Raw genomic sequence first — 59,749 nt, 5'->3', positions numbered from 1 at the left:
ATCAAGTAATCAGTAAAGCTTTTTTCTCACTTAAGTTACTTTAGAAAGCAAGTAATCGGTAAAGTTTTTGTATTTTGTAAAGTTTTTTTTTACACTTTTGAAATCAAGTAATCAGTAAAGTCACTAAGTTACTTTTAAGCTCAAGTAATCAGTAAAGTAACTAAATTGCTTTTCAAGGTAACTATTACAACACTGGTGCAATTATGTTAACTTACATAATATACCTCAACATTTGGCCTCAAGTTTGTGCTAGACATTTTGGATGTTAACCGGAGGTTCTTTTTGGGGTTACACAGTAAACAACGGAATGTATAGATAAGTTTTCCATCACCTGAATGGTATTATTTTGCCATGTTGGAGGTTAGGCTTGAGATGGTTAAGATTAGGAGACCAACTTGTTTTCGGTGCATAACCCTAATCAGTTTACATTCATTGCCATTCACGGCTTTAGAAATTAATATCAGCGATGTTTTTACATTACAATCTTTTTACATTACAATCTCCTAAAATGGGCGAAGATTTTAAAACTTGACGCCGTGACAAAGACAAACACGAGGACAACTAAAATGGGCTCACAAAGTGCCTGTCAACATCTATAATCCCTACACAATTCCCTAACTATGGTGGGTTATCAGCTATCCCAGCTGTCTTCTGGCGAGAGGTGTGGTACACAGTGGACTGGTTGCCAGCCTATCAGTGTCTTCTGGCGAGAGGTGTGGTACACACAATGGACTGGTTGCCAGCCTATCAAGTGTCTTCTGGCGAGAGGTGTGGTACACAATGGACTGGTTGCCAGCCTATCAGTGCCCCCACACACACAAAAAAAAGCATTTGCCCTCATTCCCACCCAAGGACAAGTGAGCAGGGGTGGGGATTTGCTGCCCCCCCTTTTCTATGTGGTCTTCTTGCCGGCGGGCCGGGCCTGTGGAATTCTAGCCTGTAACACACACTGCACTTTTTTATTACATTGGGCATTCATCTCAGGGTCCCCCTGGGGGATTGGCACGAGGCACAAGGCGGCCGCTGGGCCGGTAATGGCACATCTGTGCTGGTCTCTGGTCTGGTTTCCCCACCTTTTCTGCCCTGCCAGTCCTCCAGGTTTAATGCATCATATACCCATCAGTGTGTGGGGGGGGGCAGTCACTTGACCAGGTGTTCCTGCGCTCCAGCCTGCTCTGACCCACCGTGCCTTTCCCAGGCCGATTTTTAATTTACCATACATTTTGGGAGCAGGTTGCTCTGAGTGGGGTTGATGGTTGCGGTTCATCATTACCCCGTGACCGCCTCGCCTCATCTCCACCAGTCTCCCCAATTTTAATGCACGACACCCCACCACACACGATCATGGTACAGGGATAATGATTGCCAGTCGGGGACCTGGTAACCACAGTAATAGGGTGAGTGGTGGGTATTCACGACCCCTTACCCCTTGGGTCGCTGTGTTCCTCCCCCCTCCTGGCACCCTCGCCCACCATCGCTCGCGACGGGCGCTTAACATGGGGTGGCTTTTTGCGGGCTGTGACCTTTCAGGAGGCAGTTGGCTCCTACAATGCTCTGGGGGTGGGGGTCTGTTACCAATGCCCCTTCCTTTGGGACTGGTTGGGGTGCTTTGGTTTGTCTAGGGGACCGCCTTGGGTCCTGAGTGGTGGCCCCCTTGCTGGATCCCCCACGGGATGGGCTCGCTGGCTTGGCTCTTTTCTGTCCGGCTGCATTTTCAATAATCAGAATAATTAACACATTCACTGCCATTGACGGCTTCAGAAGTAATATCCATGTTAACTGGGAAGGCTGGCAGTGAATGAGTTAAAAATAAGCAGGGGGAGTATTTCAAACTCCCCTGTTGCACAGCAAAACTGTTCCAGCACAAAAGGCATCCAGATCCACCATTTTGCATAACCATAAAGCTGAACAGGACAGGTTAAAAAGTTTTTTTTAATTAAAAAAAAGATTGCTCGTGGCTATGTGATCAATAAGCTGTTGTGCTACACTTAAGAATTTTCTAAATAAATGGGATATTTGACACCAACCTAAAATTACAAAGACTCTCAGGGTCGAGGATGGGTCTTTGAGTCGAGTATCTTTTGAGTTAAGTTTGTCACCTCAAGCTGACGCGCACATGGGTTCTGCAGCAGGACAATGATCCAAAACACTAAACCAACTCAACTTGTGGAGGACTTAAACAAAGCAAATTAATGTTTGGGAGTGGCCTAGTCAAAGTCCAGACTTGTATCCGATTGAAATGCAGTGGCGTGACCTCAAAAAGGCCGTTCATGCTCGAAAACCCTCATTTTTTTCTGCATTCAAATAATTCTGCAAGGAAGAGTGGGACAAAATATCTCCAGGGATGTGAAAGACTCATGGCCAGTTTTCGAAAACTGTTTCAGTTGTTGCTGCTGAGGATGGCCCAACAAGTTATTAGGTTTAGGGCCAATTACTTTTTCCACACAGGGCCAGGTAACTGAATAGTTTTTTTCCTTAATAAATTAAATCATTTAAAAACAGCATTTTAAATTCACTTGGGTTATATTTGTTTGAGTTTTACATTTGTTTGATGATCTTAAACATTAAAGTGAGGAAACCATGCAAAAATATAATTTGAGAAGGAGCCAATACTTTTTCACGGGTATGTACTGTATGTATGTAATTTAAAAAAAAAAATTTCCCTCCATTTCGCTTGTCCCATTAGCGGTCGTCCAGTGCATGATCCTTTTCCACAACTGCACTCATGTCTTCCCTCACTACATCAATGGAGTAAGCATATGTAATCATTTGATTTCAAAATTGCATTCTTGGTGCTTCGTAAAATATATTAAGTGTGTGTAAATTGGCTAAATGCAGTGGCGTGCATGACGACATGATGGGAAACATTGAATAAAACTAAATGGATGACCTTGTGGTGTGTGTATAAAAACCAATGACGTTCACTTTGAAGAGTAATAAGAAGGCGTAGCGGAGACAAAGCCTTTCTGGGCTGCTGCAAATTTAGAACTCGTCGTGTCGAGTGAGGGCTTTTCCAAACGCGGTGGCCTGGCTGCCCACAAACAGGTCGTACTTGTCCAGGATTTCAGCCTTGGTCAGGCGGCCATCCTAGAAAAAGCAGAGTTCACATAAAATGACTATGTAGAGAATACATTTTTTTTCTTTTTAAATGCATTTCTTAGCAGCTCCTGTAGTCCAAAGCTTGCACGACTTTCACTAATAAAATGGCTTCAAAGAGGGTGGGTTAGTAAGCCGAATTATGCCTGGTACACAAAAAGGGTTGTTTCTGTTCTGATTTTGCCCCTTCCGACCAAGGAGGTCATATACCAGACTATCTTGTTTTATAAGATTATCCTATAGGTGCATCCTGAGATGTGTTAAGAATGGATTTGTCCCTATTTTGGATGCGAAATGGGTCCGGATGAAAATCCTAAAAATTGAACGCCTTCAACAATGGCCAGAAATCTTCATGTTTGTGAGGAAAGCTGACATCTCCCTGAGACATGACGCTGTGAATTGTGCCGTGTAACAAAACGCAACCAGTCAAGAAGCAACCTGACTCAGGAACAAGGAAGCGACCTTAGTAAAAACATACGTCTTACCTGATATCTTTTTTTTTTTTTGTATATAAGTGGGTTCCCTACATGACAAGAAGTGCCGATATTTTTTATTTTTTAATGACATGGCCATTTTCTGGCCCCAGTGTAAACACTCAGGTAACATCGGCGCATACCTACAAATGTCTGCTTGTCTTCATTTTTGTGTGATCAAGCTAGATTTCTGCATCGGAGGACTTGTTTCCAGGACCAGTGGTGAAACAGAAAACCTGTGTGTGATGTTATTTGTTAAAATGATTGGAGCACACCACACACAATCTGACTACTGTTAAATGCCTGATTTTTTATCTGTGTGTGGCATCTGTCAGAGAAAAAATCTTTTGAAATATCCTTATGTGTGTACCGAGGTTTAGATACTTTTTCAAACCCTCTGGTGACGATGGTGCTTTTTTTTTTTTTTTTAGCTGGTACTGGTACTGCTATAAATGAAGGGGGGGATATCAGATTATATAAGATTTTGTGGAAAGAAATCAAGAGATTTTATTTTAAGGCCATATTGCCCACCCCTAGCTAGTAATATTGCTGGAGCAGAAGGGAGGTATGAGGCATGAGGGCTTACTTTGTTTGCATCAGCCTCGTTGACCAGGTGCTTGGCCTCGGTCATAGCGTGGTCATAGTCGCTGTGCGTGACCCAGGCTCGGGTCTCCTCCTTGTCCATCTTGCCGTCCTTGTTCTTGTCCCGGAGCGCGGTGAACTTCTCACTCTCAGTCTTCACCCACGAGGGCGCCGCCGTGCCCTCCTGGCTGTACGTGTCACCTGACAAGGTGAACAACAACATAATCCGGTTGTACTCGTGTTTCTCTGGACTGACTCTCGCACGTGCCCTTAACAAGCTAATGGATCATTCATGCCCTCACTATTATCAGATTTTGAAACATTTCAGCTTTTTACTATTACCTCGGCAAGGCCGAATTTAAGAGTTGGCCACCTTCAGTGTAGTAGTACATTGTGCTACATCATGACAGGCAACAAGCACTAAGGTCTACTAGAAGAGATGGAGTCATTGAATTGCGATAGTTGTCTACTTTTAAACAACTGATATTTGAACACAGTATACAGCAATACTCAGGGATTTATTCTTTTTGACTTGCGAAAAACTACAACCCCAATTCCAATGAAGTTGGGACGTTGTGTTAAACAAATAACAGAATACAATGATTTGCAAATCATGTTCAACCTATATTTTATTGAATACACTACAAACACAAGATATTTAATGTTCAAACTGATTAACTTTATTGTTTTTAGCAAATAACCATTAATCAGAATTTTATGGCTGCAATACGTGCCAAAAAAGCTGAGACAGGTGGTAAAAAGACTGAGAAAGTTGAGGAATGCTCATTAACTCATCCTGTTTGGAATATCCCACAGGTGGACAGGCTAATTGGGAACAGGTGGGTTACAATTACAATTACAATCTCCCAGGACCTGAAATGGGCGACCAACATCAACTCCGTCCTCAAAAAGGCCCAGCAGAGGATGTACTTCCTGCGGCTTCTGAGAAAGCACGGCCTGCCACCGGAGCTGCTGAGACAGTTCTACACAGCGGTCATCGAATCAGTCCTGTGTTCTTCCATCACAGTCTGGTTTGGTGCTGCTACAAAAAAGGACAAACTCCGACTGCAACGGACAATCAAAACTGCTGAAAGGACTGTCGGTACCCCCCTACCCACCCTTGAGGACTTGCACGCTGCCAGAACTAAGACAAGGGCGTGCAAAATCCTCTCCGACCCTCCCCACCCCGGTCACCAGCTCTTCCAGCTCCTTCCCTCAGGTAGGCGCTACCGATCAATGCAAACTAGAACTAGTAGACATTCCAACAGCTTCTTCCCTCTTGCAATCAACTTCTTAAACAGCTAACTTATAATTCCATTACAACAAGCTGGCAATTTTTTGACTTGAGTTCGTTGTCACATTTCTGTGGGGCCAATTATGTATTACTCGTGCACTCACTGTAGTTGTCTCGCCGTGCTGCACTATTTGCATATACTGGCCACTCATGCCAGAGTAGCATCTGCTCCATTTGCACACTGATTGAGGAGTATCTGTAACATTTGCACGACCATTGTCCCAGATTATCGCACTACTCATCACTTTAAACCGCATACACTCCTTGAAGTCTCAGTGCCCTTTATTGCGATTGCGATATTAGCCATTCGAACTGCTCTAAGTGCTAGAGGACTCTGCATCTTTTTGCACAATTGTTTTTTGTCAATGTCTTTATGTCTCCAAAGTGTTCTGTAAATTGACTGTCTGTTGTACTAGAGCGGCTCCAACTACCGGAGACAAATTCCTTGTGTGTTTTGGACATACTTGGCAAATAAAGATGATTCTGATTCTGATTCTGATGATTGGGTATAAAAGGAGCTTCCCTGAATTGCTCAGTCATTCACAATCAAAGATGGGGCGAGGTTCACCTCTTTGTGAACAAGTGTGTGAGAAAATAGTCGAACAGTGTAAGGACAATGTTCCTCAACGTACAATTGCAAGGAATTTAGGGATTTCAGTCGATAATATCAAAAGGTTCAGAGAATCTGGAGAAATCACTGCATGTCAGCGGCAAGGCCAAAAACCAACATTGAATGCCCGTGACATTTGATCCCTCTGGCGGCACTGCATCAAAAAGCAACATCAACGTGGATATCACCACATGGGCTCAGGAACACTTCAGAAAACCAATGGCGCTACATCCGCAAAGCAAAAACCATTTATCAACAACACCCAGAAACACCGCCGGCTTCTCTGGGCCCGAGCTCATCTAAGATGGACTGATGGAAAGTGGAAAAAGTGTTCTGTTGTCCGACGAGTCCACATTTCAAATTGTTTTTAGAAATTGTGGATGTCGTGTCCTCCGGGCCAAAGAGGAAAAGAACCATCCGGACTGTTATGGACGCAAAGTTCAAAAACCAGCATCTGTGATGGTATGGGGCTGTGTTAGTGCCAATGTTATGGGTAACTTACACATCTGTGAAGGCACCATTAATGCTGAAAGGAGCATACAGGTTTTGGTGAAACATATGCTGCCATCCAAGCAAAGTCTTTTTCATCGACGCCCCTGCTTATTTCAGCAAGACAATGCCAAACCACATTCTGGACGTGTTACAACAGCGTGGCTTTGTAGTAAAAGAGTGCAGGTACTAGACTGGCCTGCCTGCAGTCCAGACCTGTCTCCCATTGAAAATGTGTGGCACATTATGAAGCGTAAAATACGACAACGGAGATCCCGGACTGTTGAACAGCTGAAGCTGTACATCAAGCAAGAATGGAAAATAATTCCACCTACAAAGCTTCGACAATTAGTGTCCTCAGTTCCCAAACGTTTATTGAATGTTGTTAAAAGAAAAGGTGATGTAACACAGTGGTAAACATGACCCTGTCCCAGCTTTTCTGAAACATGTTGCAGCCATAAAATACTAAGTTAATGATTATTTGCTAAAAACAATAAAGTATATCAGTTTGAACATTAAATATCTTGTCTTTGTAGTGTGTTCAATTAAATATAGGTTTAACATGATTTGCTAATCATTGTTTGCTGTTTTTATTCATGTTTAGCACAATGTCCCAAGTCCATGTATTATTACAGCTTATTTGTGATGGTTTTATTCCTGTTTCATTATCAGATCTCTGATATGTATGTATGTGTGTGTGCAAAGATTTGTGGGGGTTTACTCAGATTTTTCATATGTAAAATACGTGCCTTGGCTCAGTCAAGATTGGAAAATATTGCATTACACCACGATGATGCCCCTTCCACTGTACTCAAACAAAGAAGCACCTCTCTGCTATTTTTATACTCTTACTGTTTTCAATGTTTACACAGAACAATTACCGTTTTCAGTGTTTACACATAACAATTTGTGTGTCCTCAATCTGTTTTCAGACCCCAAAATAACACATTTTATTAGATGAACTTACCAACGTACTCTTGCAGGTCGATTACACCATCTCCATTTATGTCCATGTCTTCCATTGTTTCCTACAAGGAAGAAAAGAGGGCAGGGCAATGTAAATTAACAGCGATTGTCACAGTGGTCTCATCTGTGTGGCGTTTATCACTCACAACCACCACAATATCATGCATGTGGTCAAAATTCTCGGGGTGAATGAATGCGGCCAACTCTTCTTTGTTAGCGTTCTGGTCCCCGTCCAAGTCGGCCAACTTGAACCTTCTCTTGTCGCGCAACATCATCTTTCTGTAGCTGAAACCATCATCATTGGAGTCTGGCTCATCTGCGGGCAAAGGCATGCGATTGAGCATGAGCGTCGGCTGTGGCATCAGGACGGACTTTTGAACTCCGGCGCAAGGCTCTTACCGACAAGGTCGCCGTACGACATGTTCTTGTACTCCTCCCACGACACCACGTCGTCGCCATTGAGGTCGTACGTCTTCCACTGGTGATCAATGTTCTCGTAGATCCACCTCTTCTGCATGTCTTTGATCCACTTCCTCATCTCTTCCGTGGTCACAAAGCCGTCTTTGTCTTCGTCGATGCGCTCCACCAGCATGCTGCCCGACAACACGAAAACAAATCGGGGAAGAGCAGATCTACGCTAAGGAGGAAATATTGGCATTCTTTTGGGGATTCCCGTTTAAAAATACTATTTAGGAGTTGTGCTTGAAATGTAGTAAACCCTTACAAATTCCTGACAAACGACGTTTCAAGGTTACTGACAGTAAGAATATGTGGTCACGCTGCAAAGTAGGCACTGTCGGAGGTGACAATTTTTATTTCGAGTGGAGACTTAAAAGCCGCTGCAGCAAAGTGGAGACTGTGGCGCTAAGGTGCATTTTTGAGTCATTTCTCTTCAATGTTACAATGTTGCCACGAGGAATCAAAACTCCCCAAATCTTACAGCAACTCACCCAAAAGGAATTTCCTTTCCTTATCTGAACCGAAAATGGTCCCAAATTTAGGAGAGCAACCTTACTTACCCAAGTCGCTCCTTGCTTTCCTCGGGAGTGAGCTGGTCGAAGGTCTTGGCCTCCTCCTGGCCCAGAAAGGCCTCGTGGTCGTAATCGAAGTTCTCACGGTCGTCGTGCTCCCGGTTGCTGAGGGGCTCATCAGGGTTGAAGCGGTCCTTTATGGGCTTGCTGATGGCGTACACCATGCAGAGGGCACAGTACATTACAAACAGCTGCAGCTCCATCCTGCCAATGTAGACATTTCTTGATGCAAAGGTCCAGAAGATCATAGTGAATTTATTGTGATACATTATATATTTAAGTAGCGTGGTGGTTGTAACTACATCTGCCTGTGCTCAATACACAACTGTGTAATGGTCTCTAATTTGTTAAATAAAAGTAGATCTGCATTTCAAAATAAGAGCAAATTAAAAAAAAAAAAAGTGTACACCTTCAAATACAATGCTTAACTTCAGGAAAAAAATAAAGGCAAATTTCGAGTTTACCCTTTTATGTTTAGCAACCCGACACAACAGTCTCATTTTGATTGAACAAATCTCAACAATTGAATCGTTTTAGAGGTTGATTTTCTTCCCCTCTTCAACGCCCCACTTTTCTTTACTCTGTAATAGAATTGAGCTTGGGCTGGTCCTGCCACGATCGTCTCGTCACCTTTTTTCAGATTTTGAGTTGCTACGATGTTCAAAACGTTTTGTTTCATAATGGCACAAAGTGCTCCCCGGAAATACGTATAAACAAAATGACTGGCTGTTCCACTTTCCACTCCAACTTTTCTCCCTTTCTCTGTCTTTTCTATTAGTTTCTCTTTTTAAATTGTTTTCCTTACTCTGTAATATGGATCCCACTGGGTCTGAGATAAATAAAGTAAAAGTTTAACTTAACTTACTTTCACGCTGTAGTCCTTTTCTCTCTCCCCAACTCTTGTCTCTCTTCGTGCTTCTCTGTATTGTCGACAGTTGATGATGGGGAGCCGGTGTTAATGCTAGTATAATCACTGAGATGCTCTGCCTGGGAGTCTAAATAAACGTGTGAGTCACAAAGGTTAAAGGTAAAAGTGTTTGTGCGTTTGTATTCAAACGTTAATTTAATGTCATAAAGGGTGAGAAGACATCAGAACATCAAGGACACTAAAAAAAAATACCCTTTACGCATATATTCTAGTTTTACTTTATAAATTTACTGTAGATACAGGTAATTAACAGACAGTTTTCACTTTCGGGATTAAATTCTAAATTACTTTTATTGCACTAACTTACAACAGACATTATCTCAGGGTACTTTACAGGTCTAGATTGAACCACGCGCCTCACACCTTCGGAGAACTGAAGCCTGCATGAGCAAGCATTCAGGAATTCAGATTTCGGTGTACGTTACAATGACATTGCTATATTATTCTCAAATTGCAAATGCACAAGAATGACACTAATAACTTCAAAAAAGGACAGGGTTGAGCCTATGTTTTTCTATTAAAGACAATTTTCTAAAGTAAGGGAAAATAAATCTGCACCTTTAGCTACCTCTGCAACAAAATATAATGTTTTTTTCTTTGTCCAGCCTCTACAAATTTTCATACAAATCACTGATGTATTTGATGGATCATTTTTGTGTAAGTAACCATAATCGAAACATCACAACACAAACACAACATTTTTAACAGGATCTTTACCAAAATGCAACACGTTCTTCTTTGATCTGGCCTTTCTACCTTTCTTGTAAAGCTTCTTTCAGACCACATTTTGCAATTTTATTCCGGAACTAACAGCATCCATCCATCCACTTTGCGTACCACTTTCCATCACTAGGGGAATCAAACCATAACTGCTCACTTTCCTGAGGTAAGAAACTAAAAGAAACACTTGTCTCCAATACAAACTGTAAAGTTGTTCATCAAAATACAGACATGACAAAATGGCAACAATGGTGCCATTTGAGTACTGCAGTGCCTACATTAATTACACGTCATAAAAACCAGTTTATTTCTGTACGTTCTTCTTATTATGTTTAATACAGTGCTGTTATTGCTTATTAAAAATGTAACAAAAAAATTGTTTTGGGGGCTGAAACAGCTTAATGGCATATCGAAGGGGAGAGTTTATTTGTTTGATATATGAGTAAATTGAGTTAGAAGCTAGGTCATAGAACAAATTCAACTCATAAGTCAACGTACCACTGTAAAACCACAGATGGAGGGATCCTACTTCCAGGATAATGAGGCTGCAATGGATGCAGAGTGAGTAACATTGATCACATAATATGGTACTGTACAATGATAGCTGAAAAAGCATGAAAGTCCATTTATAGAGATGAAGCACGGCAGGTAGATGCCTTCGTGAAAGTCGAGCCTCCTCAGGACCTGTGGAACATCATTGTCCAAAACGACTTTTTTTTTTTTTTCCAAGCATCCAAGGCTGATAAAATGGTACAAACTCGGCACCGTGATGGCAGGTGAGATGGCTGCTGTGCAGTATCCACAGGCTTCCCAGTCTTGTGATCAGTGAGCAGGCTACTGAGTGACCAAGCACATAAACATACATGCTACTGAGACTACTACTACTACTACTACTACTACTACATCGAGTGTTTTCCTCAAACCATGATGGTGGTGGGCCAGTCTTTTATGGTATTGGCTTGTATTTTTAAAGTCCCATCTTTTCATCAAATGCAAAAATATCACGTGCTAGCGCATGATGTGGTCTAATGTCCTTTCATTCAGTGGATCTGGTGTTGAGCTGCAATATCCTCTTCTTAATTATACATTTGTCACCACACAGGCAGAAGTACCAATTGGGGCCATATCTCTGGTGAATGATAATAATTACCATGCAAACATTGATATAATAATTACCATGCAAACATTGATATAATTAAGCTGAGCACACCGCTTATCCACACTATGGTGGCAGGCGTGCTGGAGACTATCCCAGCTGACTCATATGGTACAAAATAAAAACAGAACACCAAAAAGTCACTGACCTCTTTCATTTATTTTTCTTCACACAGACTATAGGACATGATAAGCTCATGTGACCATTTCAAAAATGTAAATAAACAGTAATCCCTTTGGAGTTGTGTGCTTTGTATAAAGTCCTTATTTACATTCATTAAATGCATATGGATAGAGTGTGCTGATTCAGCATGAAGTGATGTATTAAGACTTGACGTATCATATAATTAAAAATACATTGACTATTTAGGAGTTATTGAAACCTATATAATCAATTTATTGTGGATTAACACTCAGGACTGTCCGGATGCTGTGGAACAAAAAGACAAGATGAAAAACACACTTGATGTAGAGTCATTAATTACTGCATAATAATGATTTAATAATTAGAGTGTAATTATACCTTTTGCCCTGCCTCAACAGTTCGATGGCTTCATTGATATGGTCCAAAGGCATGTTGTGAGTAATGAACTCATCCAGTTTAACTTTCTTGTCCATGTAGGCTACAACCATTTCAGCCACGCCATCTTTACCCTTAAAGCCTGATTCAGAAATGACGAAAAATATTACAGAGAATAAGTGGATACATTGTATTGCATGAGCTGCCTTGAATGCTGAAGGTGTCTGTTCTTTTATGCCCTCATAATTGAATCAGTTAATCAAGTAAAACCAATTACACAAGATGCAAAAACGCATGAAACATGACCACAGAAAGCTACTTGGACACAGAGGTCGAGACCACAGTATTGTTCCCGTCTTTAGAGGGGTACGCAAACTGTTAGTTTGATCGAATTTGAGCATTTTTTCCCCCAAATTTCCAATCCACGTCACCAAAGGCACAATTGTGTGTAACCTGTCATGATCCTGTGTTCTATTGTTGATATTGTATATTTTTCTGCAGGGCCTGCTGACATTCAGTATTTTTCCATTCCCTGTCCATGGTGGATGGGCGGAGCCTCCGGTGCACACCTGCTTGGCAACATGATTAGTTAGGTTCTTCCATGTGAACAATAGCTCAATGTGCGGGGGTGCGTCGGCAACTCTTATTTTTATGCGATGGTTCGTTCCAATCGGGTTAAACCACGTTGTACAGTGTTTGACAGGCTTTAGGGTTAATGCCATTTTATATTACCGCCGCCACATTAATAAGTCACATACTTCTTCTACCATCCGGAAGCAGTAGAGTGTGTTCTACAGGGATACAGCAGCCAATCATAGTGCAGCGGTGCGTGTCCTGGAGCCAGTAATATTGGAGCAGGGCGTGTCCTTCCAGGAAAATGCGCTGGATTCCTAATAATGTAGGACGTTCCCTTTCCGGGTTGTCGCAATTGTAATTTGTTTCGTCTTTTATAAAAGTGTTTCTGCTTTTGTTAATGTGTTTTCCGAAATGAAAAAGTGTTTCGGTTTTTGTTAATATGTTTTCTGAAATGTAAAAGGGTTTCTGCTTTTGTTAATTTGTTTTCTGAAATGTAAAAGGGATTCACAATTTGTTATATGGTTTTGCACTTCCAGGCCATCGTATTAAAGGGTCGAAAAAGCAGCAATTACTCATTGTCAGTTTGTGGTGATGAGCGTTTGAGATGTAACTGACATTGTAACATTTACATGTTCTCCCTGTGCCTGCGTGGGTTTTCTCCAGGTACTCCGGTTTCCTCCCACATCCCAAAAACAAGAGTGCTAGGTTGATTGAAGACTATAAATTGCCCGTAGTTGTGAATGTGAGTGCAAATGGTTCTTTGTTTATATGTGCCCTGCGATTGGCTGGCGACCAGTTTGGGGTGTACCCCGCCTCTTGCCCAGAGTCAGCTGGGATAGGCGACAGCACACCCATGACCGTAGTGAGGACAAGCACTATGGTAGATGAATGGATTAATACATTTATAACTTTCATATATGCAATTCAATGCCAATATGTGATACTTTAGAGGGGCATAAGTATTTCATTTATCAACTGGAGGTCACCAGCCACACAGAAGCACATCCCTATTAAAGGCAGGTGTGTTCTGCTTGAATGAAGTGAACAACAGCTGATGTGGACGTGGTGTGAAAAGGTGATTTCCTGCCTTAAGCATTGGCACCATTCCCCACAGTGACGGTCCTGGTGATGTTGTCAGCGAAAAGCATTATCGGAAACCAGAATTCATTGCGGCAATGTTTTTAACTACAATACTGTAGTTGTAGAAATTCAAGCTAAATGTTGCTCTTTACTTGCATTTGTTCCTGTTGATATTGTTGTGAGTGTGTGCATTTGCTTTTCGTCAGGCTAAGGTTCTTATTTGTGAATTTATTTCATAAAATACTGACTATGGCTTGGTTTTAAGCAGTGGCTTTCTGATCTGGGATGTTCTTTGCATACTCAAGCAATTTGGTGACTGACCAAATGTATGAGTTGAGATTATTCAGTAAGGTATAGTTTTCTGCTAAGAATTGAGCTCAAATGACCTTATGTGAGTCATTGCTGCCATATTAAAATGATACAGCCAATAAAGTTAACTGTATCAGAGATATGCAGGTGAGCAACTGCACGATTTTGACATAAAAAAAAAAAAAAAAAAAGAAAATCTGCGATGCACTGAATCCGCAATAAGTGAACCATGCGAGAGATTTTTGGATAGGAAATGAACAAATAAAGATGGCGTCATCTTCTTCCCCAATGCAAATCCAACCGAATCCCTCAGCTCGTTTACCTCCAAATATGGAGCCCTTCCATGTGCGTCCACCTATGAGGTCAGCAGGACGAGCAGAGAATTCTTCCTTGTCGGTCCAGCCAACAATCACGCTCACTCCCCATCCTTGTATGCAGGACTCCAAGGCAGCACGCTCGACAGAAAAGGACAAACAGATTATTTTGCAAGACATTGAAGAAAGTCATTTGATCAAATTCTTGAATCAAATGTTCCTCACCATGAGTTTTACATTCCCCACACATTCCAGGGAGTAGTCAACTCCGCCATTAGTCATCTCAGATAGAACTTGGCTGATAGGTTTGTTGTGATCCTTTGGATTAACAAAGTCAGTGGCTCCGAACTCCTTGGCTTTGTCAAACTTGTCTACGTTGATATCCACGGCGATAATTCTCTTGGCGCCAGCATATTTGCAGCCCATGACTGCAGCCAAGCCCACAGCTCCCAAGCCAAACACAGCGCACGTGGAGTCCGGTTCCACCTGAAAGAAAGACAAGAATTACGAATCATTAGCGATGGCCCGTTGAGACAAATTTATGTAGAATATTACAAATATTAAGACAATTGGTGAGTTGTCTTTTAGATAGTATGAATATATATATACTCTAAATATGACAAACATTTTCCTTCCATATCTATATTAAAAAATTACCAAGTTTTTTGCAGAAGGTAGCTGGTAGTAGTTAGCACCTGCGTCTCACAGTTGAGAGGTTCTGGGTTGGGATCTCGGCATTGTCCCTGCTGTGTGTGGCCTGCATTTTATCTGCATTATATTGTGCATTCTCCCTGACGAGGGAGATGGTGAGCTACCCTTGATCTACTGAACCGGACCACCTCAGTATTCCAAGGTGCTGGATTTTCTTCAAGATTCCTACCTCTCCAATGTGGTAGGTTTTTGAACTGCAACTGTAGTGGACCTGACTGAACAAAAGTGCACTTTGACTAAAAAAACCTAACTTGACATTGACTTGAATATCCAAAACTGAGAATAATGGATTTTCCCATTTGACATAAAAATATTTTGGTTTATTATTTTGAACCCAAGTTAAGCGTGTTGTGCGCTCGGAAGTCGTTTTAGATAGGCAGGGATTAGAAGTACTTTTTTCAATTGTTTAAAATCTATTTTGCATTTAACACTTTTGTGGCTGTAGTTGCTTATTGTGTGTGTTATTGATTAGTGGGTCAATTTACAAATCTATTCCTCCTAGAGACGAACCTAAAGAACTAGCCTATACATCTAGTGTGTATTAAAAATAAATAAAGAGTGATACCACTTGTAGATAGCCAGAAAGGGTTACACTTACCTCACTAGCCTACATGCTAACTTGGCTAGGCTAGGTAAACTTATTGTGTTAACATTTCATTTGTGTGTAAGGTTGCAACCAACAGATGGGAGAATCTCTTTGTTTTGCATCTTCTCAACTTGTTTCTTGCTAGTGTTGGATTGAACAGATTAATTTAGCCCAAAGGAATTAAGCCACATTGACTGTGTGAATGACGCCTTATCTGACTTCATGTTGTTCCCCACAAATAAGTCGAAAATCCACAGCACTCTCCACTCTCATCCTGAAAGCGGGGACACTTCAGGGATGTGTCCTTAGTCCCCTCCTCCACTCCCTATTTATACATGACTGCTCTCCCATGCACCCCATCAACACCATTGTCAAATTAGCTGTCGACACCACCATTGTAGAACTGATCGGGGACAACGACGAGTCAGCCTAAGTCAGCCTACAGGGAGGAGGTCCAACATCTCAGCCATTGCATGAAATCAACAACCTGGACCTGAATACAGCTAAGACAAAGGAGAAGATCATGGACTTCAGGCAATCCAAGAACACTGAACACACCATTCTTTAAATTACTCCACCGATCCACTTATTTGAATAATTAAAGGTCGTAGCTATCGGCATAGTGTGAAAGTTAGAAGCAACTGCAAGCATTGCATTGAGTATCATCTGTGTTGTAGTCGCCCGTTATTGAGGTCTTCTGTTTATGTACTGTATTGATGTGTCGTGTAGTATATTTTGTAAATGGCTTGCAAGGGATAAGAGCGATGCAGTTTATTCCAACCACTTTTTTGCTCGCTCTTTTAGTTTCACATCTGTTCTTTCTTTCACAAATGTCAAATTATAAAATTAAAATATAAAGACAATCAGATATTGTATCTTTAATGACACAAACATGGATGAGATTGTATTGTACCTGAGCATTATTGACTGCTGCTCCAAATCCTGTGCAGATCCCACAGCCAAGGAGACAGACTTTATCCAAAGGGGCAGCAGGGTCGATCTTGGCCAGAGCAATCTGGTTAACCACACTGTACTGTGAGAACGTACTGATTCCCATAAACTGCAGCAACTTCTTTCCCTTGCAGTTTAACTTGGAGACAGGTGCTTTGCTCACATTGTGAGGAACAACATTCCTAGACAAAATAGAAGTGTTGGTGTAAATATTCAGGATTACAGATTGAAGGATTACCTTTGGTCATAGAGGGTTTATGGTTGAACCAACAAACAACGGTTCAAACTGGTCTATTTAAGTCAGCCTTGTGCCTATTTCAAGAAGTAGTATATATTTAAAGGACTTGTATTCATTTCAATAGTTGTTTCCGCAATATACAGTATTATATTTCACAAGGTGCCCTGCGATTGGTTGGCGACCGGTTCAAGGTGTACCCCGCCTCCCGCCCGAAGATGGCTGGTATAGGCTCCAGAAGCCCGCGACCCTAATGAGGAGGTAAAGAAAATGGATAGATGGAAGATAGAAAGGACCCCTCATTTCATCCCTGATTTGACCTTCATCTTTTGGCAACGAGCACTGTGCAATCACTTCACAAAACGAGTGGCACACTGCTAAATAGAGCATTTCCTCACCAATATCATTAATTGTCTTGTGCCCTGGTCGAGATGCTCGATTGAATGTTTGTTGCCAAATTAACACATTCTAAAATATATTACTTTCCGAGGTGCACACAACAATTTTGTGTGCACATCAAAGTACACGGTTCTCAAAGTAGCTTCTGAAGTTGTTGCTTGATGCAAATTTTTTTCATGACTCACCCACCTGATTGGATGAACTTAAAGACCCACAGCAGGGTACCGTACGATCAGCTAATTTGGTGCAGTTCTCTAGAGCAGTACTCGCTAACCTTCTTTGCACCACAAGTCGTTTGCGAAGGACAAAACACTAGTCCAGCCCCATCTAATTTCTAAATGGGTTTTAATTTAGCAAAGCTAAATTGAAAAAAAAAAAGGCTAAAAAATAAGATCAACAACAAATAACAAAGATATGATGTCATTTTAACAACATTCATAGTACAGATCTCAAAACTCAAAATTGTGTTTAATTTATGGTGGGGACACACAAAATTGATGATATTCTATATATTACTCTCCATCGATTTTCTCTACCGCTTATCCTCATTAGCTATCTTCGGGCAAGAGGCGGGGTACACCCTGAACTGGTTGCCAACCAATCTCGGGCACATATAAACAAACAACCATTCACACTCACATTCACACCTACAGGCAATTTAGAGTCCTCAATCAACCTAGCATGCATGTTTTTGGGATGTGGGAGGAAACCGGAGTACCCGGAGAAAACCCACGCAGGCACAGGGAGAACATGCAGAGTCCACACAGGCGGGGCCGGATTTGAACCCGGGTCCTCAGAACTGTGAGGCAGTCGTCCACCGTGCCGCCTCCTGGGTTTCAACTATTCAATACTAAAAAAGCTAAATGTTTCCACACATCATCCCATGCACGTGCTTGAATTGTCCACTGGTGTAGAAAATGATGGAAATGCAGTTTATTTAATTTTTTTCACCAGGAGAAAAAGGAAGGAAGAAGGAGTCGTCCACCGTGCCGCCGAAATATTATTATATCAATACCCATCCATCCATTTTCTGAGCTGCTTATCCTCACAAGGGTCGCGGGAGTGCTGGAACCTATCGCAGCTATCATCGGGCAGGAGGCGGGGTACACCCTGAACCGGTTGCCAGCCAATCGCAGGGCACACATAAACAAACAACCATACGCACTCACATTAACACCTACGGGCAATGTAGAGTCTTCAATTAACCTACCATGCATGTTTTTGGAATGTGGGAGGAAACCGGAGTGCCCGGAGAAAACCCAAGCAGGCATGGGGAGAACATGCAAACTGCACACAGGCGGGGCCAGGGATTGAAACTATATCAATACAATATATATATATATATATATATATAAAATTAAACTCATTGACTCCTGTATGACGTATGTGGTCATGTACATTTCACGATAGTTTAGTAGTTAGTATGGCTTCTCCATCTTCTCCTGTTAATTACCCCTTGTCCTCTACAGTGATAAAAATACTTATCAGACATGTTGCTTATTTGCTGCAATGGAGGCGAGGATTAGTAATTTAGAGAAGCAGCTCTGCTGCGATATCTATATGAATTGGTAATAGACTGTAATCTGATTTTCATCTCTGTAACAACAATCAACAAACACAGTGTTCTTAAACTACGTAATCTGAGAGGACTAATGCTTTGGAACTGGATGGGTTTGGTTTTAGCCCCACTGTGGATGTGGACAAAATGTAAAATGGGAACTTGTTGGAGAAATGGTAGTCTGCCTCCTGACTACTGTCGAGGTGTCCTTGAGCAAACCATCGACCCTCCTGCCAGCTCTTGAGGTGCATCACCGTTTGCACGCCCCTTTCACTCTGACATTATTCCTTGCATGCCTGCCTGTGTGTGATACGGTTCTCTGTGTGGTATGAAACACCAATATAGAGCAAAGTGGAATTGAATTTCCACATAAGAGATTAGAATGGGTGTGATACATTAATACATTAATTAAATTGGCTTCAGACCAATCAGTACCCTGTCTCTCTCCAAAAGTCAGCTGGGATAGGCCCAATCTTAACCACAACACTGATGGGGACAAGTGATATAGAAAATAGATGTATTGTTTTATGAATGGTATTATGATGCAACAAATGTGACATGCCATTTGGAAGCAATCAAATTAAATTGGTGAATACAATTAAATTGGAGTGTTCCATTCATTAACATGGGTTGAAAGCTGTGACATAAAGGACACTGCACAACCGGGGAGTTGTAATCTGTGGAGGTCATTAGCCAGAAATGGGCAGGGGGGGGGTGTTCTAAGATTGGAACTATTGTTGCATCGAGGGGAGTTATATTGTTACATGGTAAATATCACCAGTGATGTGATTAATATCCAGTTTTATAACGTGGCAGCATACTGTTGTTGCTTTCCCACACTCAGGGCCAGGCTAAATTAGCACCCCATACAGCCCATCCCAAGACATGCACAGGGATAAAATGAGTGATCCCTCCCTAACCCGCTTTCTTGTTAGGCTCTGGGACAATCAGCTAAACTCGTGGAGAGCAGTTTTGGCTAGCACACACTCCAAAACAGAGAGAATTAGGAAAATAAGAACGAAGACAAAGAAGAAGACGACAAGTTAAAATCAGGACAGCCTTATCAAGTAAGGATCATTAGAGAGTGGGACACCCCAAGGAAGTGTCATTAGCCCTACTTTGTTTATGATTAAATCCAAAATGTGTGTCCAAAACACACAAATTCCTTGTGTGTTTTGGACATACTTGGCAAATAAAGATGATTCTGATTCTGATTCTGATTCTGATTAATTATATTTCTGTAAAGGTTCCAGTTGAGATGAATGCGGAAGTTGGTTGCGCACAACCCCAATTTATGATACAGCTCTTGTGTTTGGCCAGTAATTGTATTTGGTCCCACGGTGGATGACGGTTAGAGCGTCTACCTCACAGCTCTGAGGTCTTGGGTTCAATCCCTGGCCCCGCCTGTGTGGAGTTTGCATGGTGCACATCCCAAAAACATGCATGGTAGGTTAATTGAAGACTTTAAATTGCCCGTAGGTGTGAATGTGAGTGCGGATGGTTGTTTGTTTGTATGTGCCCTGCAATTGGCTGGCAATCAGTTCACGGTGTACCCCGCCTCCTGCCCGAAGATAGCTAGGATAGGCTCCAGCACTCCCGCAACCCTTGTGAGGATAAGCGGCTCAGAAAATGGATGGATGGATGTATTTTGTCCAAAATCAGTATCCATCCATCCATTTTCTGAGCCTCTTCTCCTCACTAGGGTCGCGGGCAGGAGGCGGAGTACATCCTGAACTGGTTGCCAGCCAATCGCAGGGCACATAGAAACAAACAACCATTCGCACTCACAGTCATGCCTACGGGCAATTTAGAGTCTCCAATAAATGCATGTTTTTGGGATGTGGGAGGAAACCGGAGTGCCCGGAGAAAACCCACGGAGGCATGGGGAGAACATGTAAACTCCACACAGGCGGGGCCGGGGATTGAACCTGGGTCCTCAGAACTGTGAGGCTGACGCTCTAACCAGTTGTCTACCGTGCCGCTCCCAAAATCAGTAACTTCCTAAAATCTATTTAGAATTTGCATTTAGGATCTACTTTCAGGAGAAGAAGGTGGTTGGTTATGGAGCTCACCATGCGTTTTCACACTGGTTAGTCTTAGGACTCTTACAGAAGCGACACTCTCTACACTGGGAGATGATCAGGGGGATAACTTTGTCGCCTAAAATACAAAAACAAGGCTTAATTTAAGGAAACATATAAACTTAACTTTAGTGTCTAATTCCTTCATGTTTTGGAATAAATGTGAGGTCGGAGATCCTCAGAAACTGACCTGGCTGAAATTCCGTGACTCCAGGGCCAACGCTCTCCACAATGCCTGCTCCCTCATGGCCAAGAACCATTGGGAAGATGTCTTTTTTGTCAGTCTCATCCAGGTAGAAGAGATCAGTGCGACAGAGACCCGTTGCCACGATCTGCTCCAAAGAGAGTGACTTGTCAGTAAAAACACTCGCTTGAGCACTTGGTGGTATCGCATATTCATTTAATGTAGTCTATTACTTTTACTAAATAAACCGAGCGATAAAGCACATCACAGTGAAAAGTGGCTAGCACGTCTGCCTCACAGTCAGGTTTCGAATCTCTAGTTCAACATCTCTGTGTGAATTGGCTTCCCTTCATATTACAACAAGATGCCTGTTATAGTAATTCGTAAAATAAATACTTTAGTATCAATAAATAGTGCCTAAAATGCTTTTAACCTGGATCCAAAGTAGCATAACCACAGCTAAGCATGTATTGCATTAATATGAAACGTTATAAAAACATATTTCTCATTGTTCATGATTGTGTTTAGTTTAAAACAGTGCATTTATTTTGGTTGGGTGAAAGGTGGTGGCTTGTTCAGTTCTGTGATGGCTCTGACAAAAAAATCGCCACAACATGCACCAATGGTGAGGGATGCCATCAAGCTGAAGAAGGAGTCCTATTGGGCCTTTTTGGCTTGTGGGACTCCTGAGGCAGTTGATGGGTACCGGCTGGCCAAGCGGAATGCAGCTTTGGTGGTCGCTGAGGCAAAAACTTGGGTATGGGAGGAGTTCGGTGAGGAAAGACTTCCGGACGGCTTTGAGGAAATCTGGACCACCATCCGCCATCTTAGGAGGGGAAAGCAATGCACCATCAACACTGTGTATAGTGGAGATGGGGCACTGCTGACCTCGACTCGGGACGTTGTGAGTCGGTGGGGAGAATACTTCGAAGACCTCCCCAATTCCACCGACACACCTTCCCATGAGGAAGCAGAGTCTGGGTTCTCTGAGGCGGGCTCTCCTATCTCTGAGGTTGAGGTCACCGAGGTGGTTAAAAAGCTCCTCGGTGGCAAGGCCCCAGGGGTGGATGAGATTCGCCCAGAATTCCTAAAGGCTCTGGATGTTGTGGGGCTGTCCTGGTTGACACAACTCTGCAACATCGTGTGGACATCGGGGACAGTGCCTCTGGATTGGCAGACTGGGGTGGTGGTCCCCCTTTTTAAGAAGGAGGACCGGAGGGTGTGTTCCAACTACAGGGGGATGACACTCCTCAGCCTCCCTGGTAAGGTCTATTCAGGGGTGCTGGAGAGGAGGGTCCGTCGGGAAGTCGAATCTCATATCCAGGAGGAGCAGTGTGGTTTTCGTCCTGACCGTGGAACAGTCTACACACTCGGCAGGGTCCTCGAGGGTGCACGGGGGTTCCCCCAACCAGTCTACATGTGTTTTGTGGACTTGGAGAAGGCATTCGACCGTGTCCCTCGGGGAGTCCTGTGGGGCGTGCTTCGGGAGTGCGGGGTACCGAACTCCCTGATACGGGCTGTTCGGTCCCTGTACGACCGGAGTCAGAGTTGGGTCCGCATTTCCGGCAGTAAGTTCCCGGTGAGGGTTGGACTCCGCCAAGTCTGCCCTTTGTCACCGATTCTGTTCATAACTTTTATGGACAGAATTTCAAGGCGCACCCGAGGCATAAAGGGGTTCCGGTTTGGTGGCCTAAGTATTGCATTTCTGCTTTATGCAGATGATGTGGTTCTGTTGGCTTCATCAAGCCGTGATCTCACTGGAGCAGTTCGCAGCCAAGTGTGAAGCGGCTGGATGAGAATCAGTAACTCCAAATCTGAGACCATGATCCTCAGTCGGAAAAGGGTGGCGTGCCCTCTCTGGGTCGGGGATGAGATCCTGCCCCAAGTGGAGGAGTTCAAGTATCTTGGGGTCTTGGTCACGAGTGAGGAAAGAATGGAAGGAGAGAACGGCAGGCGGACTTTGTATCGGTTGCGTTGTGGTAAAGAAGGAGCTAAGCCGAAAGGCGAAGCTCTCAATTTACCGGTCGATCTATGTTCCTACACTCACCTATGGTCACGAGCTGTAGATTGTGACCGAAAGAACAAGATCCCGGATAGAAGCGGCCGAAATGAGTTTCCTCCGCAGGGTGTCTGGGCTCTCCCTTAGAGATAGGGTGAGAAGCTCGGTCATCCGGGAGGATTTCAGAGTAGAGCCGCTGCACCTCCACATCGAGAGGAGCCAGATGAGGTGGCTGGGGCATCTGATTCAGATGCGTCCCGGACGCCTCCCTGGCGAGGTGTTTAGCCTGGCCCTTCATGTTTTCTTTAAAGAATTGTACCCATCTTACAAATTCTGCCTGGGTAATCAAACATATGAGCAAAACTGTGAATTTTTTCATTTACTAAATAAAAGTAGGACTGTGAATTTCAAAATAAGAGGATGTAAATAAAAAGAATCACGTGTTCAAGTAAAGTGCTTAACTTCAGAATAATTATTTGAAAAAACTAACAAAATACAGATAGTACTTCATGTTTTCATTATATGGGTAGAAGCAAAATCATGCATTGTACATAGGTAGAAGGGTTTTCTAGAATTTTCAGGTCAACTTTGGGGGTGCCTATTATACATGGGTGCACATTATCCACGAGAAATTACGGTAATTATTCTTTCTCCAGTTCCTAGCACTCTTTTTTTTTTGTTATTCTCTGTGAAGCTGGCATACCTAATAGTGAATGTTGGAACATTCATTGACAAAAGACCTTTAGCACCTCACCAGGCAAGTTATGTTTTCGTTGGTGTATAAACTATACTGAAAGGTTAAGCCCCTAAATACATTTCTCATCTGCCCCAATGATATGAACCATTTATTTTGCAGCGCTTCCAGATCCTCTGGGACAGCTGTGCTTTCCGTAATGTGAGTTAGAACTGAACACGGGGAGGCAGCGTTCATTCGAGAACAAACTCCCCCAAAAACAGAATCTCTAATTCTAAATTCTCGTAAATAAGGCTGAAGACCTTTCTTTTTACTGATGCCTTATAGTAGACGAAATTTAAGATCACTGCATTGTAACTTTTATTTTTTAAATATGAATTGAATTTAACTTTCATCTTATCTCCTTCAATAACCTTTTGCTTTTTAAAAATAAATAGAATTTTGAAGCTTTGGATTTTTTGTATTTGCTTAAATTATCACATTTAGCATTCACATTTTGTCTTGAGGCATTTTATGCCTTGTGTAAAGTACCACACAAATATTGCACAAATGCCTTTCCTTGCCTTGCTTATTCCTATTTATGTCTTATATAACTGAGGCCAGGGTACAACCTGCCTTTCACTCAAAATCAGCTGCAAAAGGTTGCAGCTCACCTGTGAACCCGAACAGAATCAGCAGTAGAAAATTGATGGGATTTATTTCGTTCTGTTTGAGTCTCTGTAGCATTCCCCTAATCCCATAATTTCAAATTGTTGAGTCCTGTCTTTTTTACATTATTGTTTTACATTATCCTCCATGTACCGCACACTATGATTTGAGTAACTAAGCCGGGTTTGTTGTACATGTTGACTGGAACAGTCCCAGAAAGGCATAGAAGTGGACATCCTGGAAAATGTAGTGAAAACAGCTATTACTGAAACAGTGAACAGTTGGACAAGTGGTTAGAGAAGCTCAAAGTAGGTTATAGGTTATTAGCTTAGTTGGTAAAAGTGGATATTAGGTTCATCCTGAAATTTTACCTGAAACCCGAAAACCTGGAACTTTTTGTATGTAGTGTATGTTATGATTTGTTGTGCAATCGCCTTTTTCTCACCTTGACGCGGACTTCGTTGGCCTGCGGCGGCTCGACGTCAATCTCCTCAATTGTCAAAGGCTTGTTTGGTTCCCAGGCCACTGCTGCCTTACACCTGATCACCTTGAGAACAAATGAAAAAAAAAAAAAAAACGCACAACATTCTCAGGGATTTGGTAGGAAATATAATAATTGTGGTCTATAATTGGTCCTGCATTGACTTTACTGTGAAATGAAGCCAAAACGGCGGCATGGTAGCCGACTGGTGAGCACATCTGCCTCACAGTTCTGAGTTCACAGGCCTCGCCTGTGTGAAGTTTGCATGTTCTCCCCTTGCCTGCGTAGGTTTTCTCCGGGTACTCCTGTTTCCTCCAGCATCTCAAAAACCTGCATGGTAGGTTAATTGAAGACTCTAAATTGCCCGTAGGTGCGAATGTGAGTGCGAATGGTCGTTTGTTCGTATTTGCCCTGCAATTGGCTGGCGACCAGTTCAGAGTATCAACTGGGATAGTCTCCAGCACTCCCGCGACCTTTGTGAGGATAAACGGTATGGAATATGGATTAATGGATGAAGTCAAAACTGATACAAAGGTCAAGTAGGTAAACATTGACCCACACGAGGAACACAGTGTGGTTGCAACACTATGAGTGATCATAGGCAGTGTGTGTCCTGAACAACATAGAACCAGTTTAATTTTAGATTAATATGTATGTGATGGTGTTTAATCCAACCAGAATAAACGCCACATTACTCAGAGATACAAAAGGTTGGGTGCGAGTCATTTTTCCCTCCACTTCACTTATTTGAACATTTAAAAGAAAAACATTACCTTTGTAGTCGAGATTAAAATGAGGGTTCTTCAATATTGCATTACAAACACAGTATGAACTAATTTTAATGCCTCAAAGGTCGTAGGATTTAAAGCCCACCCATATTTATTTTTTTTAAATAATAGTTTCGAAGAAGTGTTGGGAATAAATAAATACATGTAACCAGATTACGTAATTTGATTACAAAATGTATCTAATTGTACTCCATTACATTACTGGTAGAAAATGTGAAATTAAATTACTGTTGCTTTTGGAAATTTCCTTGATTACAATTTTTGTTACATTTGAAAAATAGCATCAAAAACTTTTTTTTCCCCCTATCACTCCCTCCTTCTAAAACGGATGCTTGTGATTGGCTCTCTCTGCTCATGTGACATTCTGTGCAGTCTCAAACATGACATGGCCCGGCAGTCATGGACAGACTGTCCCAGTTCATGCGTGCCGTGGGGAGCCATTTGATGCTCTTTTGGACTATAATTCTTGGAGTAGTTAATAACCACAAAATCCTAAAACTAAAAATATAAACAAAGACAAAAGGAACAGAGTCAGGACTCCTTTCTACACACCAAGGAGAACTAAGTCATAAGGGGTGAGGACACACCTGAAATGCAGCACAACACCACAGTATATAAAGTACTCACCACTGTGTTGCTTTTAAATGGAGGAAGTCGAGTTGAAGTGGTTGATGTAGATTAGCGCTTCTCAAATTTTTCACACAAAGTACCACCTCCAAAAATACTTGGATCTCCAGATACCACCAGAATGACCAACATTAAAATACAGTAGCGTGATAGTCAGTGTTAATCAACAATGAGGCAGAGGTTTCTTTCTTAAAAAGTACATTTAATATTATTACAAGCCCCTGTTGAAGGTCAGGGCACGAGACTTACTACAGGCTCTGGAGTATGGATGAGGTTAAGGCGCTTAAGTCTTTGGGAGAATGTGTGCTCGGCCAGATATGAGAAGGAAGGCCCACACTTCACAATTACTCCACCCAGAGTGCACCGATGGCCATCAGGTCCGCAAATGATAAGTGGACAGCAAAATGGGTGCAGACAGACAAGCACAGAGCTGTTTGCCTTTTCTGACTCAAACGTCCCATATTTTGGCTATTTAGACCTCAATAGAGTGACTCTCTAACATGGACTTAGTATAAAAGTGTCAATTTCATTTCAATAAGCATCTTGATTTTATCATACTAACGTCCAGAATAGGTCCTTCCGACAGATACTTCTGTTTGACCCAGTTTTGTATCCGCTTTGTCCATATTTGGCTAAGACCGCCCCCTATTCTCTGATTGGTTGCCTGCATGTAGCAGACCCAATCCTCACTACTTGTGAAAGCACACGTGTTTGTCATGTTGACAGCGCTGGCTCGGGGGCAGAGAGGTTGGCGGAGATCTTCACAAGTGACGGAGATAAGCTTAAGAAATTCGAATGACCTGATTTCAGGCCTCTCAGCAGAAAAACATCTGGAACTCAGGAATGCGTGGATTATTTTGATTCATATTGCATATGTTTACTGAGGCACCCCAGAGCCAATATAACATCCCAAATACAAGAAAAAGTTGGTTTGGTATAACATAGGATATTTAAGCATACGGGAGAATATGCCCCTTAATGGTGACTTGCTTTTCAGCAGTTTTGTGCCATCTTTGAATAGTAATTTTTATTCACGAGAGCCCTTTCCACTGTAAAGAAAAAATAACAATACGCGCTTATTTTGTTATTTGCTTCAAACCCTTTGTTGTTGACGACTGTATCTTTTACACTTCTTTTATCTTTTATTTTGTGCATGAAATATATTAAGATACTGTGATGTACATTGGCGCAATAAAAATTAAAAATATGTGCATATTTTTCCAAATTTAAAACAGGATTTTTGTCATACATCTGGTTAGGAGGAGTTCACTGCTGTGGGTGTCAGGATTCTGTTAAACATATATACTGTTCAAGTACTTAGTCTGGTGTTTTGCTTGTCTACATTTAACATTAATTTAGCAGTTACCATGGCTTGTCCGTCTTCTCCTCTGTGGCCACCTGGTCATAGTAACAAAAAAAATTGCGGCCCCCTCCATCATTTATGTTGTCAATCCCTTCTCTAGGCTCTGATACTGTTATATTCAAAACTAAATTTCATTTTCATATAAGACAAAAAAAAAAAATCTGAACTGAAATAAAATGTGGTTTCCATTTTGACATAAAATACATTTTTTTAAGAAAAAGTAAACATGACCCCTGTCATGAATCCAAAACAAATATATCAGGAGGAGGATAAGAACAATTTTAATTCTAAATATAAATATAAAGAAACACAATAAAGAAGGAAATATATACTAAGGCTTAACGTTTTGTATGTGAGAAAGAATAATCAAATAAATATTAGCAAGTGAACACAAACGTGGGTTAAATAATAACAATAATCTAATGAGCACAACCCGGGTTCAATCCCCGGCCCCGCCTGTGTGGAGTTTGCATGTTCTCCCCGTGCCTGCGTGGGTTTTCTCCGGGCACTCCGGTTTCCTCCCACATCCCAAAAACATGCATTAATTGGAGACTCTAAATTGCCCGTAGGCATGACTGTGAGTGCGAATGGTTGTTTGTTTCTATGTGCCCTGCGATTGGTTGGCAACCAGTTCAGGGTGTACCCCGCCTCCTGCCCGATGACAGCTGGGATAGGCTCCAGCACGCCCGCGACCCTAGTGAGGACAAGCGGCTCAGAAAATGGATGGATGGATGGATAATGAGCACATTGACAAGTACCACATCCAGCCTGCCGGCCACCTACTTGTGTCCCCCAATCTCTTAAGGCCTTTTCACACTGCACTGACCGTAGCACAGCGCAGTGCTCCGCCAACCAACCCATCCATCGTGTACAGTATGTGCTGCCGCAGCGTAACAACACAACGCAATGCCGCAAAAGCCAGGCACGAGCTTTGCACCATGAAATGAAGTTTGTATGTTTTAGTTGGGTCAACATGTGTATGCCGGAAACTGTCGCCATGGCAGCAATACGCAAACAGCCTGTTACTGAGTCACACAGAGTTCAATGCTGTGAGTATCAGGATTCTGTTAAAAATATATACTGTTCCACCCAAGTACTTCTGCTGTTTTTCTAGTCTACATTTCACATTAGTTTAGCACTTAGCATGGCTAGTCCGTCTTCTCCTGTTCTCTCTTCTTGCTCGGCGTGTCGCATGCTTAGATACTCCCCGTCCTCCTTTAGCGCTAACAAGGTGTAGCTTATTCGCTGCCATGGAGGTGAGGCTTACTGACTTAGAGGAGCAGAGCCGCATCTCGGAAGGACAGTGTTTAGCGGCACCAGTTAGCCAGCCGCAGCTCATAGCTGATGCGAAGCAAGTTAGCTTAGAGCCTAGCATTCCCCTGATAGTTCTCGAACAGCTTTGGGGAGGATGCACCGTTTTTTTTAACCAGCTTGAAGATGGTTAAAAAACATGGGACTGGCAGATGGCAGCTCCTCCATCTGGCCAGGTCAATTAGGTCATTAATAAACATTATCCTGATTGCTTGGTAGAATCCAATTCTATACAGTAGGCCAAATTTATACTGTCTACTGCACTGGTGTCATACAGCATTTTATCTGGCCCGCAAAATCAAATCAAAATTGCTCATCGTGTTCTGGTGTAATAACATTGAGATATTTGCAAGCATTTTTTTTGTTACCAATCCCCCTTTGAAATGAAATGTAATAGTTGATAAACATGTTTTTATAGACTTCTGATTTCAAAACTGGTTATTCATCAATGTGTTGTGTACAGTGTATGCAATTATATGATGTAATCTTTCATTTATATGGGTTCACAGTCGTAACGGCCCTCCGAGGAAATAAGTACGATGTGGCCCGTGACAACAATGAGTTTGACACGCCTGGTCTACTGCGTCTAGAGCATATACCGCATACAACTTATACCACGCACCCCAATGGCAAATGTAGCAAAATACTGTATATCAGGGATGTGTCACACTCATTTTTGCTGTGGGTTACATTATTGATATGGTTTCCCTCAGAGGGCCTACATGACTGAAAGCATATAAATGTTTAATTGCCTTATCATAGTATTATACAGGGTGATAGAAAAATAACTCACTATTATAAAAAATATATATATTTATATTATATTAGGCGGCACGGTGATGACTGGTTAGAGCGTCTGCCTCACGGTTCTGAGGACCGGGGTTCAAGCCCCGGCCACACCTGTGTGGAGTTTGCATGTTCTCCCCGTGGCTGCGTGGGTTTTCTCCGGGGACTCCGGTTTCCTCCCACATCCCAAAAACATGCATGGTAGGTTAATTGAAGACTCTAATTTGCCCGTAAGTGTGAATGTGAGTGCGAATGGTTGTTTGTTTATATGTGCCCTGCGATTGGCTGGCAATGGTATGGGCTTCAGCACTCCCGCGACCCTTGTGAGAATAAGCGGCTCAGAAAATGGATGGATGGATGGATATCCATCCATCCATTTTCTACCACTTATCCGGGTCGGGTCGCGGGGGCAATAGTTTCAGCAGGGACGCCCAGACTTCCCTCTCCCCAGCCACTTCATCCAGCTCTTCCGGGGGGATCCCGAGGCGGTCCCAGGCCAGCCGAAGGATGTAGTCTCTCCAGCGTGTCCTGGGTCATCCCCGGACATGCCCGGAACACCTCACCGGGGAGGCGTCCGGGAAGCATCCGAATCAGATGCCCCAGCCACCTCATCTGGCTCCTCTCAATGCGGAGGAGCAGCGGCTCTACTCTGAGATCCTCCCGGATGACCGAGCTTCTCACCCTATCTCTAAGGGAGAGCCCGGACACCCTGCGGAGGAAACTCATTTCGGCCGCTTGTATCCGGGATCTTGTTCTTTCGGTCATGACCCACACATCATGACCATAGGTGAGGGTAGGAACGAAGATCGACCGGTAAATTGAGAGCTTCGCCTTTCGGCTTAGCTCTTTCTTTACCACAACGGACCGATACAAAGTTCGCATCACTGCAGACGCTGCACCGATCCGCCTGTCGATCTCCCGTTCCATTCTTCCCTCACTTGTGAACAAGACCCCAAGATACTTGAACTCCTCCACTTGGGGCAGGATCTCATCCCCGACCGAACAGCCCGTATCAGGGGGTTCGGTACCCCATACTCCCGAAGCACTCTCCACAGGACTCCCCGAGGGACATGGTCGAACGCCTTCTCCAAGTCCACAAAACACATGTAGACTGGTTGGGCGAACTCCCATGCACCCTCGAGGACCCTGCCGAGGGTGTAGAGCTGGTCCACTGTTCCACGGCCAGGACGAAAACCACACTGCTCCTCCTGAATCTGAGATTCGACTTCCCGACGGACCCTCCTCTCCAGCACCCCTGAATAGACCTTACCGGGGAGGCTGAGCAGTGTGATCCCCCTGTAGTTGGAACACACCCTCCGGTCCACTTTCTTAAAAAGGGGGACCACCACCCCAGTCTGCCAATCCAGAGGCACTGTCCCCGATGTCCACGCGATGTTGCAGAGGCGTGTCAACCAGGACAGCCCCACAACATCCAGAGCCTTTAGGAACTCCGTGCGAATCTCATCCACCCCCGGGGCCCTGCCACGGAGGAGCTTTTTAACTACCTCGGTGACCTCAAACCCAGAGATAGGAGAGCCCGCCTCAGAGAACCCACACTCTGCTTCCTCATGGGAAGGCGTGTCGGTGGAATTGAGGAGGTCTTCGAAGTATTCTCCCCACCGACTCACAACGTCCCGACTCGAGGTCAGCAGTGCCCCATCCCCACTATACACAGTGTTGGTGGTGAACTGCTTTCCTCTCCTGAGACGTCGGATGGTGGACCAGAATTTCCTCGAAGCCGTCCGGAAGTCTTTCTCCATGGCCTCACCGAACTCCTCCCATGCCCGGGTTTTTGCTTCAGCGACCACCAGAGCTGCATTCCGCTTGGCCAGCCGGTACCCATCAGCTGCCTCAGGAGTCCCACAGGCCAAAAAGGCCCGATAGGACTCCTTCTTCAGCTTGACGCCATCCCTCACCGTTGGTGTCCACCAACGGGTTCGGGGATTGCCGCCACGACAGGCACCGACCACCTTACGGCCACAGCTCCGGTCGGCCGCCAGAGCAATGGAGGCGCGGAACATGGTCCACTCGGACTCGATGTCCCCCGCCTCCCCCGGAACATGAGCAAAGTTCTGTCGGAGGTGGGAGTTGAAACTCCTTCTGACAGGGGATTCTGCCAGACGTTCCCAGCAGACCCTCACAATACGTTTGGGCCTGCCACGTCGGACCGGCATCTTCCCCCACCATCGGAGCCAACTCACCACCAGGTGGTGATCAGTTGACAGCTCCGCCCCTCTCTTCACCCGAGTGTCCAAGACATGCGGCCGCAAGTCCGATGACACGACCACAAAGTCGATCATCGAACTGCGACCTAGGGTGTCCTGGTGCCAAGTGCACGTGTGGACACCCTTATGCTTGAACATGGTGTTCGTTATGGACAATCCGTGACGAGCACAGAAGTCCAATAACAGAAGACCGCTCGGGTTCTGATCAGGGGGGCCGTTCCTCCCAATCACGCCCTTCCAGGTCTCACTGTCATTGCCCACGTGAGCATTGAAGTCCCCCAACAGAACAATGGAGTCCCCAGCGGGAGCACTCTCCAGCACCCCCTCCAAGGACTCCAAAAAGGGTGGGTACTCTGAACTGCTGTTTGGTGCATAGGCACAAACAACAGTCAGGACCCATCCCCCCACACGAAGGCGGAGGGAGGCTACCCTCTCGTAGGGCCGGGGTGAACCCCAACGTACAGGCGCCGAGCCGGGGGGCAATAAGTATACCCACACCTGCTCGGCGCCTCTCACCATGGGCAACTCTAGAGTGGAAGAGAGTCCAATCCCTCTCGAGAGGACTGGTACCAGAGCCCAAGGTGTGTGTGGAGGCGAGTCCGACTATATCGAGTCGGAACTTCTCGACCTCACACACCACCTCGGGCTCCTTCCCTGCCAGAGAGGTGACATTCCACGTCCCTAGAGCCAGCTTCTGTAGCCGGGGATCAAATCGGTCACCGCCCAGCTCACACTGCACCCGACCCCTATGGCCCCTCCCACAGGTGGTGAGCCCATGGGAAGGGGGACCCACGTTACCCTTTCGGGCTGTGCCCGGCCGGGCCCCATGGGTGCAGGCCACCAGGCGCTCGCCTTCGAGCCCCACCACCAGGCCTGGCTCCAGTGGGGGGCCCCGGTGACCCGCGTCCGGGCAAGGGAAAACGAAGTCCATTGTTTGTCGTCATCATTAGGGGTCTTTGAGCCATGCTTTGTCTGGTCCCTCACCTAGGACCTGTTTGTCATGGGTGACTCTGCCAGGGGCATAAAGCCCCAGACAACTTAGCTCCTAGGGTCACTGGGACACACAAACCCCTCCACCACGACAAGGTGACGGCTCAAGGAGGGGATGGATGGATATATTATAATTAATTCATATGTTGTAATATTTTTCTACATTTTTTTTTGTGTGTGTTATGTTTCATTATTTAAGGAGAAAGTATAGTCTACCAAACCAATGACTTTGGAAGAACTTGAAGGGCGAATAGGAGAAGTTGTCTTCCATCCCACAAGAGTTCCTTGTGAAATCAGTTAATGCGGTTCCCAGGCGGCTTGAGAAATTGGTGGCTAATGCTGGCGCCCATATCGAATTACAAGTAAAAATGCAATACACTTTCTTCTCATGTTAATTTCTTGTAAGAATTATAGTTCAGAAATAAATTACAAGTTAGTTAGTTTGCTTGTTTGTCTTGAAAAGAGAAACAACTATAAAATTAATGGTCAGTTTTTTGTTTTTTTAAATATTGCTGCCGTATTGTTCTCCAATTCCGGAATGACCCTCAAAAATTCAGTAACACGTTAAGAATTGTTGTGTAACAGGCTTTAGGCAATCAAGACACATCCACAGTGGAAACAAGGACACCTACCTTTTACACAATGCAAACTACCTTCGTAAACAAATTAGCAACTGGTGAGTTGTAGGCAGATATGACCGTTCCAAAGGTCGAAACAGAGCAAGAGGAAATGGGCGAAAATGAACAAAAACAAAGTAGAGACAAGGTTCTTTAAGGTTAAATGACAAGTTGAGACAAGGTTCTTTTAGGTTAAATGATGTTTGCGATTGTCTTTTACATACAGTAACACCTGCAGTATATAATCTGACTGTATACTGGTATCATGGTTCCCTCCTGTGTTTCAACAGATAAAATGGTAATACAACATAGATCTCCCATAGTACTGTTGAATAATTATCCAGGAATTGTTGAATCACAGTATCCAGTTTTGCATAATATTCATTCGTGTGAGTGCATACACAAGCAATATTCAAGGCTATACCACTTACCTTACCAGCTGTGGCCATGTTCAGTGAAGGGAGGAACTGACAGAAGACAGCTGCAGCTGCTGGACAAGCTGGAGCCTCGATCATGGCCGACTTATACAAGAGCTTCATGTTACAATGGGCGGAGCTTCAGGCTCTGAAATAAAGTTGAGCGAATGTAGTTTAGATCACAACATTGGTTCTTTTAACCCATGTAACCTTCATATTTAATTGACCAGAAAGATGAAAAAGTATGTATCCGTTAATTTGTTTAATTGACTACTTAAATAGCCCTAAATATACTGTATTTCTTGTGTGTTTTATACAGTTAAAATAGCCTGGGGTCAAGTTGACTCCTAAGAACACTTGTACAGAACACTGAAAATACATATTAATTTTGTCCATTTTATGTTCACCTCCATTCACCTCCTGTGGTGCAATGGTTAAGATCATCGCCTGCCACCATGGGGGACCTAGGTTCAAGACCCCGACTGGACCATCTGCCAACATCCCCTGGACTCACAGCTGTGGTGTCCTTGCGCAAGACACTGATACCCTGAAATGCACCCCAGGTGCTTCAGCTACCCGCTGCCCCAGTGTGTTCCACTAACGTGTATGTGTTCACTGTGATGGGTTAAATGCAAAGAACAAATTTCATGTGCATGCAGGCATGTTTATGACTATAAAAGATGATTCTTCTTCTTCTTCAGTTGGCCGCAATGCCGCTGTGTAGCCTACCTGTCAAATATCGAAATGGAATTTTCTTTTCCTTTTCACAGCATTTGTGGGTTGCCAATTTAGGCCTGTCACAATAATTACTATAGCGACTTATCGTTCGCTAAATAAAATTGACACGATAGTTTTTTCGATAAATTGTTGTAATGGATATTGACTCTCAACACAAAGACTACAAAAGACTGGCCTGCCTTGCCTGTCTAAATCCACTCAGCAAGACCTTCAGCATTGCTTGGATCGTGCCTGGAGGCCGGCAGGATGTCTGTCTTTGCTCACCAGGACACTTAAAACAACAAGAATGACTGATGAATGTTCACCACTGAACAATTCCCCTTTTGATCTGCCTCAAAATGCTCTCTCAGCAGATTGATAGACGCCAGAGCCCCAACTCTCAGGACGAGTGGGCACCCCTCATCGATGGAACACAGACATCCCCCACTGGTGACCGAAAACACTGCAAGATGGATGCCTTCTCACCTTATATTATATGTGTCGAGAATGAACAATGAAATTAAGGAAATCCCACATCTGCATGAACCGGTACAGGCCTGCATGAGTACCCTGAATGTGCGTCTTGATTTCTATGTCATTAATGTGTTTATTCTGCAGGTTTAATGATGAGTCTGTTCGTGAGGACTGTACAACAGTGTTTTAAGCCAAAAGTATGAAATAACACTGTGCTGAACAATATTGTTTGATGTGCCAGATTTAAAATGGAAACAAGATTGTTCAGTATACTTAATCTCTGCTTGAGACAGTTTCAAAGTTTGACTGTGAATGTGAGTGCGAATGTTTTTTTTTTTTTTATATGTGCCCTGCGATTGGCTGGCGATCAGTTCAGGGTGTACCTTGCCTTTAGCCAAAAGATAGCTGGGATAGGCTCCAGCACGCCCACGACCCTAGTGAGGATAAGCGGAACGGAAGATGAATGAATGAATGAATGAGTCTTAAAACAATGTCATGGGTCACGTGGGCGAATTAGCTTAACACAAAGGCCAAGAATGTCTCCCAATCTCATAATATCTGAACTTATTACATAGTCAAATTTACAGTTAATTTAAAAGTCTTAATTAATGACACAATTTACACTCAATAGCGTGGCTGCTCACCAAATTTTCCTCCGTGCACCGTTGGCCTGTCCATGAGAATCCGGTGTACTTCTACTAACTAACTACTTCGACTATCTAACTAACTACTGAACTAGTTCCGCATTCAGCAAATCAGGTCAAATCACTTCCAGCTCGTTTGGGACATTGAGGAACTAGGAAAGGCCTTCTCAGCGAGCTGTCCATGTCCAAAACACGTGACTGGCGGCTATTCGACTATAAGCTATAACCGTCATTGCGCAGAAGCAAAGTCGACATGTCGATTAGTCGACTAATTTGTTCAGTGGCATAGCTTTGATGTGAAAAAGTTGGGGGGGGTCAAAAAAAATTCGTGCCCCAACCCCACGACGATTTTTTTTCCACAATTCCCCCCTAACACCACTTACTTCCATTGAGGTTCAATAATAATAATAATTATAATAGTAATAAAAGATCAAGTTACAACCATCCCATAGTTTTTTTTGGGGGGGCTCTTGCATTGGATTGTGCAGGTGTAGCTAACACTGTTGCCGGTTACCTTGAAAAAGTAACTTAGTTACTTTACTGATTACTTGATTTCAAAAGGAACTAAGTTAGAAAAAAGTTACTTTTTAGTTCCTTTCAGCAGCTGCAAAGTGGCAGGAATATCAAATATAATCCGCCCAATTGCACATCCTTCCTCAAGTCTCCTGCGCTTCTTGATGTGTTGTCGGCTGTCTGACCTCCTGTCTGAATCGAGACTGTAGATTTGGGCACAAAGTCATTTATTGCTTTGAAAATATGTTCATCTTTATAATTTCAGTGCCTTAAATATTTATTATATGTTATTGTTTAGAGTCTAATTTACGTGATTTGGGCATATGTGACGTTCACAAAGATCCTGCTCCACTGCCATTTGGCGATCGTGGTTAAAACCCGCCACCAGAAGTCATGCAATTTTGAGTTTCAAAGTAAGAGCGATAACAGGAAGCAGTGATTGCTGCTTGATGTTGCTGACTATCTAATCAAGGAAAAACTGACGTAAAGGAGAAAATGTCACAAATTTTATATTTGCAAGTATTTTGATGAGTGCCCTATAAATGGTTTTTCTATTCAATTTGGGTAGCTTTTGTAGGATTGTTATTCGAGTGGTCCAATTTATGTGATTTGTGCATGGGTGGTAATGTCACAGTGGCTGAAAGAGCAAATTAAGCTTGCGATGCTGTTGGTGGAAGATAGTGTGTACAGGATTATAAATTTGTTCGGCTGTGTGTTTTAATGAGAAGTGAATACAGCGACACACAAGTACATGTATAAGTGCCCTGTTAACAAAAGCCAGTACCTGTGTTTTACACAACCTTAAGTAGTGAAAGATGCCATGTGGAAATCGCTAAGTTAGCGGCCTAATAAATAATGATAGTAAAAAAATAATAAAATAAAAATGTGCTGTCACACAATGTCCCCTTAACGTTTCTGCCCGCCTCCTCGTCCCTGCTTTTACCTCAAGTAGACTTGACTATTGTAATGGTCTTCTGACTAGACTTCCCCAAAAGAGCATTAAACAGCTGCATCTCATTCAGAACACTGCAGCTCAGGTTTTGACCAGAACAAAGAGATCAGAGCATATTATGCCACACTGGTTCCTAGTCAGCTATAGAATCGACTTTAATGTTCTGCTACTGGTCTATAAATTACTAAATGGTTTAGGTCCTGAATACATAATGAAATATAAACACAGTAGGGCTCTGAGATCTACAGACTCAGGTCAAATAGTTGAGCAGAGAGTCCAAGGCCAACATGGTGAAGCAGCATTTCGCTCTTATGCTGCACACAAATAGAATAAGTAGCCAACAGAAGTAAAGTCATCCCGAGTGTCAAAGTTTTTAAGTCCAGGTTAAAAAGTATTCTTTTTTTCTCATGCTTATGATTGTGCATGTCCCATTTTTAAATGATCTTTCTTGCAATGTGACTATACAATTTTAGTAATCTTAGTCTTTTTGGTTTTAAATGCTTTGAAGTTATTTTACTTTTCTGTACTGTTTTTTAAAAATATATATATTATTATAATTTTTTATATTTATTTTATTTTTTCCTCTTTATTTTAAAATCATATTTTCAAGGCAGGACACAGCTCTCAAAAGGGTCATCATCGACAAATGCAGCTTTAGCGCTCTCTAGTGGCCACCTATATCAACAAGCCAAAATTTAAATTGCCTTGACACTTTCTGCACGATTTGTTGAAAAGCAACACTAATAATTTATCCATCTATGTGATCCGTTCATGTCCTGTTCATTACTTTCAGGATCATAAGTAATGAGAGTGCAAATTGAGTCATTATGATACACTTTAAATCATAATCATAATTTAACCTTTATCTAGGTAGGCAATTGAGAACAGATTCTCTTTCACAACAAGGACCTGGGTGCAGAGCAGACAATAAAATTAAACAAGGTAAAATAAAAGTACATACAAATAAAGAAGTACTAAAAAAAACTGTACAATGTGACGTACACTAAACAAAACAGCAAATATATACAAAACACTAAACTACTACCACCACTACTACTAATAATAAATAACCAGATAAACTATTTTCACCATACAGTGCCATGAAAAAGTATTTGTCCCCTTCTCAAATTATTTTCTTTTCTTTTTTTTGCATAGTTTCTCCACTTAAATGTTTAAGATCATCAAACAAATGTAAATATCAGACAAAGATAAGTAAGTAATAAGTCAACATAAAATGCAAACATCTTTAATTGGTGAAAATTAAGGGGGGAAAAACTAATAAAACCTACCTGACCCTGTTCAAAAAGTAATCGTCCCCCTTGTTAAACAATGAATAACATCGAAACACATTTTTTTTATGAAAGCTGAGTCCATTTTTAAAAACCAGACCCAATCCTGATTACCTCCAGACCTGTTCAATCAAAAAATCACTGAAATAGAACCTGTCTGACAAACTGAAGTCAGCCAAAACAGCTCAAAAAGCTGCAACAAAATGCCATGGTATAAAGAACTTCAAGAACAAATATCAGATATAAAGTAATTATCAACACTCTCCTCTCCGCCCAGCAAAAAGAAAAAACAAAAATGGGTCTGATTTAGAAAATACTTCCATTGAGGTTCAATAATAATAATAATTATAATAGTAATAAAGATCAAGTTACAACCATCGCATAGTTTTTTTTGGGGGGGCTCTTGCATTGGATTGTGCAGGTGTACCTAACACTGTTGCCGGTTACCTTGAAAAAGTAACTCAGTTACTTTACTGATTACTTGATTTCAAAAGTAACTAAGTTAGAAAAAAGTAACTTTTTAGTTACTTTCAGCAGCTGCCAAGTGGCAGGAATATCATTTATCCACAGTACAAAAAAAAGCATTAGCTGAACCGTTCCCATTACTTGGTAATGCACGCCACACAAGTTACAGAATGACGTCAACAACATGAACCAATAACTTACATATTAGTGAAATTGAAGCCACATTAAATCAGCAACTTAGTGCAGACTTGACATGCCAACAGAGTACAGTAAGTAACTAAACAACCACACCATTCTCAATACACTTCTTTAAAGACTCTTAACTGATAGATAGATAGATAGATAGATAGATAGATAGATAGATAGATAGATAGATAGATAGATAGATAGATAGATAGATAGATAGATAGATAGATAGATAGATAGATAGATAGATAGATAGATAGATAGATAGATAGATAGATAGATAGATAGATAGAGAGAGAGAGAAGAAGAATCACCTTTTATTGTCCTGAACATGCATGCATACGAAAATTGTTCTCTGCATTTTACCCATCACAGTGAACACATACACATGTTAGTGGAGCACACTGGAGCAGCGGCAGCTGAAGCACCCGGGGAGCATTTTGGGGTATCAGTGTCTTGCTCAAGGACTCCACAGCCGTGGCAGATGGTCCAGTCGGGGTCTTAAACCTAGGTCCCCACAGTGGCAGGTGATGATCTGAACCATTGGGCCACGGCTGCTTGCTTAGATAGATTAGACAGCAAAAACAGCAGTAAAAAAAACAAAACAAAAAAAATAAAAAAAGCAAGATGTAGAAATACTGAAAAAGCATGATCATAAATCATTTTTTAAACAAATAAGTTATAGCCTGCAGACGAAAACATGCTTTTTACAGCCAGGTAGAAAACTGAGTAATGTCCTGAGTCTAGCCTCCACTACTCTTTCCCACAACTTCATCATTTGGCTCATCAACTTTATTCCTCTATAGTTCCCACAGCTCTGAACATCACCCTTGTTCTTAAAAATGAGCACCAGCACACTTTTTCTCAATTCCTCAGGCATCTTCTCACCTGCTAGAATTCTGTTGAACAAGCTGGTCAAAAACTCCAGAGCAACTTCTCCTAGATGCTTCAATACCGCCACAGGAATGTCATCAGGACCAACAGACTTTCCATTTTTCATCCTCTTTAATGCCTTTCTAACTTCCCCCTTACTAATCATTGCCACTTCCTGGTCCACCACACTTGCCTCTTCAACTCTCCCTTCTCTTTCATTTTCCTCATTCATCAACTCCTCGAAGTATTCTTTCCATCTATCCAGCACACTGCTGGCACAGTCAACACATTTCTATTTCTATCCTTAATTACCTTAACCTGCTGCACATCCTTCCCATCTCTTTCCTTCTGTTTGGCTAAACTGTATAGATCATTTTCTTTTTATTTTGTGTCCAACCTGGCATAGATGTCATCATATGCCTCTTGTTTGTCCGTTGGTAGTCGGTAACCTCCTTCAGATTATATCGTCTGCACAAGATGTAATCCACTTGCGTGCTTCTACCTCCGCTCTTGTAGGTGACTTTATGTTCCTGCCTCTTCGGAAAAAAATGTATCACTCCAGCCATTTCCATCCTCTTGGCAAAGTCTACCACCATCTGTCACTCCAAGATCCTTTCCAGGATGCCAAACTTACCCATCACTTCTTCATCACCCCTGTTTCCTTTACCAATCTGCACCACCTGCAGGTTGACTGCTTTGGTGGCGGATGTTGTTAACCTGGTCCACGCCTGATCCAGTATGGAATTCTTTGGATGAACGCTCATATTGGTTTGGCAAAGTTTTAAGCCGGATGCCCTTCCTGACGCAACGCTCTGCATTTATTCAGACTTGGGACCGGCCTAGTTTGCACTGGCTTGTGCACCCCATAGGGCTGAATTTTCTTCTTGAGGAAGATTATATCTCTCAATGTCTTATTTTTTTATTTTTTTTGCTTGCAATTCAAGACGTTTTGTTTGATAGTTTTATTTTTTGTTTTTTTTGTGCTACTTTTTGGCACAAATCTGATTCCAAACATATTAAAGTTCCCATATTTTGGGTATTTAGACTTCCATAGAGTGACTCTGTAACATGGACATAGGACAAAAGTATCAATTTTATTTAAAAAAAACACCTTGGCTCTGTCATACGTGTGTCCAGAAAAGGCCCCTCTGACAGCTCCTTTTCTTTGACCAAGTTTTGTATCCACTTTGTTCATATTTGGCTAAGACCTAAGACCAGCCTTTGAAAAGCCTGCCAAATTGAATGAATAAAAAAATCATCATGTATGTAAAATAAGCCTCCCAAATCATAATAAGGCTCACCCTCAAGCTCCAGGACTGTGTGGGGGTTCCTGCTGAAGGCGCTGGAGGCAGCCAATCAAATACATTCACCTGTACGCTATGTGCTCAAGTGTCTGTAGTCAACTATTGGCTGAACAACGTGTGCTGTAGTTATGGTTAATAAACAGACAACGTTCCCGTGTCTCTGTTACGTGGGGAGACCCACACAGACCAACTCAGCGCGGGGTGCTGTTAGGAATCCTGGGTGAGACCTGGGAGTTGCCCAGCTGGTTTTTCAAGGAAAAAGTCCTTGATGTAATTCCTACTTTCCGGTTCTTTTAATATTTGATGGTGATCTTGTTTCCAAATAACAATCCTGATACACTAAACTTGTCTTTTGAGTATTTAGTACAACAAAATCAATTATACAGGTTTACAAAGTTTGGTCAGGTGAAAGGAGACAGCGCGCACCGATCTCTCTTCCTTCTCTCGTGGGATCCTGAAGCCGAGTGCCAGTCCGTTCCTTCAGCAGCTCCTTATCAAACCTGTTCTCGCCCTGTTCTCAGCCTTAATGTTATCAGAATGTATGTGGTCGGGGTGTGTGCATGTTTGTGTGTGTGTGTATTCATCACATACTGTGGTCAATTTTAAGAAACAAGAGCTAGTGTGTGTGTCTTAGTGTCCTGTAAGCAGCAGCATATAAATATATCTAACAGTGCTGACCCCGTCGCGGTCGAGCAAGCTCCTTAGCTCATTAGCTCGTGGGCTAGTGAACATAAGAAACAGTAAATTTTCCCTTAAGTGTCTCTCTTTTGTGGATCTATGCACGGCACATGGAGCAAGGCTGTGGAGTATTGGATGAAGCCAACGCCGGTGTTGTAGAAAAAAAACTGAGACCCGACAAAATCTGAGACTAGGACGTATCCAGGGGGCAATCTCGGCCATGGCCTGCGTTTGAAAGTTCCACAGACAAAGAGAAAAATACTCCACGTCAGTAGGTTAAAAGTGTAAATTTGAGCTATTGAAAGATAGATGGTACTTCTGTGTCCCTGGGGCGGGGCAGCTCCATGTGTTTCTCTGGAAGCTGCTCCTGGTGCTCACAGTTCCTCTACAATGGCGGGTCCTCATTCCACTACTATCAGCCATTTCTCACCAGCCGCGCTGTGTTTAAAATCATATTTTCATACTATAACTGCGTTTACACATACAGGGCTGTGGGATGTCCCAGGGAAAGGTAGGTCAGAGACTGTGGGGGGGGGGGGGGCTTGGAATGATTGGTTGTCCTTTATATGAATCACTTTGTGTTACTTTTTTATGTATGAAATATGTAAACACATAATATATACATATTATATAGAAATTAAGTATTGATTGATTGCATGACTGCCAGGCAATCACAGCCATTTTTCATGTGATTGAAAGTACTGGTGCATGTGATTGACAGGTATGTTTTGTTGCCTACGACTGTCCTATTACATTGATTTTTCTAACGAAATTAAGCACTGAATCGCTACAATGAATTTCAGATTTTGGTTCTGCCAGTGCAAATTACATTTATACCTATACAAGTAAGAGGTGTAATAAAAATTAAAACTAGAGCGTTGTATCTGGGTGGAGAACAAGCAATTGTGAAGCTGAGAGAAGATGGGGAAATAAATCAGAGCCATTGCACAAGAATTGCCCAAAACAAATGCAACCATTTTGAATGTCCTGAAGAAGAAACCAGTGGTTAAATGTCTAACCGTTAGAGTAGACAAATTAAGGCACCAGTTGACGTCATTGAGAGCTGTAAATTACCAAGAAGAATAGGAAGACCAGGTTGGAATTCTCTCAAAAATAATAAGACCAGGCTTAAGAAAGAAAATTACAAACATTTATGTACTGTTGAAAGAAAGCTTAACCATTACCAAAAGTGATGGAAAGGATCAAGTTTGAAGAAAGAAAGGATCCGCTCATAATGCCAACATACAAGTTCATCTGTGTAACAGAACTCAGTTAAGAGAATTTGTCATGGGTTGGGCTCGCATGGTTTCTTCTGGCTCTCTAATCGCCATTGATGGCAGCAACAAAATGAACTCAGAAGTCTACAGAAACATTTTATCTGCCAATTCACTTGTTTTTTTCTTTAACCTAGCTTATTGGAGGGTGATCCATTATGCAGCTAGATCTATCCATCCATTTTCTATACTTTTTATTTTCTTCAACAGGGAAGCTGAAGCTTATCCCAGCCGACTCTGGGTAAAAGGCCGACTACACCCTGGGCTGGTCACCAGTTAGTTGCAGGACACATATAGCAACAGGCAAGCATTTACACTCACATTCATGGCATCACTGAATGGGAACTGAACCCACGCTGCCTGCACTGAAGTCAGGCGACTGTACCATTCAGCAAGATAATAAGTGTTGCTAAAGTTCATTTTCTGCATGAACTAGTTCAAAGTTCAGCTCACAACTTTTAAAATGAACTAGTTCAATTCATAGTTCAGAATAAAAAATGTTGAACTCTGTTCAACATTTCCAGTTTGTCATGTGTGTGTGTTCCGGGTTTTGTCTTCCCCCCTGTTTCACACACACCTGCTCCTGTGAGCATCTTCACCACCTGTGCCTCGTTCACCCTAATTACCTATTGTATTTAACCTCGTGTCTCATTCCCTCTCGTTGCCAGTTCGTTGTACCTTGTCGTCGCGTTCCAGCATTCCTTGTTTCCACGTCACAGACTCACAGTAAGACCTGTTCCGATTATCGACCTTGCCTCTTTGCCTCATGTTTTTGGATACTGTTGCCTTTCTTGGATTGCCTGCCTGTGTACCGACCTATGCCCGTCTATTAAACCTCTCTTTTTGGAAACTGTCCATTTGTTTTGGAGTCTTGCATTTTTGGGTCCTATCCTCTGTTCCGTTCATGACAGAACGAACTGACCATAACATGGACCCAGCAGACTCAGACCCGGTGCGCAAAGCCCTTCAAGCGCAGGGTCAACGCCTCTCGAAGCAGGATGAGCAGATTGATGTCCTCCACCTTCATCGAGAGGGACTGTCAAGGCATCAGGACAATATGATGAGACAGGTGGCCTCGCAATTTGAACTTCTTATGAAAATTATTCAAGAGAAGGAACCAGTTGGCACCACACCCAATACCGCCACTGTATTTCCATGTTAAGCAGTCACCATGCAGCCACCTGCCACCTCTGATGCTGTCTGCCCACAACTCTCTCAACCGGAGAGGTTCTCTGGAAATTCTGGGAAAATTAAGCCGTTCATCACGCAGTGCGAACTCCACTTTGAGCTGCAGGCAGCTGCCTTCCCCACCGAGCGGGCAAAAATCGCTTTCGTCATTTCCCACCTGACTGGTCGTGCGGAGGCGTGGGCTACTGCTGAATGGAGCGGCAATTCCGCTGCGTGTCATTCATGGGCTTTTTTCGTAAAGACTATGGAGCAAATTTTTCAATTTTCCACTACAGATCGTGAGGCAGCTCGCTCCCTTGTCACCTTACAACAAGGCAAGCGCAGGGTGTCAGATTACGCGATTAAGTTTCGCATTCTAGCAGCTGAGAGTCATTGGAATAATCGGGCGCTACTCGAGGCCTTTTTTCAAGGACTATCCCCCGCCGTCAAGGATCATTTAGTCCCGCTAGACCTGCCGACCGACTTGGACACTCTCATCGCTCTCGCCGTAAAAATCGACAAGAGGCTTTTGGATCGCGAGCTGGATGGAGATCGGCGGAGGACTGCGTCACCGCGCACTTGGAGGACGAGCCTCGGTGACCAGCCAAACCAAGGCAGATCCCCTGGTTCCGGTCTCAACCCACTGGCTAGCGTCCCCACGGATGAACCCAAGCAACTGGGCAGGTTCCGTCTCACCCCTGAGGAACGTCAACGCCGGCTGAGGGAAGGGCGGTGCTTCTACTGCGGTCAGTTGGGTCATTCCGTGAGCAACTGTCACGTCAAAGTTGCCGGTGCCGGTATCAAGGGCACGGGAGAGGTGAGTCTGAATTTCATTAAGGAAGACCCTACACGGGTTCTTCCTAAAGTGACACTATGCTCTCCTGATCAAGAAATTCATACACCTGTATTAATTGACTCTGGTTCTGACGCAAACTTACTCAACTCCATCCTCGTTAGACGTATGCACCTTAGAACCTTTGAAATAAAACATCACCGCAACACCTATGCTGCAGACGGCAGTTTTATGGGCAAGATCACTCACCGCACCCAAACACTCACATTGACATTTCCTGATTCTCACTCGGAACGCATTAGTTTTCATGTTTTTGATGCCATGAATCATGACCTTATCTTAGGGAACCCATGGTTGAAATTACATAACCCCCACATTGACTGGTCCTCTGGGCAGGTTATGTCATGGGGCAGCAATTGCGCCCGGAACTGTTTCAAGCCGCCATGTGATGTTCAGGGCTATGTTTCTAAGGACAATCCACAGACCCCATCTGGGGATCCTGATTTATCTCAAGTGCCCTCCTGTTACCAGGATATTAAAGAAGTTTTTTCCAAGTCCAAGGCCAAATCCCTTCCACCCCACAGACCTTATGACTGTGCTGTTGACTTGCTGCCTGGAACCACACCCCCACGAGGGAGGTTGTTCTCTCTTTCAGGGCCGGAACACAAGGCCATGAAGGAGTATGTGGAAGAATCACTGGCAGCCGGGATCATTCGCCCATCTTCATCCCCTGCGGGAGCAGGATTTTTCTTTGTGGACAAGAAAGACAAGACCCTGCGACCCTGTATCGATTACCGGGGTCTCAACGAGATCATGGTAAAAAACAGGTACCCTCTTCCTCTCATCTCCACCGCCTTTGAGTTCCTGGAGGGAGCCAAGATTTTCACCAAACTGGACTTACGAAATGCATATCATCTAGTCAGGATAAGGGAGGGGGATGAATGGAAAACAGCATTCAACACACCAACGGGACATTATGAATATTTGGTAATGCCTTTTGGGCTTACTAACGCTCCAGCTGTTTTCCAAAACCTTGTCAATGATGTCCTGCGTGACATGTTGAATGTTTATGTTTTTGTTTATTTGGATGACATTTTGATATTCTTCCCGGATGAGGAGACTCACATTATTCATGTCCGCTCTGTTTTGCAGCAGTTACTGCAGAATCAACTATATGTCAAGGCTGAGAAATGTGAGTTCCACAAGGCGTCCGTTTCTTTTCTGGGTTTCGTCCAAGGTGAAGTCAAAATGGACCCTTGCAAAGTCGATGCAGTAATTAATTGGCCTACTCCCACATCACGCAAAGATGTACAAAGGTTCTTAGGGTTCGCAAACCTCGACAGAAAATTCATCAGAAATTTCAGTTCTATAGCCTCTCCTTTGCATGATCTTACCTCGCCACACAAACCTTTTGTATGGAACCCCCATTGTCAGGCAGCTTTTCAAAAACTTAAGTCGAGCTTTACCTCCGCTCCCATCCTTACTTTGCCAGATCTCAAACAGCAGTTTGTGGTAGAAGTTGATGCGTCTGATGCCGGAATAGGAGCAGTGCTCTCCCAGAAATCTCTCAAGGATGATAAATTACATCCTTGTGCTTTTCTCTCCAAAAAACTGACCCCAGCTGAGAAAAATTATGACATTGGTGACCGTGAACTGCTGGCAGTCAAGGTGGCTTTGATGAAGTGGAGGCACTGGCTAGAGGCGGCACAGACTCCGTTTTTAGTATGGACAGATCACAGGAACCTTGAGTATATTAAAACTGCTAAAAGATTAAATGCGAGGCAGGCTCGATGGGCTCTGTTCTTCACTAGATTTAATTTCACGTTATCCTACTGACCTGGTTCTAAAAATGGTAAGCCAGATGCTTTGTCACGTATTTTCTCCATAGAGAATTCTTTGTCCGACCCTAAGACTATTTTGCCCAAGTTATGTTTCATTTCCGCTTTTGTTTGGGACATTGAAACTGCGGTTAAAGGGGCTCTGAAAAACACTCCTAGCCCTGAAGATTGCCCTGAAAACAGGCTTTATGTGGTTCCGACCTTAAGGGGAAGAGTCATCCACTGGGCTCACACAAACCGAACTGTATGTCACCCAAGCATTGCCAAGACGCAATCAGTGGTCGAACAGCGCTTTTGGTGGCCTAATTTTAGGAGGGATGTTATCGATTACGTCAATGCTTGCCAGGTATGTCCTGCTAACAAGCCCTCTCATCAACGTCCTTCTGGGGAGTTGTGACCCCTGCCAATACCACAACGTCCTTGGTCAGACATTTCCGTAGACTTTGTGACAGGATTACCAGCCTCTAAAGTCAATACCACCATTCTTACAGTTGTTGACAGGTTCTCTAAGATGGCACACTTCATTGCACTTGCAAAACTCCCCTCAGCTAAAGACACTGCCAAGCTGATGATTAATCAGGGTTTCAAGTTCCATGGTTTCCCCAAGAATGTGGTGTCTGATAGGGGTCCCCAATTCATTTCGCAATTTTGGAAGGAGTTTTGCAATCTCATAGGTGCTACCGTCAGTCTGTCATCTGGGTTTCATCCTGAAACCAATGGCCAAACCGAGAGGCTGAACCAGGACCTGGAGACTGGGCTCCGATGTCTCGCTTCACAGGAGCCGCGATCGTGGTCTCAGAAACTGGTTTGGGTCGAATTCTCCCACAATTCCCTCCCCTCTCCATCCACTGGTCTATCGCCTTTTCACGTTGTGCATGGTTACCAACCATCTCTGTTTCCTGCCATAGCCCCAGAGTCCACAGTTTCAGCGGCATTAACCTTGGTGAGACGCTGCAGGAGGACCTGGGAGCGAGCCCGCCAGATGATGCTGCGCCAGGGACGGTCCTACAAAGCCGCTGCCGACCGTCGGAGGACACCGGCCCCGAACTACAAAGTGGGTCAGCGAGTTTGGCTCTCGACCAAACATATTCCACTCCGGATGGAGTCCAAGAAGCTCGCTCCCAGGTTCGTTGGGCCCTTCCCCATCACAAAGATCATCAACCCTGTCACCGTGAAGCTGAGGCTCCCAAGGTCGATGCGGGTCCACCCTGCTTTTCACGTCAGCCTACTCAAGCCAGCCCGGGAGTCCCCTCTGGTCCTCCCTTCTAGGCCCCCTCCTCCCCCCGGTTTGTGGATGGGGGCCCTGTCTTCTCTGTGATGCGGCTGTTGTCGTCTTGTTGGAGGGGGAGGGGGTTTCAATATCTGGTGGACTGGGAGGGCTATGGGCCTGAGGAACGTTCATGGGTACTGTCTGCGTTTATCATGGATGATTCGCTCATTCGGGACTTCCACGTTGCGCATCCAGGGGCCCCAGGGCCGTCTGGGGCCGGCCGTTAAGGGGGTGGGGTACTGTCATGTGTGTGTGTTCCGGGTTTTGTCTTCCCCCCTGTTTCACACACACCTGCTCCTGTGAGCATCTTCACCACCTGTGCCTTGTTCACCCTAATTACCTATTGTATTTAACCTCGTGTCTCATTCCCTCTCGTTGCCATTTCGTTGTACCTTGTCGTCGCGTTCCAGCATTCCTTGTTTCCACGTCACAGACTCACAGTAAGACTTGACCCTGTTCCGATTATCGACCTTACCTCTTTGCCTCATGTTTTTGGATACTGTTGCCTTTCTTGGATTGCCTACCTGTGTACCGACCTATGCCCGTCTATTAAACCTCTCTTTTTGGAAACTGTCCATTTGTTTTGGAGTCGTGCATTTTTGGGTCCTATCCTCTGTTCCGTTCATGACACAGTCTCAAATATGAGGGAAGAATTTTTGCATGAATGGTCTTTTTGTAAATGAGCAATTAAAACAAAAACAGGACTTTTGTCCTCAATGTGCAAATACAATCACGCAACACAGTTCGACAGGAACGATAGTGAGTCACATTCAGTCTACGACATTGAAAACTCTGCATTCCTCACATCTCTAGCTGACTTAAAATACAAATATTTTTATCTTCTTATTCTTATATTACAAAACAAAATAAATTCCATGTTATGACAGAGTGATCGTATATTGTTTTCACGAAAGAATTCTGATACAAATAATTTTCCTCGTCATCCATTTTCAGAATCGTGTATTACAAAATAATCAGAGAACACATTAACTCTAACTCCATTTATGGAGTGTCCCTGAATGCACCCTGCACACTCACACAGCCACAAAATGACTACCTCATGTAAACATGAATGGTGGCCGCACAGAATCGGTTGTCAAATACGCCATTAATCCCCCGTCATATGAAGGTTTGTATATAGTGTGTTCAGCCTAATCAAACTCTTGAACAAAAATAAACTGTTGTTGAAAAACCATTCACAGACGCCAGAATTAGCATGTTCACAAACACATTCATCAGGCAGAAATAAATTAAGTTCAGTTCACGTTTTCCAAAGAAATGAACTAGTTCATGACCTTTCATTCATTGAAGTCGTTCTGTGACAACACTGAAGATAATGACCCAAAAAACACTGCCAAAACAGCAAAGTAGTTCATCAGGGGCAAGAAGCACTTTTAAACTGGCTAAATCAATCTCCAGTCTGAAACCCTATAGAGTATTTATTTCAAATGCTAAAGAGGAGTTCAAAGGGAAGAAAAAAAATCAAAAGAGGTTTCGTAAAGCCTAAAAAAATAAGCTTGGTGATGTCAGGTTGTTGCAAGTAAATGATTTGTGTTTTCTAAAAAAATGGAAATAAAACCTGAACTGTTAATCTCTTGACTAGTCTTCATCCCAAATGTTTTCAGTATACAGCAAAATAAAGGAATTGGCTTAAATTCCTAATCCTTTGGAGGGGCATGTACCGTACATAGTAAACAGGTATGTGGCTAAATATGCTGTCTTCAGCTCGGGCCTCACTTACCAAACAGTGCACAGGATTCTTGCTTAAAGTGTACGTACGCCAAAAATGACGTATGATGAAAAAAAATCTGACCAATTAAACAGTGGGTACGCACACCTGTCGGAAACCTTGCTTTGATAAGTAACAGTCCACCTAGAAAAGTAGGCACATGGATTATTCTCAGATCCCCTCCACAACATGCCCAAATTCCCCCATATATGGTCAAGGCAAAGCACCACACGAATATAAACGAGCCACGCTCATCAATGCTATGTGAATGGGGGACACGTGGTAACGAGCCAAAACGAAAAAGCAGAAACCCAATTTCTCAAGGACCAAATCGAGGTGCTTATAGGTGAGATGGCGGCAAGGAAGGGCATATTGTTTGGTTGCCTGGGCAGCACCACAACAAACAAAAGAAAGTGCAGCGAGTGACAGGAGGTCACTTCTGCAGTCAATGCAGGGCAAGCGACAGGGAGTAAAGTGGAGACATTTTTGAAAAGTGGTCTGACTTGAAAGTAGATGCCCTGAAGGTTTTCCTTCTCTTGGGGGCAGGGGCTTGCCATGGGGATGACCCTATTGCATATATGTTAAACTCAAGCCCGGGGGCCAAATTTGGCCCACGATGTAATTATATTTGGCCCGCAAGACTATATTAAATGTGTATTAGAGCTGGCCCGCCAGTATATAGAACATGTGGCACTAATATTACAAATCCCAGAATGCTTTGCTAGTTTGTTAGCCTATCAGTCTAGACCAGCAAGCGCCCCTTCCCTTTCTGTTGCAGTCGTTAAAAACTATGCTACCAGTCTCCTCGAGCAAATTTACACTTCCCCTTCCCAAAAATGGCCAAACGAAAGATGGAAAACGGTTAACTTCCAAGATAGGTGGGAGGTCAGCGTCCACCCCTCAGGTCAGTCTGGTGGCCGTCCAGGCCACCCGAGGTGAAGTGTTTGGCTGAGCGGTTCAGGAGGTCGTCCAGGACTCCAAGCACCAAGGTCTTTACAGGGCCATTCAGGCGGACGGCCATGGTGCCGAACCCAATGGTAATGCAGGGGCCAGGCAAGAGGGTCTGGTGGCGGCCGCTGGATGGGCACCGCCGGAGCGAGGTCGGGTGGCAGCCGCTGGAGGGGCGCCGCCGGGAGCCTGGCACAGCTCCCGAGGAGCAGGGACGGGAGCCTGCAGTCGCTTACTCAGCCTGCCGCCATTGAGGTTTGGGAGTAGAGGGTACGAGAGGGGCAGAGTGCACATGGACTCGGCAAAGTAAACTACGATAAACAGGTGACTTAACTGGAGGTGTGGCACAAGGTGTGGGAACTACTGAAAACTTAAGTGGCCTGGGAACAGGGGAAATAAAACGGGAGGACAAAATTTTACCTTTACTTGGGCACCTCCGTTGGCCACCACGCGGCGGTCCCGGATAGATGGCCAAACGGGTGCCCAAGTAAAGGTCAGAGGGAAAGGACTTGGGCTTGGAATATGGGAGACGTGACAAAAACTGACTAGGGCGGGAAAAACTAGGGAAGGAATCAGAAAAATCAAAATCGGTGTTGGAGTCAGAATCTGACAGCAGGTTAACTAAATCGGGGCCATCTTCACAATCAGAAAATTCGGTCTAAAAAAACCGTGGAGGTAAAATGTTAGGGCATTGTGAATAACCCAGAAAAGTGAGGGGGAGGGCCACAGGTGAAAAGGACAGAGAAGACATAACGATAGGGCTTCCTGGAGGACGGTAGTTATGGTTGGGAGGCTGAGGGCACTGGGAGGCAGACTGGTGGTGTGCAGGGTGATGCTGTGTTCTTCCTGCTGGGTCCTGTTTTGGTCGATTCATTCTGTCACGATCGGTTGTCGAAGGAGAGGAAGACAAGGCAAAAATGTGGAGGACCCAAGTGCAGGGAAGCAGGGAGGCAAGGCAGGAGTGCTGGAGTCTAAAAAAAAAAATCATATTTAATCTCCAAAAAAGGGGAAAACAAAGAACATGGATAAAGCAAACGAAAACAAAGTCCCACAACAGATAACCAAAGTAGCAAAGAAACACTTGAATAAACCAAAAATGGAAACAAAACATGACTGGTAACTAAGGCGTGGCACAGACAGCGACAATGACATACTATAATGACAATGAACTGAAAGAAACCACGGAAATAAATTCAAACAGATTGACAAGACTACGAGGAACACCTGGACAAGACACGAGTGGCTGGAGAGAGCTGATTGGTCGACACAAGGTAGAAGGTTGACGACAACAGGTGGACACAATAACTAAATGAGCACACGACATGAACAACATGGAACACAGGAAAACATGAAACAAATCTAAACACAACCCAAACCAAAACACAGACCATGACAGTTGGTGATAATAATAATGGTGACAATAATTACCTACTCACTTCATGCTACTGTATCTCTTGTCTCAGAATTATCATTTTATGTTAAAGGATGTCAGTTTACAGCAAAAAAAAATACTATGCTGAAATGAGTTTGAATTATTGTTAGTTGTTATCATTCAAAAGGTAATAATTTCTAAGAACTTTTCTAAGAAACAAAATCCTATATTTTTCACACTTTTAATGTCAAAATATTTTTACCGTTATGTGTCCGTAATGTTTTCTGAAGATGCTAATTAGATGTTTTGATATATAGGATTTTTTTCATATTGCTGTTGCATATGCCTTTTCCATGAAAATATGCCTCTAAGTGTCTTGAGAGTTCCCTTTTTGGGTTCTTTTCCAAATGGTCCTTTTATGTCACTCAAGCTGTCTTTACTGTTAATGCGACTCAAGGGAGCCCCATTATATTGTTGCAATAAACGCAAAGGCAAGGCCCTGGGGGTGGATGAGTTTCGCCCGGAGTTCCTAAAGGCTCTGGATGTTGTGGAGCTGTCCTGGTTGACACGTCTGTGCAACATCGCGTGGACATCGGGGACAGTGCCTCTGGATTGGCAGACTGGGGTGGTGGTCCCCCTTTTTAAGAAGGAGGACCGGAGGGTGTGTTCCAACTACAGGGGGATGACACTCCTCAGCCTCCCTGGTAAGGTCTATTCAGGGGTGCTGGAGAGGAGGGTCCGTCGGGAAGTCGAATCTCATATCCAGGAGGAGCAGTGTGGTCCTTTTTAAAAAGGGGGAACGGAGGTTGTGTTCAAACTACAAATGGATCACACTCCTCAGGCTCCCTTGTAAGGTCTATTTATGGGTGCTGGAGAGGAGGGTCCGTCAGGAAGTCGAATCTCAGAATCAGGAGGAGCAGTGTGGTTTTCGTCCTGGCCGTGGACCAGCTCTATACCATCGGCAGGGTCCTTAAGGGGGAGTGGGTGTTTGCTCAACCAGTCCACTTGTCTTTTGTGAATCTGGAGAAAACGTATTAATGTGTCCCTTTGGGAGTCAGTATGGGGTACTGAACCCACTGATACGGGCTGTTCGGTCCCTGCACGACCAGTGTCAGAGTTTAGCCCGCATTACCAGCGGTAAGTGGGATTCGTTTCCGGTGAGGGTTGTAATACGGCAGCCTTTGTCACCGATTCTGTTCATAACTTTTAAGGACAGAATTTCTAGGCGCAGCCAAGGCATAGGGAGGGTCCAGTTTGGTGGCCTCAGTAGTGCAACTCTGCTTTCTGCAGATGATGTGGTTCTGTTGGGTTCATCAAGCCAAGATCTCCAACTCTCACTGCAAAGGTTCACAACTGAGTGAAGCGCTTGGAATGAAAATCAGCACCTACAAATCTGAGACCATGGTCCTCAGTCGGAAAAGGTTGGACTGCCCTCTGCGGGTTGGGGATGAGCTCCTACCCCAAGTGGAGGAGTTCAGGTATCTCGGGGTCTTGTTCACGAGTGAGGGAAGAATGGAACGGGAGATCGACAGGCGGATCGGTGCAGCGTCTGCAGTGATGCGGACTTTGTATCGCTCCATTGTGGTGAAAAAGGAGCTAAGCCGAAAGGTGAAGCTCTCAATTTACCAGTCGATCTACGTTCCTACACTCACCTATGGTCACGAGCTGTGGGTCATGGCCGAAAGAACAAGACCCCGGATACTAGCGACCAAAATGAGTTTCCGCCCCAGGGTGTCCGGGTTCGGTTCTTTTGAGATAGGCCGAGAAGCTCAGTCATCCGGGAGGGGCTCAGAGTAGAGCCGCTGCTCCTCCGCATTGAGAGGAACCAGATGAGGTGGCTCGGGCATCTGTTTAGGATGCCTCCAGGACACCTCCCTGGTGAGGTGTTCCGGGCATGTCACACCGGGAGGAGACACCAGGGACAACCCAGGACACGCTGGAGAGACTATGTCTCCCGGCTGGCCTGGGAACGCTTCAGCATCCCCTCGGAAGAGCTCGATGAAGTGGCTGTATTTCACTGGGCCACCACTATTTATTCGGTCAACGAGTTCTATCCAAAAAGTTGTGGCAGAATTGAAGTCGGGATAAGATTGATGTAGAACTTCATGCATTCTAAACGATAGGGGTTCTTCAATCAATGTACAACACTTTTCTAGGTTGCTATAAAGTTTTAACGCTAATCAGTAAAGTTTAGCCTTTGAGTTCACTGCTAATTTTGTTTTAGTGAATAAAAGTTGTTCTTCGTAAATAGTTTTCATTGTTTATGATTTTGATGTAATATAAGACCTCTTTACCACTTGTGAGCTTAGTTAAGTAGACATAAAATGATTCAATCCTGAATGTGCGTTTATCTTTTTCTTTTTGCAACACTGTTTCAAAAATAAGGTCAAACCTCAACAGAGGTTTTATTTAAGTTTCAATAACATACAAACATAAAAATAATATACCCCGATGTTATATGACATACGACGACTATTGTTTCTTTTTACCAGTTAAAGCAGAGTATTTTGTTGTTTATACGTTCTACAGTAATTACTTTTGGCATTTATGTAAGCGTTACGGATGTCATGCTGGAACAGATTGCGTTTTACCTTCGAAGTTCAAGGTGTTATTATTATTTTATTATCATTATTTTTTTCTTTAATGAAAATTCTGTCGATAGGTAAGCGCAAGGCGGCACGGTGGCCGACTGGTTAGAGCGTCAGCCTCACAGTTCTGAGGACCCGGGTTCAATCCCTGGCCCCGCCTGTGTGGAGTTTGCATGTTCTCCCCGTGCCTGCGTGGGTTTTCTCCGGGTACTCCGGTTTCCTCCCACATCCCAAAAACATGCATGAATTGGAGACTCTAAATTGCCCGTAGGCATGACTCTGAGTGCGAATGGTTGTTTGTTCCTATGTGCCCTGCGATTGGCTGGCAACCAGTTCAGGGTGTACCCCGCCTCCTGCCCGATGACAGCTGGCATAGGCTCCAGCACGCCCGCGACCCTAGTGAGGAGAAGCGGCTCAGAAAATGGATGGATGGATGGATGGATGGTAAGCGCAAATGCAGCGCACTTTGCAAAACATGCAATTCACAACAACAAAAGAGCAGAGTCAAATGCAGAACATAATACAATGTTACAAATAAGACTGGAACAGTTTAATGTGACATTGCTCCTCTCGGTGGTTGTAAATCCTGATCCTTTGGCATAACACATTTTTATTTTCTTTATGTAATTATTATTTTTTTAATCTGGTACAAAACTGCTGGCACTATTCTTGAAAGAGGTATATTATTTTTGGGCCACTAGATGGCCATCATGGATTACTTATAATTTCAAATAGTTGCACCGCAACCATGAGAAAAGCTTGCATTGTATATCTATAGATACGTAGTCTTTTGTAGACATCCCGTCGATGTTTCAAACGTTATCCTGCTAACCTCTGCATATATAGGAGGTAAAAAATGGCGAATGTCTGCGTTACTGTAATTTCTCCAGGTTCATAATGCAGCCTGTGTCACTCATAATTGTTTTTAAATAATCTCTAAATATCCATTGCAAAGTTCACAGGTGTAGCCAAGTAAGTATTTGTGTATTTTGTAAAAGGTATGATCTGACTTTTTCAGTGCATCTTTGCTTGTTATTTGCAATTAAAAGTCTTACCAGCCTTAGCACTTCCCTGAATCCATCCATCCATTTTCTGAGCCACTTCTCCTCACTAGGGTCGCAGGCGTGCTGGAGCCTATCCCAGCTGTCATCGGGCAGGAGGCGGGGTACACCCTGAACTGGTTGCCAGCCAATCGCAGGGCACAGAGAAACAAACAACCATTCGCACTCACAGTCATGCCTACGGGCAATTTAGAGTCTCCAATTAATGCATGTTTTTGGGATGTGGGAGGAAACCGGAGTGCCCGGAGAAAACCCACGCAGGCACAGGGAGAACATTCAAACTCCACACAGGCGGGGCCGGGGATTGAACCCGGGTCCTCAGAACTGTGAGGCTAACGCTCTAACCAGTCGTCCACCGTGCCGCCTTCCCTGAATCCATTTTTTTTTCTCTTTCCGAGATTGAATTGATGGTTCAAAACAACAAAGTTGACAGGAATTTACAGTATACGGGGCTTGATGCCTCAAAACTCTTCTTTTCTCTCTCTTCTGTTTTGGTGATTCACAGCCAATCAGAGATTAGATTGTTCTTCTGGAGCATCAATTTTCTGGACAACAGATTTATCATGGCACTGTAGCCATTGACCATTTCAGATGCTGTTATTTGGCATTTGGTACACCAACTCTGATCAGCTATCATATACAATTTTATTTTTGCTCTGTCTATATTTATTGCTGTAGTCTTGAAATGTCAAGGACTTTTCTTTTGCACGTTACAAGACATGACAAGACTTGTTTTCACATACTTCCCATCTATCATTTAGGTTTACTCAACAATACTGGTGACAGATTGCAGAAGCTGAAGTTTGGAGAAAAATAAAACACCTTTCATTCATGCTCATGTTTTCAATGCGGGGTTTCTTCGTGGGAGAAAGTGGGAGTGTTTTAAAGCTATGCAAAAATTTATGGACAATAAAGATTACATATTAATAACATATTTGTCAGAATTATAAATAATCAAATTGACTCTTATCTAGCGGTATGTTTACATGATAATGGCTGAGTGAAAACAGGAATGTTTTTTTTTGTATTACTGCAGACGACAACATGTCAAATAGATCCCTGTTCACACAGACCTGAAAACAATTACTGATAATGCTCTAATATGCATGGTGGGTCAATATTTGTTCATGTCGTGTTTGGTTTTGACATACTCAAACATGACTAAAGACTCAACTTTGTAAGTAAGTTAGTAGCAAAATTTGTATTTATGTCGTGCTTTTCACAGAGAGGACTCACAAAGTCATACAGTCATCCATAAAATACTGGAAAGAAGCACAATATAAAATGTTACAGCTAATAAGGCCATAAAACAAAAATTATACATAATAAATTCATCCATCCATCCATTTTCTTTACCGCTTTATCCTCCCAAGGATCGCGGACATAATAAATAAATTAATACCCAAACAAACACACACACACACACAAATGTACATTTTTAGGGCTTCCGTTGGCAGCACTTACATAGAATTGATGATGGTGTCTGTTTTGCACTTGGCTAAGAATAATTAATAACATTAAGTAGTTAAATACATCAAGTTAATATATTTTGTATGTGTTAAAATATGAATTTGGCCGAATAATAATAATAACAACAATTGGGCAGCACGGTTGGAACTGGTTAGCACATCTGCCTCACAGTTCTAAGGATGTGGGGTCATATCGCCTGTGTGGAGTTTGCATGTTCTCCCCGTGCCTGCGTGGGTTTTCTCCGGGTACTCCGGTTTCCTCCCACATCCCAAAAACAAGCATGGTAGGTTAATTGAAGACTCTAAATTGCCCATAGGTGTGAATGTGTGCGCAACTGGTTGCTTGTTCCTATGTGGCCTGGCGATTGGCTGGTGACCAGTTCAGGGTGTACCCCGCCTTTCGCCCGAAGATAGCGGGGATAGGCTCCAGCACGCCTGGGACCCTAGTGAGGATAAGCGGCTCAGAAAATGGATGGATGATAATAGTAATAATAACTTTATTTCATGTAGAACATTTGCAAACATGCATTTACAAATTATTTTGAGAGACGAGACGTGAGTAAGTTTTATGAAGTGATTTAAAAGTCACTGATTTTGGGAGTCATTTGCTGAAGTGATTCGCTTCACTTAAATCAATAACGATGTTTACTTTACCGCAGATGTTCAGTTGTGTAAATTATGCCCGGCTGTACTTTCAAACGGGCACATTGCACTTTATCTTATTTTATTAAGTGTGAAATGATCCAAAACCTTAGAAGTTCCCTGTCTTTTTACACGTTTTCCTCCGGAGTACCCGGAGAAAACCTAGGCAGGTACGGGGTGTCATGAACGGAACAGAGGACAGAACCCAAAATGCACGACTCCAATACAAATGGACAGTTTCACAAAAGAAAGGTTTAATAAACGAGCAGAGATCTGTACACAGGCAGGCAATCCGAAAAGGCAACAGTATCCCAAAAACGTGAGGCGAAGAGGCAAAGTCAGTAATCGGAACAGGGTCTAGTCTTACTATGAGTCGGTGACGTGGAAACAAGGAATGCTGGAGCGTGACAACAAGGTACAACGAACTGGCGACCAGAAAGAATGAATCAAGAGGTTAAGTGCAACCTGAACACAAGTTGCAAGTCAAGTCATACAATCTTGCTCCAGTCGCAACAAATGTATTTTCTTTTTTTTCACAAATCATAACACTAAAAATAGTACTCACGCATTCAAGTTAAATGAAAAACAAAATAATATAATATAATAATAATAATAATAATATATAAATAATAATAATATATAAATAAAATGATTGAATTTATTGCACTGAATTGTTGTAAAGTTGTGTTTCAAGCTCAATGCAACTTTTTTTTTGGGAACAAACTATGCTGTTTACTTTGTCAGAAACCGTCTTACCCCTTACATTATTTAGCTGTATTAAAATGTTCACAATCACATCATTTTTTTATTTTTAATCGGCCCAAACCAGTCTATGAAACTTAATGTTTGAGCAGCTAGCAAATATGTTAAATTAGCTTACCTGTCTTTGTGAGTTTTGTAGTGACGGATTTAGTTCGACGTCGTTGTTGTTGTGTCTTTATTGTGCGCGTTGCAAGCCATGCAGGTTGGGATCTTCTTTTTGCAGACTTCATCGACAACATAATCCTTGAATCCAAATTTTATTATCTGTAGAGCTTCTTCCATCATTGCTGGTGGCTGCTTCACACTGGCAAGTGTACAAGAATGCAGATTGTATTGCCAGGTTGGTGCGAATGACTCCCCAAACATTTTTCTTTCTGTTTTAAAAAAAAAAAAAAGGTGAAATGTTTTAATTAAAATGCAGATGTACAACTCTAAAAGAGATGACTTGTCAAATCATGTAGTTCAAGTCTAAGTCAACTCAAGTTTCTTGGCTGCCAAGTTTAAAGTCAAGTCAAGTCTTTCTTAAGTATTTGGCAAGTAAGTCGCAAGGAATGAAACTGGCCGCTCGAGTCAAGTCAATTGACTTGAGTCCCCACATCTCTACTGGCGCCTATTCCAGCTGTCTTTGGGGCGAGAGGCGGGGTACACCTTGAACTGGTCGCCAGCTAATCGCAGGGCACATATTAAAAAAAACAACGATTCACACTCGCATTCACACTTTCAGTCAATTTAGAGTCTTCAATTTACCTTCCATCCATGTTTTAGTAATGTGGGAGGAAACCGGACTACCCGAACAAAACCCACACGGGCACGGGGAGAACATGGAAACTCCACACAGGGAGGCCGGATTTGAGCCCAGGACTTGGAACTGCGACATTGACATACTGGCAGTACAATACACAACATGTAACAAGTAACAAGTACAGTCGTTTTCAAAAAAGAAAAAAA

General features: G+C 43.3%; 2 protein-coding genes and 1 long non-coding RNA gene across 5 annotated transcripts; 1 reads left to right on the top strand and 2 right to left on the bottom strand.

The window, feature by feature from the left end:
* Positions 1 to 2,576: 2,576 nt before the first annotated feature.
* Positions 2,577 to 9,560, bottom strand: LOC133487353 (calumenin-B-like). Of its 2 annotated transcripts, XM_061793761.1 has the most exons (8): positions 9,407 to 9,560; positions 8,530 to 8,745; positions 7,910 to 8,103; positions 7,657 to 7,826; positions 7,512 to 7,572; positions 4,156 to 4,352; positions 3,713 to 3,805; positions 2,577 to 3,087 (listed from the first exon to the last, which is right to left on the bottom strand). In XM_061793761.1, the coding sequence occupies exons 2-7, from the start codon at positions 8,742 to 8,744 to the stop codon at positions 3,752 to 3,754; spliced, it is 891 nt and encodes a 296-aa protein (XP_061649745.1). In that variant the 5' UTR covers position 8,745; positions 9,407 to 9,560; the 3' UTR covers positions 2,577 to 3,087; positions 3,713 to 3,751. The 2 variants fall into 2 exon arrangements, with proteins under 2 accessions (XP_061649745.1, XP_061649744.1); XM_061793760.1 differs by lacking the exon at positions 3,713 to 3,805.
* Positions 9,561 to 10,238: 678 nt separating this feature from the next.
* Positions 10,239 to 10,965, top strand: LOC133487355 (uncharacterized). The gene is made up of 3 exons (XR_009791295.1): positions 10,239 to 10,355; positions 10,704 to 10,750; positions 10,920 to 10,965. It is a non-coding gene; the product is annotated as an uncharacterized LOC133487355 (long non-coding RNA).
* A 520-nt stretch (positions 10,966 to 11,485) lies between these two features.
* Positions 11,486 to 33,905, bottom strand: LOC133487350 (alcohol dehydrogenase 1-like). 2 transcript variants are annotated; one of them, XM_061793756.1, is made up of 9 exons: positions 33,809 to 33,905; positions 24,635 to 24,736; positions 20,855 to 20,996; positions 20,656 to 20,743; positions 16,354 to 16,573; positions 14,369 to 14,629; positions 14,152 to 14,284; positions 11,868 to 12,006; positions 11,486 to 11,774 (listed from the first exon to the last, which is right to left on the bottom strand). In XM_061793756.1, the coding sequence occupies exons 1-9, from the start codon at positions 33,890 to 33,892 to the stop codon at positions 11,741 to 11,743; spliced, it is 1,203 nt and encodes a 400-aa protein (XP_061649740.1). In that variant the 5' UTR covers positions 33,893 to 33,905; the 3' UTR covers positions 11,486 to 11,740. The 2 variants fall into 2 exon arrangements, with proteins under 2 accessions (XP_061649740.1, XP_061649741.1); XM_061793757.1 differs by lacking the exon at positions 33,809 to 33,905 and adding an exon at positions 24,840 to 28,002.
* Positions 33,906 to 59,749: the final 25,844 nt, after the last annotated feature.

Source organism: Phyllopteryx taeniolatus, chromosome 13 (assembly GCF_024500385.1).
Source record: "Phyllopteryx taeniolatus isolate TA_2022b chromosome 13, UOR_Ptae_1.2, whole genome shotgun sequence".
In the NCBI taxonomy this organism is placed as follows: domain Eukaryota; kingdom Metazoa; phylum Chordata; class Actinopteri; order Syngnathiformes; family Syngnathidae; genus Phyllopteryx; species Phyllopteryx taeniolatus.
This window is presented reverse-complemented; position numbering and strand designations above follow the sequence as displayed.

Excerpts from the sequence above, each read along its gene's own strand:
- LOC133487353 (XM_061793760.1), bottom strand. The coding sequence starts at position 8,744 with ATGGAGCTGCAGCTGTTTGTAATGTACTGTGCCCTCTGCATGGTGTAC. Across the intron at positions 8,104-8,529 it reads GAAAGCAAGGAGCGACTTGG|CATGCTGGTGGAGCGCATCG; the intron begins GTAAGTAAGGTT and ends GTTGTCGGGCAG. Across the intron at positions 7,827-7,909 it reads GTCGTACGGCGACCTTGTCG|ATGAGCCAGACTCCAATGAT; the intron begins GTAAGAGCCTTG and ends CTTTGCCCGCAG.
- LOC133487350 (XM_061793756.1), bottom strand. The coding sequence starts at position 33,892 with ATGATCGAGGCTCCAGCTTGTCCAGCAGCTGCAGCTGTCTTCTGTCAG. Across the intron at positions 24,737-33,808 it reads ACATGGCCACAGCTGGTAAG|GTGATCAGGTGTAAGGCAGC; the intron begins GTAAGTGGTATA and ends TTTGTTCTCAAG. Across the intron at positions 16,574-20,655 it reads AACCAGTGTGAAAACGCATG|GAATGTTGTTCCTCACAATG; the intron begins GTGAGCTCCATA and ends TATTTTGTCTAG.